The 72,089-nt window shown below is 36.3% G+C and overlaps 15 non-coding genes across 15 annotated transcripts; 9 read left to right on the top strand and 6 right to left on the bottom strand.

The window, feature by feature from the left end:
- Positions 1-8,218: 8,218 nt before the first annotated feature.
- TRNAA-CGC (transfer RNA alanine (anticodon CGC)) lies at positions 8,219-8,291 on the top strand. The gene has a single exon. It is a non-coding gene; the product is annotated as a tRNA-Ala (tRNA).
- Positions 8,292-8,428: 137 nt separating this feature from the next.
- On the top strand, positions 8,429-8,501 carry TRNAA-CGC (transfer RNA alanine (anticodon CGC)). Its single transcript has one exon. It is a non-coding gene; the product is annotated as a tRNA-Ala (tRNA).
- Positions 8,502-11,904: 3,403 nt separating this feature from the next.
- Positions 11,905-11,990, bottom strand: TRNAY-GUA (transfer RNA tyrosine (anticodon GUA)). Its single transcript is given in 2 exon segments — positions 11,905-11,940; positions 11,954-11,990. It is a non-coding gene; the product is annotated as a tRNA-Tyr (tRNA).
- Positions 11,991-12,142: 152 nt separating this feature from the next.
- TRNAG-UCC (transfer RNA glycine (anticodon UCC)) lies at positions 12,143-12,214 on the bottom strand. Its single transcript has one exon. It is a non-coding gene; the product is annotated as a tRNA-Gly (tRNA).
- A 2,137-nt stretch (positions 12,215-14,351) lies between these two features.
- Positions 14,352-14,437, bottom strand: TRNAY-GUA (transfer RNA tyrosine (anticodon GUA)). The gene is given in 2 exon segments: positions 14,352-14,387; positions 14,401-14,437. It is a non-coding gene; the product is annotated as a tRNA-Tyr (tRNA).
- Positions 14,438-14,596: 159 nt separating this feature from the next.
- Positions 14,597-14,668, bottom strand: TRNAG-UCC (transfer RNA glycine (anticodon UCC)). Its single transcript has one exon. It is a non-coding gene; the product is annotated as a tRNA-Gly (tRNA).
- Positions 14,669-25,329: 10,661 nt separating this feature from the next.
- TRNAY-GUA (transfer RNA tyrosine (anticodon GUA)) lies at positions 25,330-25,415 on the top strand. The gene is given in 2 exon segments: positions 25,330-25,366; positions 25,380-25,415. It is a non-coding gene; the product is annotated as a tRNA-Tyr (tRNA).
- A 4,170-nt stretch (positions 25,416-29,585) lies between these two features.
- Positions 29,586-29,657, top strand: TRNAG-UCC (transfer RNA glycine (anticodon UCC)). The gene has a single exon. It is a non-coding gene; the product is annotated as a tRNA-Gly (tRNA).
- A 160-nt stretch (positions 29,658-29,817) lies between these two features.
- On the top strand, positions 29,818-29,903 carry TRNAY-GUA (transfer RNA tyrosine (anticodon GUA)). Its single transcript is given in 2 exon segments — positions 29,818-29,854; positions 29,868-29,903. It is a non-coding gene; the product is annotated as a tRNA-Tyr (tRNA).
- A 27,468-nt stretch (positions 29,904-57,371) lies between these two features.
- TRNAG-UCC (transfer RNA glycine (anticodon UCC)) lies at positions 57,372-57,443 on the top strand. The gene has a single exon. It is a non-coding gene; the product is annotated as a tRNA-Gly (tRNA).
- Positions 57,444-57,989: 546 nt separating this feature from the next.
- Positions 57,990-58,061, top strand: TRNAE-UUC (transfer RNA glutamic acid (anticodon UUC)). Its single transcript has one exon. It is a non-coding gene; the product is annotated as a tRNA-Glu (tRNA).
- Positions 58,062-59,853: 1,792 nt separating this feature from the next.
- Positions 59,854-59,925, top strand: TRNAG-UCC (transfer RNA glycine (anticodon UCC)). The gene has a single exon. It is a non-coding gene; the product is annotated as a tRNA-Gly (tRNA).
- Positions 59,926-60,077: 152 nt separating this feature from the next.
- TRNAY-GUA (transfer RNA tyrosine (anticodon GUA)) lies at positions 60,078-60,163 on the top strand. The gene is given in 2 exon segments: positions 60,078-60,114; positions 60,128-60,163. It is a non-coding gene; the product is annotated as a tRNA-Tyr (tRNA).
- A 1,430-nt stretch (positions 60,164-61,593) lies between these two features.
- TRNAA-CGC (transfer RNA alanine (anticodon CGC)) lies at positions 61,594-61,666 on the bottom strand. Its single transcript has one exon. It is a non-coding gene; the product is annotated as a tRNA-Ala (tRNA).
- Positions 61,667-62,480: 814 nt separating this feature from the next.
- Positions 62,481-62,553, bottom strand: TRNAA-CGC (transfer RNA alanine (anticodon CGC)). Its single transcript has one exon. It is a non-coding gene; the product is annotated as a tRNA-Ala (tRNA).
- Between the last annotated feature and the right edge of the window lie 9,536 nt (positions 62,554-72,089).

Genomic DNA, 72,089 nt, shown 5'->3' with positions numbered 1-72,089 from the left:
GATTATTATTTATAAAATCATATGTATTTGATTCTCTCTCTTAAGATTGGATGGAAATATTGAAGTTTTGAAACGTATATAATATATTGAGAGAGAGATGATTGAACTATAATGAATCATATGTTTAATAGGTAACAGATTAATTGTTATTAATTGTTTTGCCATGAATTCTTTTTTTTTCTTTCTCTTTTCTAAATCTATCATGAATTACTAATATATTAATGAATTCTATTTATTTAATTTAAATTACTTATAGATTTATGTACTTATTGAATTATTTATTTATGGAGTAATATAGTAATTTAATTAATTATTTATGCACTTATGAATTAATTAATTGGCTTGAGTAATAATACAATTTATCATGAATTTTTCTCTTTAAATTTTTCATGAATTACTAATATATTAATGAATTCTATCTATTTAATCTAAATTATTTTTGGATTTATGTATTTATTGGAATTATCTATTTATGGAATAATCTAGTAATTCAATTGATCATTTATGCATATATGTACTAATTAATTAATTTGCTTGAGTAATAATACAATTAAGGGAGTGCCTCTAATAGAAGTAAGAACAATTTGTTGAAGTAGGAATGCCAATTAAGAAAGGAATAGAGCACAAATTATCTGCTATAAAAGAAAAAGAGATGGTGAAAGATAAGAGGAAAAAAGTTGATCTAACCTCAAAAAATGTGAGGAAAATTGATAATATATTTTCTCCACAATCTCAGAAAACAATAGAAACAACTATAACGCAAGATACAACTTTAGATTCAATGGAAATGGATAATACGAATTTAAGTATGGAGAGTTGTGGGCAGTTGGATCAAGCAGAAACCTCTCAAATACATTTACAAAAAGCCTTAAATGCTCAAATGGATTTAATAAAAAATGAATTGGCTACTTTTTTAACTGAAATAAGATCAGATATAAATCATTTTAAAGAGAGAGTAATTGCCTCTGAAGAAAAAATAGCAGTACTTGAAATTAAAACTGAAGAGTTACTTCAAGATAATCAAAAAAAACAACAACAAATAGAAGTATTAGAACGTAAAATAAATGATAATGAGAATTGGGCCCGTAGAAAAAACATTAGAATTAGAGGAATTGAAGAAATTATTACTCAAGATAAAACTATAACTTTTCTGGTGACCGTGATTAATAGTATGGACATACATAATAAAGTTACAATCTCTGATATAGATTGGGTATATAGAATAACAAAACCAAATAATGTAGTAGGACATTTTCCAAGAGACATAATTGTTAGATTTAATACTTTAGGAACAAAAAATGAGGTGATGAAGGCATCACGTATATTTAAATCGGATATTCAAGCTTATTCCAAACTGCTATTTTTTCAAGATATACCGTTTTCCATCCGACAAGGAAGAAGATCCTTTAGCATTATAATTGAAAAATTAAAAAAGAAATATATAAAATTTTGGTGGGGATACCCACTAAAGTTTCATATCTTGTATAATGGAATATCTAAAGTATTTGGAAATTCTAAAGATGCGCAAGGCTGGATGGAAAAGGAGTTGGATAAATAAAGCAGTATAAGACTAATCTAATATGATTTAAGACTTGAAGAAATATATATAATTCCTTTTGTTTTTTTGTTTTTTTTTCCTCTTTTGAGGTGGTATAACACTTTTATAATTGTAATAACTAGAAGATAAATTCTGCAATAAGCAGGACTATTATTATAATTACACATATCATATTAATACTACATAATTTCACTATTTATATAGACATGATAATATTTAGTTATATTTCACTTATTAAAATGTAGTAATTTTTTTTTCTTTTTTATATTAGATCACGATTATATAGTAAACACTTGTTTTATTTAAATACACTCTGCATTATTGCAGAAGATGTAAATTTTTACATCTTTTCACATATAGACTAATAACATTATTCGGAAGAAATTTCACAATCACACACAAATAAGTGTTTTTTGAGATTTTTTTTAAACACATTTTAAATACACTCTGCAATATTGCAGAAGGTGTTAATATAATTATATACACATTAATATTATTAATTAGAAGGAATTTCACAACTATACACACATAAGACACAATTATTCAATTATATTATTTTATAGATAATAATAATTCTTTATTTTTTATTTATTTTTTTTCCCTTTTCTGTTGGCATCGCCTTAACCAACTATCTAATTTTGATGAGGCAAAAGGGTATATTTACCTTACACAATAGAGATAAATATAGATATGTTATGTATTGTATAATTTATGTTATATGTTGTATATGGTACTGTAATATGTTAAATCCAAAGTGGGTCTATGATAACTTTTCTTCTCTCCTCATAAAGAATATCAAAAAGTATTATAATCAATTGATGAAAAAATGGTTTCAAGGTTTTTTTCATTAAATGTGCAGGGTATGAATCTTCCCCAAAAAAGAATTACTCTAATTAATCATCTTGTAGAGAATAAAATTGAGGTTGCAATAATCCAGGAAACTCATTGGACAAATGCATTTGTGCAGAAACTCTCCTTTAGGAAATATCCGGTAATAGAATATGCCTCATTAGGAAATCAGAAAAAGAGAGGAGTAGCAATTCTTATTGCAAGAGAGATAAAATATGAGAAGATCTATGTCCAGCGAGATAAGGAAGGTCGGTTCTTCATTTTAATTTGTAGATTGAATGATAGAATATATTCGATAATAAATATATATGCTCCAAATAGCAAACAGATTCCTTTTCTCAATAGCCTTATGAAAAGAATTCAGATATATATTCAAGGTACATTAATAGTGGCAGGCGATTTCAACTGTGTAGTAGATCTAGATATGGATAAATTGACTACTGAATATAAAAAAAAGACCGGATGGGATTAGAAAAGGTTAAATCTTTCAATGATTTCTTAGGGAGAAACAGATTATATGATCTATGGCGATCATTACATCCAGAAGATCAAGATTATACCTACTATTCAAGGTGCCATAAATCATTCTCCAGAATAGATCTGGTTCTAGTTAATGCACCATTAATAAGAGAATGTAAGCGAATATGGATAAAAGAAATCCCTTGGTCGGACCACGACTCAATTATGATAATACTAAAAGGAACCAATTGAAGTATAAGACCTCCATGGAGATTAAATAAAAATCCATTAATGAATACATTATATAGGAAGGAACTGGAAAAAATTACTAAACAATTTTTTGTGGAAAATAATCCTATTGAGACGTCTTTTGCAAATACCTGGTGTACTTATAAATGTGTTATTCGGGGACACTTGATTAGTAGAACAGCACATCGGAATAAAACAAAATCTAAAACACTTTCTGATTTATATATCCATCTTGAAGATCTATATAGGAGAAATAAGATACGGTTAGATTCGGAATTAAAATCTGAAATGGAATTAACAAAAAAAACAATTAATGAGCTACTGATGGAAAAGGCTAATAAGATATTAACTAAATATAAGCAAAAATGGTATTATTTGGGGAACCGTCCGGATCAGCTTCTCTCTCGCCAATTATCAATACGAACAGCTAACTCTAGAATACATAAAATTATTTATAAAGATAAAAATTGCATTTCACCAGCACATATTGGAGAAGCTTTTCGTATATTCTACACAGAATTATATAATATTCATGACAATAGCCACAAGCGAGATATAATTAAGAAGTATTTAAGATCTTCTAAAATAACACAAATATCGACAGCCAAGCTAAAATCTTAGATCGCCCTATAGAAGAAAATGAAGTGATAAAAATAATAAAGCAATTAAAAAAGGGTAAATCGCCGGGCCCTGATGGATATATTGCTGAATTTTTTCAATGTTTGGAAACCAGTCTGACTCCTTATTTGTGCAATATGTTTAATGAAATAAAAAGTCAGAAAAAATTCCCACGAGAAATGCTACAAGCACAAATATGCCCTATTTTGAAACCCGATAAATCTGCCCTGGATATTAAAAACTATAGACCTATATCTCTGATAAATTTAGATACTAAAATATATTCTGCGATAATAGCAAATAGGATTAGACCTAATTTAGAGGTACTAATACATAAAGATCAAACAGGTTTTATAAAATCAAGATCTTCTAGTGACAATGTCAGAAAGATAATAGATATCTGTAATTATGCAAATATTACCCAGGCCCCCTTGCTGGCCCTGTCATTAGATGCTGAAAAAGCATTTGACAGGGTCAGCTGGGAGTTCCTGGAAGAGACTTTAAAGGAGATGGGCTTTGGACCGGGTTTAATTGATGCTATTATGGCATTATATACTACTCCCACAGCCAAAATAGTGGGGCAGGGATTTGAATCTCAATGGCTTAATATATCTAACGGCACAAGACAGGGATGTCCCTTAGCCCCTATATTATATATTATTTTTTTAGAACCTTTTGCCTCTAGAATAAGATATAATTCTAACATTGCTGGAATCAAAATTGGTCAATTAGAAATGAAAATTTCTCTTTACGCAGATGATATTCTCATTATGTTAGATAAACCTAATGTTTCAATTCCACTTTTACTACAAGAGATTGAATTATATGGTACTATATCTAATTATAAGTTAAATATGGGGAAATCACAGGCAATATGTATTGCAATGTCAGAAGAAGAGAAAAATCTAATAAAATCTAGGTTCAAATTCTTGTGGCCAGATACAGGTATAGATTACCTAGGAATAAAAATCTCGGCAGAAGGCACTAAAATACTGGAAAGAAACTTTCAAATTCTTTTAAAGCAGACACAAGAGAAACTAAATAAGTGGAAGTCTCTTCCAATATCCTGGATGGGGAGAATTAATATAAAATCATTTATATTACCAGCGTGGCTATATAGATTCAGAATGATCCCGGATATGCTGACTAAAGATTGGATTAACATATTACAATCAAAATTAATGAAATTTATATGGCGGGATAAACATCCTAGAATTCAAAAAAACACTTTATTTTTACCTAGGAGTCGGGAAGGACTGGGCCTTCCTAAACTACTTAACTATTGGTATGCATCTATGCTATCCCATATATATAAAATGCAACTGTTGCAATCTAAGGAGTCGGACTGGTATCTAATTGAAAAAACTATTTTGGGCTTGAAAGATCTAGAAATAGCCCTTTGGCTACAGAAAAGAGATTTAAAGGAATATACGAAACATTTCAAAGGCACACTACTTAATTCAATATTATTATTTTGGCAGAGTTTTAAGAAGAAAATTAGTTTAAATGATCTTATAATTAAAAAGGCCCCGCTACAGATTCTAAATAAAAATATTCAGGATATAAACCTCAACGAGTGGGAAAAATGTAGGATAAAAAGAATAGAGGAACTTATGATAGGAAATAAAGATTTTTCTACCTTGTGTATCGAGTTCAGTCTTACTAATAAAGAAATATTTAATTACGTGAGAATTAAGAACTATTTATCTCACTCTCTTGTTGAGGAAAATAAAGATGAACATGTGATAAAGTTCATGAAAATATTTGATAACCAGACTAAACAGAAATCTTTAAAACTTTGTTCAGACTTAATTGTGGATATAGATGATCTTAAAGCTCCACCTGCCTGGAAAAAATGGGAGAGAGATTTAAATATAGATAATGCCTCCCTTACAGCAGATCACTGGATAAAAGCTTGGAATCAAGTTATGAAAAATGTCCATTGCTTGAACCTACAGGAGATTTATTTTAAAATTGTCAATCGATGGTATATGGTCCCAGAAAGGCTCCATAAGATAAACCCAGCAAATCAAAATCTATGCTGGAGGTGTCAAGGAGCCGAGGGACATGGATTCATACCTGGTGGTCGTGCACTAAAATAACGGACGGTTGGGACAAGATATTTAATATCATATCTGGTATAGTGGAGAAACAGATAGATAAGTCACCGCTTAGAGCATTATTACTTCAAGATTGGGAGATGATTCCGGTAAAACAAAAAAACTTGATAGATCATGTGATCCTAGCGATGCTGGTAGTTATAGCTAGAAATTGGAGGCAAAAAAAGATAATCTCCTGGACATATGTCAAAAATCAAATTCTTAATCAAAAGAATATGGAATATGGTTATTATAGAGCTAATGGGCTTATGCATAAATACTGGGAAATATGGGGAAGACTTACCCTATAAAAATCTAAAAAATAGAGGAGAGAAGATCAACCCACTTTGGAGATACATACATGAAAGGACTTTACAGATACCATAAGTTATTTCTGTCCTTTTTTTTGTCATAATGTTATTTATAATTGTAATATGCATGCATGGAAAATTGTAGCTACAATGAATGAAGAAACTATATAGACCTCTACTTATAATGGAGCTCTATGAGGACCAGCAATAAGCAATTTCATATGCTGCTAATGTATTGTAATTTATTGTCTTTTTATATGTTTTGTACCTTTTGTATCTAAAATAAAAAATAACTGGTTATATGGATGACGTAACGGTTGTATGTCGGAGTATGTCTAGCTTGAGGAGAGTGAAACTTGTGACTGATGTTTTTTGTATGGCGAGCGGTTTGAATGTCAACTGGAATAAATGCAAGTGCAAACTCTTTGGCAAGTGGGAGGAACTGACCTCGAGTGGATGGTCAATTGAACACGGAAACATTGAAGTTCTGGGCATTCAATTTGATTCCGAACTGAAGGGTGTCAGCAATTGGGAAAAAAGTTGTAAACAAATTGCAACAAAAAATTGTTTTGTGGTCCTCGAGAAACTTATCCTTTGGAGGAGGAGTTCTTGTTATCAAGGCTGTTCTGCTCCCCATTTTATTATACGTGTGTTGTGTCTTTCCACCTAATGACAGATATATGAAGAGAGTAGTGAGAATTATCTTTATCTTTTTTTGGAAATCCAAGCTGGAGAAATTGAGACGTGACAGAGTCATGAAAGATGGAGTGAATGGTGGGATGCACATGCCAAATGTAGAGAGATTTCTACTAGTCAAGTACGTAGAGGGGTGTGTTAAGAGCAGCTTAAAAGAAAATATGGCTGGGTGCATGACAAGATATATGACTGGAAACATAATGCGCAGATATGGACTGTGTGTATTAGACAACAGTAAACCGGTCTGCTTCACTGTCGCCTGGTTCTATGACAGAATAGAAAAGTGTGTCCGAAATTACAATTTAAAAGGTATTACAGTCGCTCAATGGTGCGATAAACGACAGGTGACTAACCTGCTCAAGCAACGTGAAAAAGTGGAAGTTATTGATGGCTTATCTGAGAACGAGAGCAAGAATGTATGGAAGAGAGTGCAAGACAAAACAATTGTCCGTAGACAAAAAGATGTGGTGTGGATGAGCATTCTGCAGTGTTTGCCAACCAGAGCTTTCCAATACGCTAGGGGGCTCGGTAGAACAGCAATATGCCCAAGGACTGGCTGTGGTGGCGAAGAGAGTGTGATACATGTTTTCTGGAGCTGCCAATATGTGAAAAGTGTTTGGAATAAAATGGCAAAACTCTTTAAAGGGCTGACTGGGTTGAATTCCATCAGCTTTCCTATAATGATGTATGGGTTATGCAAGCTAGAGAAAGAAAAACAGAGGGTTTTGTGGTTACTCCTATGCTGCTTTAAAGAGGTAATATGGGATGTCCGAAATCTGCTAATTTTTCACAAACAGGAGATAAATGTAGAAGACTGTGTTAGGATGATTAAAGGGAAAGCATACTTCTACTTTATGATAGATATAAGACGGTTAGGTGAATTAGATGCAGAAGGAATCTGGAAGACAAAAAAGTGGAAGAAATGGTGCTCTTGATTTCCCTATTAACTGTTTAATCTTCTCATGTATATATTATGTAACAATGTTTCACTGTTAAAACAGACCTTGTGATGTTAACAATGTTGCAGCTTTACTGTGAATGTATTTTGTGCTGTTCATTTCAATAAATGTTCATTTTAATAAAAAAAAAAAAAAATATGTAGGTGGCTAAGAAAACGCACTAACCCAAAGAGTGTTGAAAAAGAAAACAAAAGGCTCACTTAGCGTTGAGTAGGTTTTTGTTGCTTTAATCCTCCCTCTCATTATTTCAAGTCTTTTTCAAAGACCAGCTTCCATTAGTGACTCTTTTTCTCAACTGACAGGGTGCTAGGAACAAAATAAAAAGAGCCTTTATTGGAAATGAAGATGGTCTTACAAGTTTCTTTTCTTTAGGACTTTAAAAAGAAAAAAAAAGTTAACTTCTAAGGCTTAACAGTGTGTGGGGGATTAGCTCAAGTGGTAGAGCGCTCGCTTCGCATGTGAGAGGCAGCGGGATCGATACCCGCATTCTCCAGATTCTTTTTAGAGGCTGTAATTGGAAGGAGGTCAGATTTATTGTACTGCACATATTTTTGCAGTCTTATCTGTTACAAATTGTGTTTGTTGGATGAACCACTCATCATGTTTGTTGGATCAAGCACTCGTCGTGTAGGGGGATTAGCTCAAGTGGTAGAGCGCTCGCTTCGCATGTGAGAGGCAGCGGGATCGATACCCGCATTCTCCAGATTCTTTTTAGAGGCTGTAATTGGAAGGAGGTCAGATTTATTGTACTGCACATATTTTTGCAGTCTTATCTGTTACAAATTGTGTTTGTTGGATGAAGCACTCATCATGTTTGTTGGATCAAGCACTCATTGTGTAGGGGGATTAGCTCAAGTGGTAGAGCGCTCGCTTCGCATGTGAGAGGCAGCGGGATCGATACCCGCGTTCTCCACAAGTTTTTTTTTTTTTTTTTTTTTATTATTATCTAAGACACTGTAAAAACACGTTACACAATATATAAGAGATGTGAATCTTGGGTATGAGTATCTCTAGCTACTTAATAAGTAATTAGAATGAGATAATCAAAATAATGAAGACTCAATGCACTTTATGAGACATATTATATATTTCACTTGATTTATAGGTTACACTTAGTTTTTTTTTGAAAATTGCTCTGTTGTAAAAAAAAGATCTTTTTTTTTTTATTATTTATTTTTTTATTTTTATATTTTTATTTTTATTTTTTTTTTCTCCCTATTTTCTTAGGAATAATATGGGCACCTATATACTTAGCTGATAATTTTTATAACCTATACCTAGACTCCAACTGTCATCTGATCGATGGCATTAATTATCCGCACTATCAGAGGGGAGAATTGGTGCGGTTGTAGGCGAATACATCGGTGGATGTTATCCCTACAAATTTGTTTAATGTTTTTAATTATTGTCTTGTTTTTTTGTGGATTCCATGTTTATGTTTTACGAAAGACATACAATGTGAGACCCATTGGGAGAATAAGTAAGATTGTTAAACTAACCAAAGATGATTAGGTTCGGTACGATAAATACCCAAGGCCTTAATTCGACCCAAAAAAAACATATAGTATTGCAAAGGTTATGGCAAGAAAAAATAAACATATGTTTCCTTCAGGAAACACATTGGCGTCTGGGGGACAATAATACCTTAAGAAATCAGAGATTTTCGTATTCCATACAGGCATCAATAAAAACAAAGAAAAAAAGAGGTGTAGCCATATTATTTTCTAAAGATCTGGATTTAAAATTTAAATACGTAGAAACTGATCCCGATGGCAGATATATTATAGCAATTGTTGAAATTAATAATATATTATTCACATTAGTAAATGTATATGCACCCAATACTTCCCCAGCTCGATACTTATCTAATCTTTTGGGAAAAGTTCAGAAGGTAAAACAGGGTTTTCTAATATGGATGGGAGACTTTAATTGTATATTAGATCACCATCTAGATAAAATGTCTTCAAAGAGAATTATTAAGGATCGAAATCTCCTCCTGCAAGCCCAGAGATTCCAAGCTTTGTTAAAAGCGCATGCGTTATTTGATATTTGGAGAATGGCCCATCCTACAGAAAAAGATTTTACATGTTTTTCTAAAACACATAATTCATATTCCCGTATTGATTTAATTCTGGGAGAATGTAACTTAGCACTAAAAGCAAAAAACATTAAAATACATGAAACAACATGGTCTGACCATAATTTAGTTACTATGGATTTGGAAGAGAAGGGGGAAAAATTTAGAACAGAATGGAGATTGAACCATAAACTAATGGAAAAATCAGAAGACATTGAATATATAAAAAAAGCATCCCAGCTTTACTTTAATGAAAACACACTAACCCAAAGAGTATTGAAAAAGAAAACAAAAGGCTCACTTAGCGTTGAGTAGGTTTTTGTTGCTTTAATTCTCCCTCTCATCATTTCAAGTCTTTTTCAAAGACCAGCTTCCATTAGTGACACTTTTTCTCAACTGACAGGGTGCTAGGAACAAAATAAAAAGAGCCTTTATTGGAAATGAAGATGGTCTTACAAGTTTCTTTTCTTTAGGACTTTAAAAAGAAAAAAAAAGTTGACTTCTTGTGTTTAACAGTGTGTGGGGGATTAGCTGAAGTGGTAGAGCGCTTACTTTGCATGTGAGAGGTAGCGGGATCGATACCCGCATTCTCCAGGTTCTTTTTAGAGGCTGTAATTGGGAGGAGGTCAGATTTATTGTACTGTACATATTTTTGCAATCTTATCTGTTACAAATTGTGTTTTTTGGACGAGACGCTCGTCGTGTAGGGGCATTAGCTCAAGTGGTAGAGCGCTATTAAACTGTGTATTTAGAAACTTTAGGAGAGAACCTATCTAGAGGACAAGAAATGTTTTTGAGTCTTTTCTCATTGATTGCATTCGCAACCATAAAGAGCTTTTCTTTTCTAATATGTAGGTGGCTAAGAAAACGCACTAACCCAAAGAGTATTGAAAAAGAAAACAAAAGGCTCACTTAGCGTTGAGTAGGTTTTTGTTGCTTTAATTCTCCCTCTCATCATTTCAAGTCTTTTTCAAAGACCAGCTTCCATTCCAGCTTCCTTTATGCCCATCTCATGGTGATGGGGCTGCCCTGAGAACAAGAGCAGTATGATCAGGTTTTAAAATAAATTTGTCCGGTGTAATTCACTTTTCCCGCAGTGACAGTTTCTTTTACATAAATAGAATTTTCTGAAGGGACAAATTATACATATTACATATAAAACATATACACTTTATGAAACGATGTGGACACCCCTCCTAATTATTGAGTTTAGGTATTTCAGCCACATCCATTGCTAACAGGTGTATAAAATCAAGCACATAGTCAACCATCTCCCTAGACAGACATTGGCATTATGTCTCCCTTTTCCTCTTCATCTATCTTTGTTCTCTTTATCTCCCAACCCTTTCTCTTTACCTCTCCCTGCTTGTCCACTTTTTCTTTACCGCTACCTTTTGTCACTTCCTCTCCCCTTTTCTTTAATCTATCCTCCTTTTCTTTAATCTCTCCATTTTCATTATCTTTCCTCCTGTTGCTTTTTATATAATCTCTCTAATCTATTCCTCCCGTTTCTGATGTTCCTTGACCAGCCCAAAGAGGTAAGGAATCTGCCCCAGTATTTTGAGGTGGCTATTCAGGTAAGGGGAGCGCTTTAGATGTTGGGGAATATGATTAATGCTATTTGATTTGACCAACTAGCAACAAAGGGTTCCAATAAAAACTAGCTTCCCATACCGGGAGTCGAACCCGGGCGAAAACCAGGAATCCTAACCGCTAGACCATATGGGATACGTGTCTCCACCCTGCACACACCACATGGGATGGTGTATGTGACAGAGCATCCACAGATCCTATAGGAGGTGAACCTTTTTATTTTAAAATACAGCTGTAATGCCTGTCAGTCCGCGGCTGCAGTTCATGAGTTCCTGTTCCAATGATCTTTGTGAGATGCGTCAGAGTTATAGTTTCTTTAGATCTTCCCAGATAAAGTGGTCCTTTTGCTGACCACGGAATTCGCACCTAAAGTCCACTCTTCACTCTGTAGGATCAACCTACCATTTTTTTTCCCGTCTCACAAAAATATAAAGCTTCCTTCGAGCCGGAATCGAACCAGCGACCTAAGGATGTCCGATTATTTTCTACAGTCCTCCGCTCTACCAGCTGAGCTATCGAAGGTTATGCTTCAGTGCGCTGTCCATGCTGACTGTACCTGGAGCAGCCCCTCACTCACCAACAATGCGTGTTACAAGCTAAATCAAGTTGAAGGGTTAACATTGCAAACGGCTTGAAACTTACTGAATAGACCCGAATGTGTAAAAATCTATTTTTGCGTTGGCCGGGAATCGAACCCGGGTCAACTGCTTGGAAGGCAGCTATGCTCACCACTATACCACCAACGCTGGACAGAGAGATAGGCTTTTAATCTAGAGATGGGAAGGTCCGGAAAAAAAACATTTTCCTCCCGTTTTTTTCCAAAGCCATTTTTTGTTTGTGGGAAATGATGTCATATCCCGGAGCTCAGACTCAGCAGCACTCAGAGGATGCTCACTTTCTATGGAGGTTGCGTAACGTTTTCTTTAATTTCATAAAAATGAACCCTGCTGATGATGTCCTGGGAAAGGCTGGGTTTTGTGACCCTTGAGTTTTAGGATAATGTGAGTTAGATCCAGTCTGATATACAACGAAGGTAAAAGAAGTGTGGAACCAGTTTTCACAGAGCCCGATAGATCTGCTACATGGGTGGTTTTAGGAGTTCTGCATATGTAGATGTTATTGTGTCATTTTTCAGCCTTTAGCAGAATTTAGTTTTATGTGGAATATGGAATGTTTCATCAGAACATTTAGAAATGTGGCCGACCTTCAGGAAATGTTAAAAATTGTCATCTTCTGCCTTGGTCCGATCCTCTTCTCTGGCCTGGCTTGTTTCTACACTTAAGCTTCTATAGCGTAGCGGTTGTACTGTTTGCCTTTTCGACAAAGGTCCCCGGTTCAAAACTGGGTAGAAACACTTCTTATCGTTATTCCCATTTAAAATACAGAACCGATGATTCATCACCAAAGAGGGCAATCTGCTCCTCAGTTTTGTACCAGAAGGTGGTGCTGTTGCCCTAGGTCTTGGCCTAGTCAAGAAAATGGTGGTCAATCTACTGATGTCTTTCTTTCAGGTAAATGACTGGTGCTTCACATACTTTTTGCTTTGTTGCTTTAGTGTATTCCTTTGTTTTTCTTGTTTGTAATTTGGATTTTGAGATGATTTTTCCATGATATGTTTGAACCTGATGCAGAACTCACTATAACTATAAAATGAAATACCTGGTCAGTATATTGTGGTGCTATAAAATCTATACATACAATGTAATGTTGTTATAAATACACCTGTTTTGTGATTCGTACGGATAGTTACCTATAAGTTGTCGGTGGCCAGACTGGGGATAACTAAGCAGCACTGGCAGTTTCAGGAATTCCACCCTTCCTCCAGCAATCATCAGATATAGAAGATATAATACTTGATCCCTTTATGCCCATCTCATGGTGATGGGGCTGCCCTGAGAACAAGAGCAGTATGATCAGGTTTTACCATAAATTTGTCCGGTGTAATTCACTTTTCCCGCAGTGACAGTTTCCTTTACATAATTTTCTGAAGGGACAAATTATACATATTACATATAAAACATATACACTTTATGAAAGGATGTGGACACCCCTAATTATTGAGTTTAGGTATTTCAGCCACATCCATTGCTAACAGGTGTATAAAATCAAGCACATAGTCGACCATCTCCCTAGACAGACATTGGCATTATGTCTCCCTTTTCCTCTTCATCTATCTTTGTTCTCTTTATCTCCCAACCCTTTCTCTTTACCTCTCCCTGTTTGTCCACTTTTTCTTTACCGCTACCTTTTGTCACTTCCTCTCCCCTTTTCTTTAATCTATCCTCCTTTTCTTTAATCTCTCCATTTTCATTATCTTTCCTCCTGTTGCTTTTTATATAATCTCTCTAATCTATTCCTCCCGTTTCTGATGTTCCTTGACCAGCCCAAAGAGGTAAGGAATCTGCCCCAGTATTTTGAGGTGGCTATTCAGGTAAGGTGAGCGCTTTAGATGTTGGGGAATATGTTTAATGCTATTTGATTTGACCAACTAGCAACAAATGGTTCCAATAAAAACTAGCTTTCCATACCGGGAGTCGAAGCCGGGCGAAAACCAGGAATCCTAACCGCTAGACCATATGGGATACGTGTCTCCACCCTGCACACACCACATGGGATGGTGTATGTGACAGAGCATCCACAGATCCTATAGGAGGTGAACCTTTTTATTTTAAAATACAGCTGTAATGCCTGTCACTCCGCGACTGCAGTTCATGAGTTCCTGTTCCAATGATCTTTGTGAGATGCGTCAGAGTTATAGTTTCTTTAGATCTTCCCAGATAAAGTGGTCCTTTTGCTGACCACGGAATTCGCACCTAAAGTCCACTCTTCACTCTGTAGGATCAACCTACCATTTTTTTTCCCGTCTCACAAAAATATAAAGCTTCCTTCGAGCCGGAATCGAACCAGCGACCTAAGGATGTCTGATTAATTTCTACAGTCCTCCGCTCTACCAGCTGAGCTATCGAAGGTCATGCTTCAGTGCGCCGTCCATGCTGACTGTACCTGGAGCAGCCCCTCCCTCACCAACATGGTATGCATTGTGTTACAAGCTACATCAAGTTGAAGGGTTAACATTGCAAACGGCTTGAAACTTACTGAACAGACCCGGATGTGTAAAAATCAATTTTTGCGTTGGCCGGGAATCGAACCCGGGTCAACTGCTTGGAAGGCAGCTATGCTCACCACTATACCACCAACGCTTTTTGTTTCCTACGTTTTGGTAATCAATTCCTGAGTGTTAGAAGCTGGACGCGGATGCTAAGCGTGGCAGAGTGCCAATAAAGCTCCAATAAAGTTGGAAGCGGTAACCGTGAGTTTCCTGGCTACTGGCTATTACACTCTTGATATCTCTAAATGAAATTACTAAAACCTGAATTAAACCAACAAGAAATACATGAAACATACGAACTGTATATATATATATATATATAAATACATTAATTTTTTGAAATAACATTCTATATTGCTATTGAAGATACCTTTCATCTTCTGAAATCTGATGTGTATGAATCTGCATATAATTTACACTAATTCGCCTTAAATAGATTTCGGTTTAAAGGCGTATAGACCTTTATAGGTCTCTTCTCTAAAGATAAAAGCGGGCAATGATAATGCCTCCAAAAGGTGACAAAACTGGCACGGGTGATAAAGAGGAAAAATCTAAAATGTCTGTGAAAACAAAGAAACTTCCTCCAATTAGTGCCTACTATTCTCCTAAAAGTCAAACGGATACTTCTGTCTTATCATCTAAATCGTCTCCAGATCGACTAAATGAGATTAGTATAACCAACCCGCCAGATTATATTACAAAAACCAATTTGATGATGGCACTAGATTCTTTATATATTAAAATTAAAGCTGATTTGGACCATAATCTTAAAGAATATAAGGAAGAAATGACCCATATGAAGGTCACTTTAGCTGCTCAATCAAAAGAAATTACTATGTTACATTTGGAAATTAAACAGCTTCAATCTCAAAATGAAGTATTAAAAGCAGATTTAACAAGACAAGATCTTAAACTTGCAGACCTAGAAGACAGGTCACGCAGACAAAATCTTAAAATTCGTGGGATATCTGAAGATGTGATAGAACTGGAACCGTACTTGATGGAACTACTTTCAACATATATAGATTGTCCAAACTACGGTCCGATATTAATTGAAAGAGCCCATAGACTTCCGCTGCCTCCTAACTGGACACAAACAAATACACCTAGAGATGTTATCATTTGTTTTGCCAACTATAGAATTAAAGAAGATCTAGTTAAAGAAATGAGAAGGAACCCTACTAAAATTGCAAAATTTGCATCCTTAACTACGTATCTCGATCTTTCACGTGCAACCAGAATACACAGAAAAAAATATTCTGATATTACTACCTGTTTACGGCAAAATAATATTATTTACTCCTGGGGTTTTCCCACAAAATTACGAATTAATTATCAAGGGAAAATCTATATTTGCAATGATCCTATACAAGCAAAGGACAATTTACTGAAATGGAATCTTACCATATAAGACTCTCTAATCTATAGAAGAAAATTTATGTTGTTTTTTGGTTCTTTTTTATTTAAAATTTTTTATTTATTTTTTTCCTTTTTTTTTATTTTATTTTTTTAATTTATGATATAAAGTATAAGATATTACCATATTATTACCTAAAATACTATTCTAATTGGGAAATATTATGATTGGTTTATTCATTGAGTTGGCAATGCACTGGTTGGAAATTATATGTTATGTGTTATAATTTTAGTCCTGTCACTAAGCTGGTAATGTAATGGTTGGATAAGATATAAATGATATAAATGGTTGATAACAATATAAAAGATACAATAGATTACTTAGGATATAGATTATCACAAATTCTTAAATTTATTTTTTCCTTTTTTTTTTTTCTTAAAAATATTAGATAAAATTATGGGACTCACAGAGACTCACAGAGATATATTAGTACTGTTAATCTTTGGATAAGATATTTTCACAAAGCTAGAATTGAGATATTAGGATAGGAAAATTTAAAAGACACTAATATATACTTATGACACATTATATATATGGGTGAATAGTAATAGATTTATTAGAATAAATCACTTGAGAAGAAGGAGACTTCTATTATAGCTATTAACATAAATTTCCTTTCTGATACATATATTGGCAAAAACCTATGATCATATACTAATATAGGTATGTCTATATATATATATACCACTATACCACCAGCGTAAAGGTCAAATACGCGGTGACATACCCGGAAATACACATACAAATCATTATAAAAGAACAGACATAACGAACAGAAATACTTACAGATCGCTGATTTTGCTGACACACGCAGAGACCTGCACCAATTGAATTTCCTGAAGAAGCCTAAGGGCGAAACGCGTAGAAAAAGACTCAATTGGACTTTAACCTATGCCTGTATATGCATTTTATGCATGAAAAAACTGTGAGTGCATTTCTATTTGGTATATGCTTTTTACCTAAGATACTGCACCATTTTAAGTTTGTTTGTTAGATTTTCATTGAAGAATATTAAAGCCTCTTTACAGTCCATATTGAAGGGTTGGATTTGCCTCTTTTTCTTGTGAGTGCAATATATCACCTAATCACCAATATTGGAAGTACAATCTACACTATATTGTGTTGTTTTCTACCTTTTCCTATATATGTTCCTGCGCCCCATACAATTTTGGTTTGTTCGTATTTTCACACTTTGAGGAAGAGTGTTGTTTGGGAGCTGCGGTCCAATTAGGGAAGTATTATTTTAATTTAGTTTTCATTATACCTCACCTGAGTGACACGTGTTATTTGTTTTTTTTCGTTTCACGACATTTTCTCTATATACCATGCATTAGCAAGCTTCTATCCTATCTATAGAATGCCTGTTCAGCAAATCCTTCATTCCATATTTTAAGGTCAAGGAAACCTTGAAGCTTATTATTGAAACCTATTAATATATCTTAATAATCATTTATTTATGAACAATGATTACATATCTTTGACTATTGCCTATACCAATAATTATATATGGTCCATTTCATATTACTAGGGTTAAAAGAGATGTTAAATGTGTTAGAATCTTTTACAATTCCCCCTGATGATAGGATAATATCCTTATCATATATTTTCAAATACACACATTTACTCACCATTCGTATCACATTCGTATCACATTTATACTACAATCACATCACACTTTAACTGGGACCATATGATAATCATTAGCATGAGACACCCTTTTCTCTACATTTGTTATGGAATGAGAGGATTGTGCTCTTTTTATCATTTCCCTTAATATTCCATCTCCCTTATCTACTTCATACATGTTTATATATCTTACTTATTCTACACATAAGAAAACTTTGATAAACAATACATAATAAAACAAGTATAGCTATAATAACAATTGGATTTAACAATATATTCCCAGCTGCTGATTTTACCGAAGATTGTGACCACATATTTACTGATTTTTTTTAAATTTGACCACCAATTAACTCCAGACATATCATTCCATTGATGTTGAATTTGTTCTAATTCACCTTGTTTATGTTGGAAAACAATTTCTGCATCTTTCAATTGTTGCTTTAATATGGCCAATAATCCCTTATCTTTCTTTATTTCCTCTGTCCATGTTTTCCAAGGAAAATGGTCTATCTGTGTCAGATTAAATTGCTGAGGTAGTGTTCTTAAACTCTCTGTACCTATAGTGGAGACATTAAACTTTTTCCCATCTATCTCCAACTTTTTCAAATCACCTTCTATGCAATATAATCCTCTGTGAAGAGTATCATTATGCATACAATTTGAAAAGAATGCTCTGATCAATGACTCTTCCTTCATTACTTGAAAACAAACTTTCCCTATCTTTACTTGAGTCATTAATTCATGCATAGATGTAACACTTTCAATCCTGGCTTCACATGATGAATGATTGTGAAAACAAGAATGATAGACAACCTTTTCTTGCCCTGGAAGACATATTACTTTAGAAACAAAATGAAGACAAGCTGAAACATCTAATTGTTCCAGATTTTCCCCATCAAATACAAAATCTGTATACCTTAAATTATAACGAATCTAATTTGTCCAACAATGTCTCTTGATGTATCAATGTCTGATGTCAGGAGTCGATCCACCTGAACTTCTCTTATCTTATGCAATAACAATATCTTCTGTGGTAAATCCTTTGTCTGATCATCAATTTCAATTGGCTTTTGGTACTGTTCAAACAACACAGCAATCAAAAAACTCAGCACCAACAACCATGGAAGTAATATGTAACACGCTATTTTGATGTCACGCTTCTTGTATTGCTGTTTCTCTGGAGGTTCTCTGTCCAATAGTAAACAGTTTTGTTCCTCCATTTTCTTGCAGAACTGTGTTCCTGCAAGAACAGAATTTAGTTAGAAACATACAATTTACACTGGTCAACATGTACCCACAGCTTCTGCTGCCTACGGGTATTTTTCACTGTTTTTTTCTGTTCTTTGAACAAGGATCATAACTTGACCCATTGTGTCGATTATTTCAAACGGTCCTTCCCAATTACTTTCCCAAGGTCCTGCCTTCCTAAAAGTCTTAATCATTACTGATGCTCCTTTCACAAATTTAGATGAGTGAGGCGGTACCATACGCTGCATTCTAGACGCTGCGTGAGGAAGGATTGTTTTTAAATTATCCTGAAGTACCTGTAACCACTTAGTTCTTGCAATGGCATCTTTCTGTGGAGTAGACAAAAACGGTTCATGAGGAAAGATCAATGGCATTTTCCTTCCTGTCATTAATTCAAAAGGTCTATACTGGGTAGTTGAGGAGCTTGTTCCCCTAATACTCATCAATACCAGAGGTACTGCATCAACCCAAGTATTTCCTTTATCAAGTAACATTTTTGCAATTCTAGACTTAATCGTTCTGTTCATTCTTTCTACAATACCTGCGGACTGAGGATGGTATGGAACATGGAATTGTTGACGTACCCCCAGTATTGCGCAAACAGCCTGCATGACTTTGCCAGTAAAATGGCTCCCCCTGTCAGAAGAAATCATCCTTGGGATTCCCCAAGTACAAAAAACATGATTCACCAATGCTTTTGCCGTAGACAAAGCATCATCTTTCCTGACAGGCAACAGTTCTACCCACTTAGAAAATACATCTACCACGACTAATGCATACCTGAGACCTTGTTTACCTGAAGGTAGGGGACCTATGTAGTCAATCTGCAATGTAGACCACGGACCGTCTGCAGGTGCAATTCTTAGAAGTGGTGGCTTTTGTCCTTTAGGCCTGGGGTTTACTTGAGCACAAATGAGACATGACTGAACAACATTTTGTACAGAGTCTTCCATTTTGTCCCAATAAAACTTCTCTTTGAGAATTTCCAGCTATTTTTGCTGACCCACATGACCTAAACTTTCATGATTATAGCGGGTGAATTCCGTCTGCAAGTGTTTAGGCACAACTGGAAGTAAATTACCTTGCATCTCATAACAAACCACTCCATTTTCACAAACAAAGGGAGGTGTTATTTTATTCTTACATTCCACAATGAACGGATCTTTCATCTGTTCATCACTAAATGAAGGTAGATTTGCTTCCTTACTCTTTACTGGTAGTATTTCCAACGGTTCTAGTTCCATCACTATCTCTCCTGCCAAAGCTGCTTCCTTTGCTAGAGAATCTGCTTTCTCATTTCCCAAAGCTAAATCACTAGTTCCTCTGCTATGACCTGGTACTTTGACAATAGCATATCGGTTAGGATTTTTAGAAGCAAGCTCAAAAATAGTCTGCAGTGTATCAACATGACTTAAGATTTTGTTAGATGAATCCACAAAACCTCGTTTTTTCCACACTGGTAAGTAGTCTGTTAGTGAACGTACGACATATGAACTATCGCTATAGATTACCAAAGGATCATTGTTTTCTTTCTCGTTAATTTCCAATACTGTTTTAACAGCTTCAATTTCTGCTCTCTGGGCAGAAAAATTTCCTGGTAGTCTATGCTGAATAGCTCGACCTTTCTTTGGAAACCAAATGGCATATCCGGTATAATACTGTCCTTTCAAGCAAAATCTAGAACCATCTACAAATACTGGTTCATCAGTTTCCTCTACTTCTTTTCTAAAAAGAGATGGATAATCCCCCTGAAATGTCTCAACACACTCATGTGATTCACCCTCATATTGCATTAGTTGAGGGAGCACATATTTAGCTTTATGATCCACTTCAATCTGTTTTGGAGACAAAGACAACAACCAATGTGCAAATCTTTGATGTGACACTCCTGGGATACTTTTTTCAAGAAGCAATTTCAAAGTGGAGTGAGGAGTCTGCAGAATTAGTTTGTTAAACCCAACAATATGTTCAGTCGCCTTAACTGCAAAGTGTACACCCACCAAATGTCTTGCACACGTTTAAAACCCTTTTTCTACAGGTGAAAGGAGTTTGGAAAAATAGCCAACTATTCTCCATTCTTTTCCCTGTAGCTGCAGTAAAACTGCTGAGAAAAATTTACAAGTCCCAGGAATTGTCTTAAAGCTTTGAAAGTTGTAGGTACAGGCAAAGCTGCTACTGTTGCTACTCTTTCCTGCAAAGGACGTCTCTGGCCTGGACTTATCAAAACTCCCAAGTACTGAACCTCTTGTTTCAGTAATTGGACCTTCCTTGGATTTAATTTCAATCCTGACTCGTACAACAGATTAAACAATTCTGCTAGCAAGGTGAGGTGTTCCTCTCTACTCTCTGTTGCCAACAAGATATCATCCACATACTGTAGAATACAATCTTGCCTTGAGAATTTTGATAACACTTTTGCCAATGCCTGATGAAACAGACTAGGTGACATGTGCGCCCCTTGTGGTAATCTGCAAAATACATATTGCTCATTCAGAAAAGTAAAAGCAAATTTGTATTGACAACTCCTCTCTATCTGAATACTGAAAAAACCATTACTGATATCCAGTACCGAAAAAAACTTTGCCTTAGCATTCAATCGAGACATGATGTCGGGGGTATCTGCTACAATTGGCGCCACATTTGGGGTACATTTATTAAACATACGCAGATCTAGAAGCATTCTATAAGAATTATCTGGTTTCTTAACTGCCCATAACGGATAGTTTGTCACCGAATTCGATTTGCGTATGACGCCTTGTTGAAGTAGTTCTTCAATAATTTTGGACAAAGGCTCAATTGAATCTGGAGGCAATCGGTACTGTTTCTGAGCTATGGGATCTGTTCCTTCCACTTTGACAACAACATCTTTCATCGTCCCTACCTCATTCTTAGATTGAGCCCATAACGAGGGATGTTTCTGTACAATTTCTACAAGAGTCAAGTCATTACAATCCATTTGTGGCCATACATGATTTGGGGATACCTCCTCAATTAAATTGATAACGCCCACTATACTATAGTCACTTGGATCTATTACTACAGGCCCTTTAAGGTTATTACTTCTCCAAATCACTGGATTCCCTAAGTCAATGACCCAACCTCTTTCTCTCATTACGTCAGCCCCTAAGATATTTTCTGAGCTAGGACAATGCCAGATATCAATTTCAGTACACAAATAGCCAGGAATCTCAAACAAAACACCAGTAACTAAAGTTGCTGAAGTATTACCTTTACCACTAAAACCTACAATCGTGCAAACAGGTGAGTTAGATGTTATAGGTAAAGCTTGATTAGTCACACTTAATTGAGCTCCTGTATCAATTAGGAATGTAATCTCTTTTCCCTGTAATTTTCCCTTGACATATGGTCTGCCACAGTTGTCAGTTGACACTGGAGCTACATAAGTCAACTTACAGAGTGATTGATTCTTATCTAGTCACTGAGAGGGTGTCAGACCCCCCCTGACATTCTTTCCTGTTACATTAGTAGCAGTACTATTTGTTGTGAGCTCTTGCACCTGTCTTATTAGTGGAGTGTATGGGGACGTTGACTTAAATTGTTCACCAGTAGGTGGGACTGTTGGCACCAGCCTATTCTCTTTCCCAAAATTTTGTGTTCTAGGGACAAATTTTCTATTTTTAAGAAATTGTTTACACTGCCACTTCAAATGTCCTCTTTTACCACAATGATAACAACTAACATTTGGTCTGAATATCTTTTGGTTAGTATTATCAAATCGTTCAAAATTAGTAGGATTAGTTTGTGGCTTGTGACAGTCATTCTGAGTTAATTCTCGCCGTTTGTCAATTAGTTCCTGTACTGTAGATACTTTTACCTTTACAGTTGACATTTTCATTGCTCTTCTAATACGATCAATGAATATGGCTGCTTCTTGCAAACTAGGTTTTTCAGAGGCAAGCTGAACTGATACAGGATCTAGATATTTAAATTTCCTTACAAATGCTATAATCATTGCCTGTGTTTCATCTCCATCATCAACTCCCATTACCATTCTATAGGCTTTCTCAAATTTCAACAAAAATGCAAAGGGATCATCTTGAAGATTTACTTTTAGAGATTCAATTAAGTCAAGAGATGGAGATGAGTCACCAGTTGTAAACAGAATTAATTGCTTCAATCTATCCATATCATTTGCATGCACTAATTGACCTAATGCATCCTCTGTAGGTGTGTCCTGTAACCTTTTGGACATATGTGAAGGTATCCATAGCCTAAAAATGGTGTTTCTTTGATTGTTATTTAATTGGAATTTGTCTGTATTTGTTTCAAATACATCAATATTATGGAATGCATCCATCTTATCATCATATTTAGGAATATCTTTGGCAATTTTTATTAATTGATCATTAATTTTTAAAGTCAATTTTGTTGCACTGTCTCTGAGCTTTTGTCTCTCAACTCCTCCTACGTCAAGTTCCTCATCAGAATCTATTGTTGAGGTACCAGATATTTCAGGGACAAAAGATACGCCCTTCTTACCTTCTTGTCTTGTGATAACTGACACCTTCTTATTTTCTAAACATAGTTTAGACAGTAACTGAGCTTGTCTGTCCCTAGCCCTCTCCAAGTTCTCTAATTGCTGAGCTAAAACAAAACAGTCGGGACAGCTGTTAAAGTCGTCAGTACTGTCATCAGGGTTAGATTCTGGTACAACTTTGTTAATCATGCAAATACTTTGTCTAGGTTGTAAATCCTCCACAATCAAGTCATTAAACGTTTTAAACATGCTTAGGACATTTTGTAGTTTCTTCTTAAGTTTATCAATACATAACAATTTCTTATCTATCTTCATATTTTCTAGCTCACATTGTTTGTACATACTAGCCCATAGCTGTGCATTAGTAGGACAATTATCAAATTGAAAAGTTATTTTACTTTTGTTAGCATAAGTTTTTATAAAATCCATGACTTACCCTGTTTAGTGAACTCTCCGTGAGTGGCTGTTGTTTCACGCTGTATGGCTGTCTTGCGTCTGCCGTCAATAGCGTCTCTTAGCACTTGTGGTTCCAATAAAAATCTGAAAGTCTGTATCCTCAAAGGTCCTTTTCTTAATTTTCTCCCGACAGTTTGCAAAAAGTGTACAGATATATCTGCCCTTCCCCCTGAGCAAGCTGGAGGGCAAAGGTCAGGAAAAAATACGCAGGGCTGGCACGCCAGATATGTAATAAAATGTATAGGGCCAATACAAACTTCAAATAATTGGAACACATATAAATGTATGTGCGTCAAAAATAGGCAGAGTCACTTAGATGCAAACAAAGGTAAAACATTTAATACGAACAAAAAATAGAAGAAGAATATAAAAAGTAGATAACAAAAATAATATAAAACAAGTCTTACAAAACCTTGGAGAGGAATTTAGTTCATGACATCTGTCCTATGCATTCCTGAGGATGGAGGGAGGGAGTGTTGGGACGAGAAGAGTCCGTGGATGGCAAGTACATCTCCCCTCTACCTCTCCTCCCATGCTTCTCCAAGGCCTTAACTTATATACACGGTTTGAATAATGATGTCAGTCTTGTCAGTCTATTGGTCTTCACCTAATTGGGTAAACATGCTCACTAAGATCTTTACACGTCGAAACCCTATTTTAGGTGGTGGCTGTACGCATACTGTAATGCCCTTTTAGAGTTACAACTATACCATGCATTAGCAAGCTTCTATCCTATCTATAGAATGCCTGTTCAGCAAATCCTTCATTCCATATTTTAAGGTCAAGGAAACCTTGAAGCTTATTATTGAAACCTATTAATATATCTTAATAATCATTTATTTATGAACAATGATTACATATCTTTGACTATTGCCTATACCAATAATTATATATGGTCCATTTCATATTACTAGGGTTAAAAGAGATGTTAAATGTGTTAGAATCTTTTACAAATGCAGTACCTGTATTCAACCTGCAAGTGGAGCCAGAGTTCTCTAGAGGGTCTGGAGACCATCTAGCGAACTTTTTCTTCTTTATTGTTTTTTTTCCCGGGCCGCCGCTGCCGGTGATCTTCACCATCCTCAAGATGGCGGCGGCCCGGGAAAAAAAACAATAAAGAAGAAAAAGTTCGCTAGATGGTCTCCAGACCCTCTAGAGAACTCTGGCTCCACTTGCAGGTTGAATACAGGTACTGCATTTGTGACCGCTCTCCTGTTTAAAGACATGCCAGTCCTGGCACGTCAATTGTCGTAAACGACTTGTTTTTCTGTGACGTGCCCGGACCGGCAATTGTCATCATAGCTGCCTTCCAAGCAGTTGACCCGGGTTAGATTCCCAGCCAACGCAACATTTTTTTTTTTGCACATCCTAGTCTATTCAGTAAGTTTCAAGCCATTTGCAATGTTAACCCTTCAACTTGATGTAGCTTGTAACACAATGCATACCATGTTGGTGAGGGAGGGGCAGCTCCACGTACATTCAGCATGGACAGCACACTGAAGCGTTACCTTCGATAACTCAGCTGGTAGAGCGGAGTACTGTAGCAAATAATCCAACATCCTTAGGTCGCTGGTTCGATTCCGGCTCGAAGGAAGCTTTATATTTTTGTGAGACGGGAAAAAAAATGGTAGGTTGATCCTACAGAGTGAAGAGTGGACTTTAGGTGCGAATTCCGTGGTCAGCAAAAGGACCACTTTATCTGGGAAGATCCAAAGAAACTATAACTCTGACGCATCTCACAAAGATCATTGGAACAGGAACTCATCAACTGCAGCCACGGACTGACATGCATTACAACTGTATTTTAAAATAAAAAGGTTCACCTCCTATTGGATCTGTGGATGCTCCGTCACATACACCATCCCATGTGGTGTGTGCAGGGTGTAGCCACGTATCCCATATGGTCTAGTGGTTAGGATTGCTGGTTTTCACCCAGACGGCCTAGATTCGACTCCTGGTATGGGAGGCTAGTTTTTATTGGAACCCTATGTTGCTATCCATTTGCTAGTTGGTCAAATCAAATAGCATTAATCATATTCCCCAACATCTAAAGCGCTCACCTTACCTGAATAGCCACCTCAAAATACTGGGGCAGATTCCTTACCTCTTTGGGCTGGTCAAGGAACATCAGAAAGGGGAGAAATAGATTAGAGAGATTATATAAAATGCAACAGGAGGAAAGATAATGAAAATAGAGAGATTAAAGAAAAGGAGGATAGATTAAAGAAAAGGGGAGAGGAAGTGACAAAAGGTAGCGGTAAAGAAAAAGTGGACAAACAAGGAGAGGTAAAGAGAAAGGGTTGGGAGATAAAGAGAACAAAGATAGATGAAGAGGAAAAGGGAGACATAATGCCAATGTCTGTCTAGGGAGATGGTTGACTATGTGCTTGATTTTATACAGGGCAAGGACTGGCCCACCGGGATACCGGGAAATTTCCCGGTGGGCCAGCCGGTCCGTGGGCCGCTCCACCCGGTCGGCCAACATTCAAAGCGGCCGTAAGTGTTGTAAATACACAACACATGCGGCTGCAACATAAGACAGCCGCTGAGCGGCTGCGAGCAAGTTTCAAAGCGGCCACAAAAGGGGTGGGACGAAGGCCATTGGGCGGTGCGTTGCGTGCACAGCAACCGCTTTAATTTCATCAGTGGCCGGTGGAGGCGGGCTGACGGTACAGCAGCTCTTCGTCCCACCTCGCAACTCATTCAACACAGCCGCTGTGCGGCTTCGAGGAAAGTTCAAAGCGGCCATTGCGCTGCCGGCAGTGTGCCTCCACCGGCCACTAATGAAATTAAAGCGGCTGGTGTGCACACAACGCGACGCCCAATGGCCTTGCCGCTGCTCTTCATCCCACCCCCACAAAAGGGGTGGGACGAAGGCCATTGGGCGGCGCATTGCGTGACGGCCGCGCAGTGGCCGCTTTGAATTTTGCTCGCAGCCGCTCAGTGGCTGTCTTACGCTGCAGCCACATGGCGGCTGTGTGGAACATGTTGTGGGGTGGGACGAAGAGCTGCGGCACGGCCATTGGGCGGCGCAGCTCAGCCTCACAGAAGTGTTCCTTGTGACAGGGAAAGGATTGTCACGTCGTCGAGGAGAACAGGACAAAAAAAAACTAAAACACAAAAATGTAAGTACTGGTATTTGTATTACCAAAATATAGTAAAGGGGTTAAAGGGGAAAGCAGACCCATATTCAAGGGAGAGGGGTTTGCCTTCATTAAATTTTAAAATTAAATAATACAAAAGGAGGGGGTGGCTGGGGGTAATACACATGGCAGTGGGGGGGCATCAATAAAAGACAACTGTTCTTCACAAAAGTGTTAGGGGCATCAAGGGAGTGGGTTAGCTGGGGTATCACATAAATCAATGCTGGGGGGGCAATACCCAAGGGTGTGGGGGAATAAATGCACAAAGGGGGCAATACCCAAGGTTGTGTTTTTAGGGGAAGACAGTAATCAATACTAAAGGGGGACCTGGCTGGGGCATCAATACACAAGGGGATTATTGACAGGGGGAGTTAATGACAAAGCAGTGTAGAACATAGTGTTTTATGCTTCAATATGGCAGAGGCTGTCCTGGTGTGTGTGTGTCTGGGTGTCGGTTTCCACTGTACTTACTGTACTAATAAATTGATTTATTTAATGTTTACTTATCCAGAGATAAAACGCACTCCTGAGTTTGTAGTCACTTCAGAGGACAAAACTTTCTAGGCCCAGAAATCAGTGAGAGGAAAAGTAAAGGCATTGTGTTATTTACTCTTATTTTAATCTGCATGTTTTATCACAAAGGATTAATCGCAGAAACTTGAATGGTGGTTGGGATCTTCAGAGTGAAACCCAATTTAGTTTGTTATTCCCTTTGGTTTCACAGTCCTTCCCTCTTAAGAGAGGACCTTTTACTTAAGTATACTATCAGACCACTTTGCACCATGAACTGTGTGCATTTAAAAAAAAAAAAATTAATAATGTATCTGGGATGAGGTATTCATTGGATGATGCAGTGCTAGAACAGTTGTGGCGGTATTAATAGCCAAAAGTTTCTTACAAGAATATCATGAAAATATATTATTCAGTGGAACAAAACAAATATCATGTTTTGTTTCACTGAATAAAATGGAACTTTTTCATCAGTAGCAAATGTTTTGATTTCATTATGTCTAATGTATTTAATTTATTAGGGCCTTTTAACACTTTTGCTTTCTGGCATTTTAATACTAATAATGTGATAAAAATAATGTTTTAAAGCTATTTGTATGGCAAATAGTGTGACTCGGGTATGTATAAGGGGTGCGTGTGGGTATGAGAGCTCGACCGCAAGATAAACGTTATGGGGCTGGTATCCAAATGTTTCCAGGGCTGCTTTCCAGTCCCAGTCCGGCCCTGATTTTATACACCTGTTAGCAATGGATGTGGCTGAAATACCTAAACTCAATAATTAGGAGGGGTGTCCACATCCTTTCATAAAGTGTATATGTTTTATATGTAATATGTATAATTTGTCCCGTCAGAAAATTCTATTTATGTAAAAGAAACTGTCACTGCGGGAAAAGTGAATTACACCGGACAAACTTATGGTAAAACCTGATCATACTGCTCAGGGCAGCCCCATCACCATGAGATGGGCATGAGATGGGCATAAAGGGATCAAGTATTATATCTTCTATATCTGATGATTGCTGGAGGAAGGGTGGAATTCCTGAAACTGCCAGTGCTGCTTAGTTATCCCCAGTCTGGCCACCGACAACTTACAGGTAACTATCCGTACGAATCACAAAACAGGTGTATTTATAACAACATTGTATGTATAGATTTTATAGCACCACAATATACTGACCAGGTATTTCATTTTATAGTTATAGTGAGTTCTGCATCAGGTTCAAACATATCATGGAAAAATCATCTCAAAATCCAAATTACAAACAAGAAAAACAAAGGAATACACTAAAGCAACAAAGCAAAAAGCATGTGAAGCACCAGTCATTTACCTGAAAGAAAGACATCAGTAGATTGACCACCATTTTCTTGACTAGGCCAAGACCTAGGGCAACAGCACCACCTTCTGGTACAAAACTGAGGAGCAGATTGCCCTCTTTGGTGATGAATCATCGGTTCTGTATTTTAAATGGGAATAATGAAAAGAAGTGTTTCTACCCAGTTTTGAACCGGGGACCTTTGTCGAAAAGGTAAACGGTACAACCGCTACGCTAAAGAAGCTTAAGTGTAGAAAAAAGCCAGGCCAGAGAAGAGGATCGGACCAAGGCAGAAGATGACAATTTTTAACATTTCCTGAAGGTCGGCCAGATTTCTAAATGTTCTGATGAAACATTCCATATTCCACATAAAACTAAATTCTGCTAAAGGCTGAAAAATGACACAATAACATCTACATATGCAGAACTCCTAAAACCACCCATGTAGCAGATCTATCGGGCTCTGTGAAAACTGGTTCCACACTTCTTTTACCTTCGTTGTATATCAGACTGGATCTAACTCACATTATCCTAAAACTCAAGGGTCACAAAACCCAGCCTTTCCCAGGACATCATCAGCAGGGTTCATTTTTATGAAATTAAAGAAAACGTTACGCAACCTCCATAGAAAGTGAGCATCCTCTGAGTGCTGCTGAGTCTGAGCTCCGGGATATGACATCATTTCCCACAAACAAAAAATGGCTTTGGAAAAAAACGGAAGGAAAATGTTTTTTTTTTCTTATGTTTTTTTTTCCGGACCTTCCCATCTCTAGATTAAAAGCCTATTTGTCTGTCCAGCGTTGGTGGTATAGTGGTGAGCATTGCTGCCTTCCAAGCAGTTGACCCGGGTTCGATGCCCGGCCAACGCAAAAATTGATTTTTACACATACGTGTCTATTCAGTAAGTTTCAAGCCGTTTGCAATGTTAACCCTTCAACTTGATGTAGCTTGTAACACAATGCATACCATGTTGGTGAGGGAGGGGGCTGCTCCAGGTACAGTCAGCATGGACAGCACGCTGAAGCATGACCTTCGATAGCTCAGCTGGTAGAGCGGAAGACTGTAGAAAATAATCGGACATCCTTAGATCGCTGGTTCGATTCCAGCTCGGAGGTAGCTTTATATTTTTGTGAGACGGGGAAAAAAATGGTAGGTTGATCCTACAGAGTGAAGAGTGAACTTTAGGTGCGAATTCCGTGGTCAGCAAAAGGACCACTTTATCTGGGAAGATCTAAAGAAACTATAACTCTGACGCATCTCACAAAGATCATTGGAACAGGAACTCATGAACTGCAGCCGCGGACTGACAGGCATTACAGCTGTATTTTAAAATAAAAAGGTTCACCTCCTATAGGATCTGTGGATGCTCTGTCACATACACCATCCCATGTGGGCTAGCGGTTGGGATTCCTGGTTTTCACCCAAGCAGCTGGGGTTCGATGGATCTGATGCGTCGCCCCGCCCGATAAGGAGAAGATGCCTATGCCGTACTTAAGAGATCTACACGGATCTACACGGATACGAATACGCCACTCCCATTGATGACGTCGACACGCGCCTCTAGCCAGAGACGCAGTGATGCCAGCACACTATCTCCTTCATTCGGACGGCGAGACGCGATGACGCCGGCCCCTAGTCCCATGCAGTTACATCGAAGACGTAACGATGCGACTGTGAACGGAATGACGCGACCAAAGACGTGACTGAGGACGTGATGACATACCCGGAAATCCTACATCTATTTAAATGGACGCTATATGGACCTTTTTTATAATTTATATTGCCGTTTGATTTCCTTTCCTCCTGATGAAGCCGACGATCCATCGGCGAAACGCGTAGAGAGAGAGAGAAAATAAATTGGAGAAATTTTAACCATATACCGGATGTTTTATTTCCAAAAGCGCTTGCACAATATCTTTTGAGTTGTGCTACATCTTAACTGTAAGTGCAATTTGATCTTTTAAGACCAAGTGACAGAAGATATTGCACCATCCTGGTTTATGTTTGGTTTTACAGATATCGTTTTTCAAGTTTGACATCTGATGAGCCTGAATATACAGTCCTTTTGTGAGTGGTACTTACACTACTATTACATTATTATCTTTTGGATATATTACACTATTGGCGTTGTTTTTGTTTTTCCCCCTATGTATATGCGCTCCAATTTTTCTGGTCTGCATTTGCACGCACTTTGAGGAAGAGTGCTCTTTGGTAGCTGCTTCCATTGGGGGTAATATCTATTTATTTATTAGTTTATTTTTATTTTACTACTACACGTGGATTTGGGTTTCCCTTTTGCGTTCACTTGTTTTTTCTTCCTTTACCTATTTTTCACGTGGGGAAATGGCCCATTTTAGAAGTCAATACACAAGCACGAGGGAACAAAGATCCCTTAGAATTAATACATTGTTTACTCCCAACCATGAAGACGGTAATTCTGCAACCAGTCTTTTCAACCAATTGGAAAGACTGGCGGAGAAAGAAGTCAAAAAATGGTGGGAAGTTACCACTTTAGAACATTATTTGAAAAATAAGTTAATTCCAAGAGGGCTGAGAATTCAAAAGTATCCAGCTTTTGGGCAGGACAATAAAGAATTCATGGACAAATGGAATAATGTCCTAGAAGCATGCTCGTTTGATCTCATGAAGACATTAATAGAGTTACAACAACATACTCTAGAAGAGACAGAAAGGAACATCAGACAGATAGAGGAAGATATACACACACAATTTACTATGCCAGAGATAGAAAAGAAAAATGAAGTTTTAAAATTAAAAATATTAAAAATAGAAGAATCGATTATAGATAATAAAAAGAAAAAATTACAAAGAGATAAAGACGATTATCAGAAGGGTACACACAAAATAGTCCCCAGATCACATAATTCTTTCAGTCAGAGAGAGAATACACATTGGAAACAAATTAAAAGATCACAGGGAAATAGAAACTTTGTTTCTCACCACAACACTTACACACAAAAAGATAGGAATCCAAGATTCCATCACTTTAAAGACAACAAGTTTCACCATGATAGAACATACATGGAGGAAAATCATCCTCCCTTACCAAATAAAGCTAGGATAGAGAATCAGTCTGATAATTACAGACATTCCAGATTTGATACCCCCAAGGACTCCAAGTATTCTTTTTTAGACAGGGAGCGATCCCGAAGGAAGGGATCCATAGAACAACCCCCTATAGGTCTCCCAATAGAAACAAAAAACAGGTTCTCCACATTCCTACACTCACCAATCAAGAAAAGGAAAACCCTAAGAGATCGAGAGGGTGCAGGGGACAGGGACTCAGATTAAAATATCCAACACTAATTTAAACACCAATGATATAGTAAATCTTTCACAAACCACTTTAAATCCGACAGAAATTGCGCTATTGTCGAAAGGCCTTAAGTTTGCGCCCAATAGAGGCCCTAATAGTTTTAATCTTTTTATGGACACTCAAAAATTCATAAGAAAACTAGCGGTTAAACGTTTTTTCTTGAAAAAAGAACAAAATAATATTGATGTCCATGATTGCCATGAGCCCACATTTGTAGATGGTGTTAAACATACATCATTTAGACCAAAATCAAGATTTTATCCAGAACATGAAAAAAGTGGACACATCCAAGTTTTCTCTGATATGCTCCTACAGGAATTTGAAAAAATCGAATTAAATAATAAAAAAAGAAGTTTCAATTTATCCAAACAAGAACAGGAGTCTTTAAAAAAACTAAAAGAGGATAAACAAATTGTAGTAAAGGCAGCGGACAAGGGAGGAGCCATAGTAATTATGGACAGGTCATATTATATTAAAGAAGCCAATCGGATTTTAGGTGATATTACTACGTACCAAAAGTTACCCAATAATCCTACACAATTATTTCAAACAAAACTCTTGAATTTATTACAAGAAGGTAAAGAAAATAAGGTACTAAATATCCATGAATTTAATTTTTTAAAAACAGAATTCCCGAAAGTGGCCATCTTCTACTTTCTACCAAAAATTCACAAGAATATTACATCTCCCCCGGGTAGACCGATTATCAGCGGGATTAACTCCCTTACAAGCAACACCTCACAGTATGTAGATTATTTTCTACAGAAATATGTCCGTCTTGCCCCCTCTTATGTTCAGGATACTAAACACATCTTACAAATTATACAGAACATCAAATGGCAAACAGATTTTATATGGGCTACCATCGATGTGTCATCTTTGTACACAGTTATCCCACACAATCTGGGGATTGAGGCTGTAAATAAAGTCCTTTCAGGTGATGAAGAAATGGACCCCTTACAGAATCAATTTATTTTAAAATGCATAGACTTTATATTGCACCATAACTTTTTTTGGTTTGAAAATAATTTTTACTTGCAGCTCTGTGGCACCGCCATGGGGACCAGATTCGCGCCAAGCTATGCCAATTTATATGTGGCGGATTGGGAAGCTAATTACATCTGGTCCAATAATCCGTTTGGCGCGAGTCTGGTCCTCTGGCGGCGCTACATTGATGATATATTAATCATATGGAAAGGTTCAGTGGATGAACTTTATCGATTTTTTGATTATATTAATGATAATAAATATAGTTTGAAATTTACGTCATGCATTGATTCTAACAAGATAAATTTTTTGGATCTCACACTATACATCCAGGAAGATAAGATAAAATCAAAAACATTTTTTAAGCCGACTGATGGTAACAGCTACATTGATTATGGTAGCTGTCACCATCCAGCATGGTTACAAAATGTCCCCAAAGGACAATTTGCGCGTATACGCAGAAATTGTACAGAGGATAAAGATTTCCTCACCCAAAGTCAAGTCCTATTTAACAAATTTAGGGAGAGAAATTACCCAGAGGAGTTACTACAAAGCAACCTTAGATCAATAAAGGACAAGAAAAGAGAATCCCTTTTGGGAGAAAAAAACTCTAAACCCAAAAGAACTTTTGATTTTGCTTTTTTAACAAAATATAGCAATAAGGCTTTTGAGATTAAAAGGGCAGTGAATAAATGCTGGCCAATTTTACAACAAGACAATGTCTTAAAAAACTATCTTCCAATAAGACCAAACATCATCTACAAGAAGGTTGAAAGTTTAAAATCTATCTTGGCCCCTAGCATTCTGCCGGAAATAGAAACGACTAAAAAAGACAACACCTTATTCAAAAGAAATCCAGGGTTCTATAGGTGTGGGAAGTGCAAACTCTGCAGAACATGTTATAAACAAGAGAAAAAAATCACCAAGTTTAAATGTTCGAACACCAAAAAGGAATACAACATCAGACATTTTATCCATTGTAGGTCAACCAATGTTATTTATCTTCTGGAATGTAGTTGTGGCATCCAGTATATAGGAAGAACTATAAGGGAGTTAAAAGTGAGAGGCCTTGAACACCTTGGCGGGATACGGAATAAGAGCCAAAAACACAGTGTCCCGAAACATTGCAATACGTGCAATAAATTCTCTTTAGGAGAATTTAAAGTGATAGGAATTGATCTGATCTCTCCACATTGGAGAGGTGGAGACACAAAGCAAGTATTGGCAAAAAAAGAAACGGAGTGGATATTTAAATTCCAAACACACAAACAGGGGGGCTTAAACACCGATTTTGACATTTTAGCTTTTATGAACGATTAAAATATGTAAAAAAAAAAAAAAAAAAAAAAAAAAAAAAAATTTCACTCACATGCACTTCATAGATTATGTACAAATAATTGCCACTGCACTTTGTGATGCACTTTATTTGTGAGCACGCTATAAAGCACTTTAATGCATATGAGATATTCTTTGAAGCACTTCAAAGTACGTACAATAATATAATGCATACAGCACTTTATTGTAAGCATACTATGTGTGTAATATCTGTTTTTACATCAGTTCATTTGTATAACATTAATATTCTTATCCTCATAGGAGAAATATTATATTAGCTCTGGCTGAGTATTTTTAGATACAGTATTTGCATATTTCGATTTCCTCTTCGTTTAGAATGTCCAACATCACATTTATACAAATAACCAAACACATACGAGTTTTAGTTGGATCTGTTTTTATTTAATGTGTATGTTTTCCGGGACATTATATAAGTAGATATTTAACAGTAGAACCTCTAAGCTTCATGGATCTGATGCGTCGCCCCGCCCGATAAGGAGAAGATGCCTATGCCGTACTTAAGAGATCTACACGGATACGAATACGCCACTCCCATTGATGACGTCGACACGCGCCTCTAGCCAGAGACGCAGTGATGCCAGCACACTATCTCCTTCATTCGGACGGCGAGACGCGATGACGCCGGCCCCTAGTCCCATGCAGTTACATCGAAGACGTAACGATGCGACTGTGAACGGAATGACGCGACCAAAGACGTGACTGAGGACGTGATGACATACCCGGAAATCCTACATCTATTTAAATGGACGCTATATGGACCTTTTTTATAATTTATATTGCCGTTTGATTTCCTTTCCTCCTGATGAAGCCGACGATCCATCGGCGAAACGCGTAGAGAGAGAGAGAAAATAAATTGGAGAAATTTTAACCATATACCGGATGTTTTATTTCCAAAAGCGCTTGCACAATATCTTTTGAGTTGTGCTACATCTTAACTGTAAGTGCAATTTGATCTTTTAAGACCAAGTGACAGAAGATATTGCACCATCCTGGTTTATGTTTGGTTTTACAGATATCGTTTTTCAAGTTTGACATCTGATGAGCCTGAATATACAGTCCTTTTGTGAGTGGTACTTACACTACTATTACATTATTATCTTTTGGATATATTACACTATTGGCGTTGTTTTTGTTTTTCCCCCTATGTATATGCGCTCCAATTTTTCTGGTCTGCATTTGCACGCACTTTGAGGAAGAGTGCTGTTTGGTAGCTGCTTCCATTGGGGGTAATATCTATTTATTTATTAGTTTATTTTTATTTTACTACTACACGTGGATTTGGGTTTCCCTTTTGCGTTCACTTATGAACATGAAAACGAACATGAAGAGCGTGTTTTCGTGTTTGTTCCGAAGACACGAAAAAGAGAAGACACTGCCGGTAAAACGTAGGCGAAGACGAAGATTCACACACGAAGAATATTCGCTTTTGTCTACTATTCTCCCCGGTCCCTTCCCCATCTAACTTACCTTATCTTCACAGCATCGCGGGAGTTGATTGAAGTGGAAATCTGCAGGTTTGTCTTCAGGGGTTACAGGGCAGTGTGAGTGAGCCTATTGGTCACCTGGACGGCCTTTTTAACTCCTAATTTCCGCTCCCGTTAACCCCTGCGATGCTGCGTTAGATAACGGGAGCAGAAATCCGTAGGGTAAAGGGCTGTGCAAGCGACCAATAAGCTCACTCGCACGGCCCCTTACCACTAGTTGCTGGGCAGAAAAAAAAATAAAGCAACCTGGGACCCTGCTGCAACAGTTAAAAGTCCGTGCCAGCGACCAACAAAGTCGCCGGTACGGACATTTAGCTTAGCATAAATAACTTACTATAACTTCGGACACAATGCTGCCCTCTGTTGGTTTTACATTAAATAGCATATGCTTGAAATCCAAAGTTATTATGCTACTCAAGGGCAGCATTCTGTCTGAAGCTATATTAGCCATATGTGGCAGTGTGTTCATTTTCATCTATTAATTATTTAAATAAAATATATCCCCATGATCCGCTGGTCTCCCCGCTGCAAGAGTTAAATGTTCGCACTCGCAGACATTAATTCTGTCGAACTTGCAAACTCTTTTTTTCTATTTATTTGGGGGTTTTTTTGTATTAAACCATTACACGAAAGGATCATGGGAATATATTTTATTTGAATAAATGCAAATGAGCACACTGCCACATATGGCTAATATGTGTTCGGACAGAATGCTCCCCTCTGTTGGTTTAACATTAAGTAGCATAATAAATAACTGGATATTACTAGATCAAGTGGTAGCGCGCTCGCTTCGCATGTGAGAGGTAGCGGAATCGATACCCGCATTCTCCAGATTATTTTTAGAGGCTGTAATTGGAAGGAGGTCAGATTTATTGTACTACACATATTTTTGCAATCTTATCTGTTACAAATTGTGTTTGTTGGATAAGATACTAGTTGTGTAGGGGGATTAGCTTAAGTGGTAGAGCGCTCGCTTTGCGTGTGAGACATAGTGGGATTGATACCCACGTTCTCCACAAGTCAGTGTTTTAATTTCTATTAAACTGTGTATTTAGAAACTTTAGTAGAGAACCTATTTTGCACTACGTTCTCTCCACAAGTTAAACAATTGGTGGACTAGTGGACAAGAAATGTTTTTGAGTCTTTTCTCATTGATTGCATTTGCAACTATAAAGAGCTTTTCTTTTCCAATATGTAGGTGGCTAAGAAAACACACTAACCCAATGAGTATTGAAAAAGAAAACAAAAGGCTCACTTAGCGTTGAGTAGGTTTTTGTTGCTTTAACCCCTTTAGGACCGGGATTTTGATACTAACGTGTCGCTAAAGGACCGGAGCCGTTTTTGTGTTTTTGCCATGTCTTTCTTCAGCTGTAATTTCTCTCTTATCAATTGGTGCACCCACACAAATCATATATTGTTTTTTTCAGCACAAGTAGGGCTTTCATTTGAAACCATAGTAAGCTGGGTAGTACATTGTTTTGTTTGAAAAAAACTGGAAAAAGTGGGGAAAAACTGAAAAAAAACGCATTTTTTTACAGTTTTGTATACATACAAATTGTACACACATTAAACCAATGGGAAAAAATTATCCCAAATATATTCATTAACTTGTCCTTATTTGGAAAACACCCAACATGGCCAGGATTTTTATCTATTTTGACCAGTATAGGGCAAATATTGCAAGGCATGCATCACATTTTTGAAATGTAATTTTTTTCAAATTTGGCATGGTAGTCTAATAACTGCAATAGTTGTCACAGATACTGATTACCCCCCCAAAATTATATGTTTATGAACAGTAGATAAGTCAAGGTGTACAACTAGGGTCATTTTGACACTTTTCAAACAGGGATTTTATCGCCAATTGCTGCCAAATTTTGAGGTATTTTTATATTTTTTGGGGGTTTTTTGCATATGTTGCAATGTTGCTTTAGATTTGATATTATATTTTGTATAGAATATGTGCAACTGCAGAACAAAAATTGTGTTCACCAACATCCCCCGGTTCCAACAAGGCCTCACATGCATGGTTCATGCATTTTTTGAGGAAGCCATGAGGCCATAACTGGAACATGCGCAAGTTTTCAGTATATAGAGTAGACGAGTCAAGGTGTTCAACTAGGGTAGTTTTGACAGTTTTCAGCCAGCCATTTCTTCACTGATGTCTGCCAAACTTCACAGGGAAATTATTTTATTGCTTTTTTAACGCATACATTTCAATGTTGCAATTTATTTCTTGCACAGCATATGTGTAACACTGGAAAAAAAACACCACATTTTGTTCACCAACACCCCCCGGTTCCAACAAGGCCTCACATGCATGGTTCATGTATTTTTTGAGGAAGCTATGAGGGCAAAACTGGAACATGTGCATTTACATTTTTTTAAATATTTTTTTTCATCAGATTACTTGTAAGTGACAGGTTTAGGCCTCTGACATCAATCAGGGAGACCGATCAATAATCAGCGACTTAAAATGTCACCGACCAGTGATCAGGTAATAATTATGATTTTTTCATTTATTAATAATTTGTGTTTTTTCATAATTACCCTAGATGACCCCTCTCTCTTTGTAGAGCAGGGTCATCCGTGGGCTGCCATAATGATCCGATCACTCCTATTGGCCAGGAGCGATCTGATCAGCCCAGCATTTGACCTGGAAGCACCCTGGACTTTCAGGTCAGTGCTGTTATTTTTTTTTATTATTATTATTATTTTATTAATTTTTTTACATTTATTTTTTTTTTTAATTTATTTTTTTTAATTATTATTATTATTTTTTACATTATTGTTTTTAACTCTTTCAATGCTGATGTTCCATTGAAGCACAGCATTGATTGATATTTAGTCCCCACAAGCTTGTGGGGACTAATATTAACCCCTGCAATGCTGCGATGGGGGTCATACACAATCGCAGCATTGAAGGGGTTAATTGAGGAAGAGGGGGGTAGGGGTTAATTGAGGAAGAGGGGGGTAGGGGTTAACTGAGGAAGAGGGGGGGTGGGGGGGTCTGGTCTCCACACTCATGTGGAGACCAAAGAACCCTGTCTCCCTGTCCCTGAAGCTGCCTCTGGCAGCTGGGACACAATCTCCAATAGACTGGAGATTGTAGGCGAGGAGTCTCTCTGATCAGTCCTACAGGACTGATCAGAGGACTTCTGGGGGCTCGTTTTTGCTGTTGCTGGTCTGCCTGGACCAGGCAGACCACCAACAGCAGAACCCCCCTAAAAAACGGGAATTAACCCCTTCAATGGACCAGGCAGACCACCAACAGCAGAACCCCCCTAAAAAACGGGAATTAACCCCTTCAATGACGCTCTCATGGAACGAACAGGCAGCAGGGGGGTGTTGGATCAGGTCCCCACACTTGTGTGGGGACCCATTCAATACCCCCCCCTTCCCTGAAGCTGCCTGTGGCAGCTGAAACCGCGATTGCAGATTTTTCTGCAATCGCTGTTTCTGCCTACAAAATCACTCCGTGGGAGTGATCGTGGGCTTGGGGGCGGGCTTAGACAGGCTGTGCTGTCTGCCCAGGACTCCTGGGCAGACATCAGCAGCAGCGCCCCCACGATCACCGCGATTGTGGTGATGTGGGGGCGTTTTTTGGAGACGTCCCGGTCTACCGGTGACTGTTAACCAGGAAGTACCAGGTACGTCCCGATACTGAAGGGGTTAATCCTCCCTTGCATTGTTTTTAAGTCTTTTTCAAAGACCAGCTTCCATTAGTGACACTTTTTCTCAACTGACAGGGTGCTAGGAACAAAAAAGAAAGAGCCTTTAATGAAGATGGTCTTACAAGTTTCTTTTCTTTAGTACTTTAAAAAGAAAAAAAAAGTTGACTTCTAATGCTTAACAGTGTGTGGGGGATTAGCTCAAGTGGTAGCGCGCTCGCTTTGCATGTGAGCGGCGGCGGGATCGATACCTGCCTTTTCCAGGTACTTCTTAGAGGCTGTAATTGGGAGGAGTTCTCTTATGTTTGCAAGGTCAGATTTATTGTACTACACATATTTTTGCAATCTTATCTGTTACAAATTGTGTTTGTTGGATAAGACACTCGTTTCTATTAAACTGTGTATTTAGAAACTTTAGGAGAGAACCTATTTTGCACCTGCATTCTCCAGATTATTTTTAGAGGCTGTAATTGGAAGGAGGTCAGATTTATTGTACTGCACATATTTTTGTAATCTTATCTGTTACAAATTGTGTTTGTTGGACGAAGCACTCATCGTGTAGGGGGATTAGCTCAAGTGGTAGAGCGCTCGCTTCGCATGTGAGAGGTAGCGGCATCGATGCCCGCATTCTCCGGATTATTTTTAGAGGCTGTAATTGGAAGGAGGTCAGATTTATTGTACTGCACATATTTTTGAAATCTTATCTGTTACAAATTGTGTTTTTTGGATAAGACACTCGTCGTGTAGGGGGATTAGCTCAAGTGGTAGAGCGCTCGCTTCGCATGTGAGAGATAGCGTGGTCGATACCCGAATTCTCCAGATTATTTTTAGAGGCTGTATTGGAAGGAGGTCAGATTTATTGTACTGCACATATTTTTGCAATCTTATCTGTTACAAATTGTGTTTTTTGGATAAGACACTCGTCGTGTAGGGGGGGTTAGCTCAAGTGGCAAAGCGCTCGCTTTGCATGTGAGAGGTAGCAGGATCGATACCCGCATTCTCCAGGTACTCTTTAGAGGCTGTAATTGGGAGGAGTTCTCTTATTTTTGCAAGGTCAGATTTATTGTACTGCGCATATTTTTGCAATCTTATCTGTTACAAATTGTGTTTGTTGGATGAGACGCTCATCGTGTAGGGGGATTAGCTCAAGTGGTAGAGCGCTCGCTTAGCATGTGAGAGGTTAATTTCTATTAAACTGTGTATTTAGAAACTTTAGGAGAGAACCTATTTTGCACTACATTCTCTCCACAAGTTAAACAATTGGTGGACTAGTGGACAAGAAATGTTTTTGAGTCTGTTCTCATTGATTGCATTTGCAACTATAAAGAGCTTTTCTTTTCTAAAATGTAGGTGGCTAAGAAAACACACTAACCCAAAGAGTATTGAAAAAGAAAACAAGGCAGAAATGACAACAACGGGGAAATGACGTAAAACGCTGACTGGGTGGAGCGTCTGGTAAAGGCGATGCTGCAGATGGAATTCTGAGCTTCGAGTTTGACCTTTTGCGGCCCCAACGGTTCAATGATCGACTGTTTAGCTCCTGACATATCTGTGTGATTTGTGTGACTGCAGCGCCAGGTCAACGTTCCCTAGAATTCTAATCGGAGCAGACGGAGGAGATCTATCGGCTCTGAGAGGAAAGAGACGGATTATCTATACGAATGTAACGCTGACCTAATGCCCCGGAGAATCTGAATCAGAGCAGACGGAGGAGATCAATCGGCTCTGAGGGGATAGAGACGGAAGGCGGAGATAATCAGCTTTTGGCGCAGACTAAAGATAAAGAAAGTGGGAGTTCGCATCTGAAGGATTGGAGTGAGCTATAAAAGTATATATGATCCCATCTACGGAAGAGATAAGTAACTTTAAAGCATGTGGAAAATCGGAATGAATTTGAAAGACTAATATCATTGATTAAGACGCTTATGATCATGTTTTATATCTTCAAATCGATTAATATTTATTATTTATAGATTATTTAGCACTTTAGCACTTTATATATCTACTTCGAATCAAGAAATCATTAAGGAGAGACTTTTAAATCATGGATCATTGGACAAAAGGACACAAGACATTTGATTATTATTTATAAAATCATATGTATTTGATTCTCTCTCTTAAGATTGGATGGAAATATTGAAGTTTTGAAACGTATATAATATATTGAGAGAGAGATGATTGAACTATAATGAATCATATGTTTAATAGGTAACAGATTAATTGTTATTAATTGATTTGCCATGAATTCTTTTTTTTTCTTTCTCTTTTCTAAATCTATCATGAATTACTAATATATTAATGAATTCTATTTATTTAATTTAAATTACTTATAGATTTATGTACTTATTGAATTATTTATTTATGGAGTAATATAGTAATTTAATTAATTATTTATGCACTTATGAATTAATTAATTGGCTTGAGTAATAATACAATTTATCATGAATTTTTCTCTTTAAATTTTTCATGAATTACTAATATATTAATGAATTCTATCTATTTAATCTAAATTATTTTTGGATTTATGTATTTATTGGAATTATCTATTTATGGAATAATCTAGTAATTCAATTGATCATTTATGCATTTATGTACTAATTAATTAATTTGCTTGAGTAATAATACAATTAAGGGAGTGCCTCTAATAGAAGTAAGAACAATTTGTTGAAGTAGGAATACCAATTAAGAAAGGAATAGAGCACAAATTATCTGCTATAAAAGAAAAAGAGATGGTGAAAGATAAGAGGAAAAAAGTTGATCTAACCTCAAAAAATGTGAGGAAAATTGATAATATATTTTCTCCACAATCTCAGAAAACAATAGAAACAACTATAACGCAAGATACAACTTTAGATTCAATGGAAATGGATAATACGAATTTAAGTATGGAGAGTTGTGGGCAGTTGGATCAAGCAGAAACCTCTCAAATACATTTACAAAAAGCCTTAAATGCTCAAATGGATTTAATAAAAAATGAATTGGCTACTTTTTTAACTGAAATAAGATCAGATATAAATCATTTTAAAGAGAGAGTAATTGCCTCTGAAGAAAAAATAGCAGTACTTGAAATTAAAACTGAAGAGTTACTTCAAGATAATCAAAAAAAACAACAACAAATAGAAGTATTAGAACGTAAAATAAATGATAATGAGAATTGGGCCCGTAGAAAAAACATTAGAATTAGAGGAATTGAAGAAATTATTACTCAAGATAAAACTATAACTTTTCTGGTGACCGTGATTGATAGTATGGACATACATAATAAAGTTACAATCTCTGATATAGATTGGGTATATAGAATAACAAAACCAAATAATGTAGTAGGACATTTTCCAAGAGACATAATTGTTAGATTTAATACTTTAGGAACAAAAAATGAGGTGATGAAGGCATCACGTATATTTAAATCGGATATTCAAGCTTATTCCAAACTGCTATTTTTTCAAGATAGACCGTTTTCCATCCGACAAGGAAGAAGATCCTTTAGCATTATAATTGAAAAATTAAAAAAGAAATATATAAAATTTTGGTGGGGATACCCACTAAAGTTTCATATCTTGTATAATGGAATATCTAAAGTATTTGGAAATTCTAAAGATGCGCAAGGCTGGATGGAAAAGGAGTTGGATAAATAAAGCAGTATAAGACTAATCTAATATGATTTAAGACTTGAAGAAATATATATAATTCCTTTTGTTTTTTTTTTTTCCCTCTTTTGAGGTGGTATAACACTTTTATAATTGTAATAACTAGAAGATAAATTCTGCAATAAGCAGGACTATTATTATAATTACACATATCATATTAATACTACATAATTTCACTATTTATATAGACATGATAATATTTAGTTATATTTCACTTATTAAAATGTAGTAATTTTTTTTTCTTTTTTATATTAGATCACGATTATATAGTAAACACTTGTTTTATTTAAATACACTCTGCATTATTGCAGAAGATGTAAATTTTTACATCTTTTCACATATAGACTAATAACATTATTCGCAAGAAATTTCACAATCATACACAAATAAGTGTTTTTTGAGATTTTTTTTAAACACATTTTAAATACACTCTGCAATATTGCAGAAGGTGTTAATACAATTATATACACATTAATATTATTAATTAGAAGGAATTTCACAACTATACACACATAAGACACAATTATTCAATTATATTATTTTATAGATAATAATAATTCTTATTTTTTTTTTTTCTTTTTCCCTTTTCTGTTGGCATCGCCTTAACCAACTATCTAATTGTGATGAGGCAAAAGGGTATATTTACCTTACACAATAGAGATAAATATAGATATGTTATGTATTGTATAATTTATGTTATATGTTGTATATGGTACTGTAATATGTTAAATCCAAAGTGGGTCTATGATAACTTTTCTTCTCTCCTCATAAAGAATATCAAAAAGTATTATAATCAATTGATGAAAAAATGGTTTCAAGGTTTTTTTCATTAAATGTGCAGGGTATGAATCTTCCCCAAAAAAGAATTACTCTAATTAATCATCTTGTAGAGAATAAAATTGAGGTTGCAATAATCCAGGAAACTCATTGGACAAATGCATTTGTGCAGAAACTCTCCTTTAGGAAATATCCGGTAATAGAATATGCCTCATTAGGAAATCAGAAAAAGAGAGGAGTAGCAATTCTTATTGCAAGAGAGATAAAATATGAGAAGATCTATGTCCAGCGAGATAAGGAAGGTCGGTTCTTCATTTTAATTTGTAGATTGAATGATAGAATATATTCGATAATAAATATATATGCTCCAAATAGCAAACAGATTCCTTTTCTCAATAGCCTTATGAAAAGAATTCAGATATATATTCAAGGTACATTAATAGTGGCAGGCGATTTCAACTGTGTAGTAGATCTAGATATGGATAAATTGACTACTGATTATAAAAAAAAAGACCGGATGGGATTAGAAAAGGTTAAATCTTTCAATGATTTCTTAGGGAGAAACAGATTATATGATCTATGGCGATCATTACATCCAGAAGATCAAGATTATACCTACTATTCAAGGTGCCATAAATCATTCTCCAGAATAGATCTGGTTCTAGTTAATGCACCATTAATAAGAGAATGTAAGCGAATATGGATAAAAGAAATCCCTTGGTCGGACCACGACTCAATTATGATAATACTAAAAGGAACCAATAGAAGTATAAGACCTCCATGGAGATTAAATAAAAATCCATTAATGAATACATTATATAGGAAGGAACTGGAAAAAATTACTAAACAATTTTTTGTGGAAAATAATCCTATTGAGACGTCTTTTGCAAATACCTGGTGTACTTATAAATGTGTTATTCGGGGACACTTGATTAGTAGAACAGCACATCGGAATAAAACAAAATCTAAAACACTTTCTGATTTATATATCCATCTTGAAGATCTATATAGGAGAAATAAGATACGGTTAGATTCGGAATTAAAATCTGAAATGGAATTAACAAAAAAAATAATTAATGAGCTACTGATGGAAAAGGCTAATAAGATATTAACTAAATATAAGCAAAAATGGTATTATTTGGGGAACCGTCCGGATCAGCTTCTCTCTCGCCAATTATCAATACGAACAGCTAACTCTAGAATACATAAAATTATTTATAAAGATAAAAATTGCATTTCACCAGCACATATTGGAGAAGCTTTTCGTATATTCTACACAGAATTATATAATATTCATGACAATAGCCACAAGCGAGATATAATTAAGAAGTATTTAAGATCTTCTAAAATAACACAAATATCGACAGCCCAAGCTAAAATCTTAGATCGCCCTATAGAAGAAAATGAAGTGATAAAAATAATAAAGCAATTAAAAAAGGGTAAATCGCCGGGCCCTGATGGATATATTGCTGAATTTTTTCAATGTTTGGAAACCAGTCTGACTCCTTATTTGTGCAATATGTTTAATGAAATAAAAAGTCAGAAAAAATTCCCACGAGAAATGCTACAAGCACAAATATGCCCTATTTTGAAACCCGATAAATCTGCCCTGGATATTAAAAACTATAGACCTATATCTCTGATCAGGGGCGTAACTAGACGCCTCAGGGCCCGGGTGCGAGAATCTTTTAAGGGCCCCCCCACCCCCCCCCCCACCCCCCCAAAAAAAACATGATTTTTACCCAACAATTTTTTTTTCAACAAATTACATATCGAATAATATCTGTAAATTTTTTTCAACTTACTTTATCTTCAACAATGCAGCATTCAGGACAGGTAAAAGGTGACACGTAACAGCCATTGATGGTGCAAATATAAAGGACAACCATTAATCAACCTGTTTTATACATTTAGTGAAGTTGTTTCTATAAGAAAACCAAGAGAAATTCATGGCAATTATGGCAATGTTAGACAGGAACCAAAAGTGTTAAAAGGCCAAAATAAATAGCAGGGAATAGACAGAATATTAACTCCTCATCATCCATGTATGCTAGATAAAGATGACCTCAGAGCTCAGCAGATGTATGAGATAGAATCTTTTGTGATGGGATTGGGAGTACATCAATACACTAAAAAAGTCATGTTACATCCGAAGCCACAATTTAGTGCCACTAATAATTTTTAATAAAATATGCAGATTGAAATAGAGTAAATAACATAAAACCTTTACCTTTCTTCTCACTGATTTCAGGGCCTAGAATGTTTTGTCCACTGAAGTGACTACAAATTCAGAAATGGCGTTTTATCTCTGTGTAAAAGATTCTAACACATTTAACATCTATTTTAACCCTAGTAATATGAAATGGACCATATATAATTATTGGTATAGGCAATAGTCAAAGATATGTAATCATTGTTCATAAATAAATGATTATTAAGATATATTAATATGTTTCAATGATAGGCTTCAAGGTTTCCTTGACCTTAAGATATGGAATGAAGGATTTGCTGAACAGGCGTTCTATAGATAGGATAGTAACTTGCTAATGCATGGTATAGTTGTAACTCTAAAAGGGCATTACAATATACGTACAGTGACTACCTAAAATAGGATTTCGACGTGTAAAGATCTTAGTGAGCATGTTTACCCAATTAGGTGAAGACCAATAGACTGACATCACTATCCAAGGCACATATAAGCTAGGCTTTTGTAAGACATGAGGAGGCATGGGAAGAGAGGTCGAGAGAAGATGTACTTGCCATCCACGGACTCTTCACGTCCCAACACTCCCTCCCTCCCTCCATCCTCAGGAATGCATAGGACAGATGTCATGAACTAAATTCCTCTCCAAGGTTTTGTAAGACTTGTTTCGTATTTTTGTTACCTACTTTTTATATTCTTCGTCTATTTTTGTTCGTATTAAATGTTTCACCTTTGTTTGCATCTAAGTGACTCTGCCTATTTTTGACGCACATACATTTATATGTGTTCCAATTATTTGAAGTTTGTATTTGGCCCGAATATATTTTATTACATATCTGGCGTGCCAGCCCTGCGTATTTTTTCCTGACCTTTGCCCTCCAGCTTGCTCAGGGGGAAGGGCAGATATATCTGTACACTTTTTGCAAACTGTCGGGAGAAAATTAAGAAAAGGACCTTTGAGGATACAGACTTTCAGATTTTTATTGGAACCACAAGTGCTAAGAGACGCTATTGACGGCAGACGCAAGACAGCCATACAGCGTGAAACAACAGCCACTCACGGAGAGTTCACTAAACAGGGTAAGTCATGGATTTTATAAAAACTTATGCTAACAAAAGTAAAATAACTTTTCAATTTGATAATTGTCCTACTAATGCACAGCTATGGGCTAGTATGTACAAACAATGTGAGCTAGAAAATATGAAGATAGATAAGAAATTGTTATGTATTGATAAACTTAAGAAGAAACTACAAAATGTCCTAAGCATGTTTAAAACGTTTAATGACTTGATTGTGGAGGATTTACAACCTAGACAAAGTATTTGCATGATTAACAAAGTTGTACCAGAATCTAACCCTGATGACAGTACTGACGACTTTAACAGCTGTCCCGACTGTTTTGTTTTAGCTCAGCAATTAGAGGACTTGGAGAGGTATAGGGATAGACTGTCTAGATTATGTTTTAAAAATAAAAAGGTGTCAGTTATCACAAGACAAGAAGGTAAGAAGGACGTATCCTTTGTTCCTGAAATAGCTGGTACCTCAACGATAGATTCTGATGAGGAACTTGACGTAGGAGGAGTTGAGAGACAAAAGCTCAGAGACAGTGCAACAAAATTGACTTTAAAAATTAATGATCAACTAATGAAAATTGCCAAAGATCTTCCTAAATATGACGATAAGATGGATGCATTCCATAATATTGATGTATTTGAGACAAATACAGACAAATTCCAATTAAATAATAAACAAAGAAACGCCATTTTTAGGTTTTGGATACCTTCCCATATGTCCAAAAGGTTACAGGACACACCTACAGAGGATGCATTAGGTCAATTAGTGCATGCAAATGACATGGATAGATTGAAGCAATTAATTCTGTTCACAACTGGTGACTCATCTCCATCTCTTGACTTAATTGAATCTCTAAAAGTAAATCTGCAAGATGATCCCTTTGCATTTTTGTTGAAATTTGAGAAAGCCTATAGAATGGTAATGGGAATTGAAGATGGAGATGAACCACAGGCAATGATTATAGCATTTGTAAGGAAATTTAAATATCTAGATCCTGTATCAGTTCAGCTTGCCTCTGAAAAACCTAGTTTGCAAGAAGCAGCCATATTCATTGATCGTATTAGAAGAGCAATGAAAATGTCAACTGTAAAGGTAAAAGTATCTACAGTACAGGAACCAATTGACAAACGGCTGGAATGCCACAAACTAATCCTACTAATTTTGAACGATTTGATAATACTAACCAAAAGATATTCAGACCAAATGTTAGTTGTTATCATTGTGGTAAAAGAGGACATTTGAAGTGGCAGTGTAAACAATTTCTTAAAAATAGAAAATTTGTCCCTAGAACACAAAATTTTGGGAAAGAGAATGGGCTGGTGCCAACAGCCCCACCTACTGGTGAACAGTTTAAGTCAACGTCCCCATACACTCCACTAATAAGACAGGTGCAAGAGCTGACAACAAATAGTACTGCTACTAATGTAACAGGAAAGAATGTCAGGGGGGGTCTGACGCCCTCTCAGTGACTAGATAAGAATCAATCACTCTGTAAGTTGACCTATGTAGCTCCAGTGTCAACTGACAACTGTGGCAGACCATATGTCAAGGGAAAATTACAGGGAAAAGAGATTACATTCCTAATTGATACAGGAGCTCAATTAAGTGTGACTAATCAAGCTTTGCCTATAACATCTAATTCACCTGTTTGCACGATTGTAGGTTTTAGTGGTAAAGGTAATACTTCAGCAACTTTAGTTACTGGTGTTTTGTTTGAGATTCCTGGCTATTTGTGTACTGAAATTGATATCTGGCATTGTCCTAGCTCAGAAAATATCTTAGGGGCTGACGTAATGAGAGAAAGAGGTTGGGTCATTGACTTAGGGAATCAAGTGATTTGGAGAAGTAATAACCTTAAAGGGCCTGTAGTAATAGATCCAAGTGACTATAGTATAGTGGGCGTTATCAATTTAATTGAGGAGGTATCCCCAAATCATGTTTGGCCACAAATGGATTGTAATGACTTGACTCTTGTAGAAATTGTGCAGAAACATCCCTCGTTATGGGCTCAGTCTAAGAATGAGGTAGGGACAATGAAAGATGTTGTTGTTAAAGTGGAAGGAATAGATCCCATAGCTCAGAAACAGTACCGATTGCCTCCAGATTCAATTGAGCCTTTGTCCAAAATTATTGAAGAACTACTTCAACAAGGCGTCATACGCAAATCAAATTCAGTGACAAATTATCCGTTATGGGCAGTTAAGAAACCAGATAATTCTTATAGAATGCTTCTAGATCTGCGTATGTTTAATAAATGTACCCCAAATGTGGCACCAATTGTAGCAGATACCCCTGACATCATGTCTCGATTGAATGCTAAGGCGAAGTTTTTCTCGGTACTGGATATTAGTAATGGTTTTTTCAGTATTCAGATAGAGAGGAGTTGCCAATACAAATTTGCTTTTACTTTTCTGAATGAGCAATATGTATTTTGCAGATTACCACAAGGGGCGCACATGTCACCTAGTCTGTTTCATCAGGCATTGGCAAAAGTGTTATCAAAATTCTCAAGGCAAGATTGTATTCTACAGTATGTCGATGATATCTTGTTGGCAACAGAGAGTAGGGAGGAACACCTCACCTTGTTAGCAGAATTGTTTGATCTGTTGTACGAGTCAGGATTGAAATTAAATCCAAGGAAGGTCCAATTACTGAAACAAGAGGTTCAGTACTTGGGAGTTTTGATAAGTCCAGGCCAGAGACGTCCTTTGCAGGAAAGAGTAGCAACAGTAGCAGCTTTGCCTGTACCTACAACTTTCAAAGCTTTAAGACAATTCCTGGGACTTGTAAATTTTTCTCAGCAGTTTTACTGCAGCTACAGGGAAAAGAATGGAGAATAGTTGGCTATTTTTCCAAACTCCTTTCACCTGTAGAAAAAGGGTTTGAAACGTGTGAAAGACATTTGGTGGGTGTACACTTTGCAGTTAAGGCGACTGAACATATTGTTGGGTTTAACAAACTAATTCTGCAGACTCCTCACTCCACTTTGAAATTGCTTCTTGAAAAAAGTATCCCAGGAGTGTCACATCAAAGATTTGCACATTGGTTGTTGTCTTTGTCTCCAAAACAGATTGAAGTGGATCATAAAGCTAAATATGTGCTCCCTCAACTAATGCAATATGAGGGTGAATCACATGAGTGTGTTGAGACATTTCAGGGGGATTATCCATCTCTTTTTAGAAAAGAAGTAGAGGAAACTGATGAACCAGTATTTGTAGATGGTTCTAGATTTTGCTTGAAAGGACAGTATTATACCGGATATGCCATTTGGTTTCCAAAGAAAGGTCGAGCTATTCAGCATAGACTACCAGGACATTTTTCTGCCCAGAGAGCAGAAATTGAAGCTGTTAAAACAGTATTGGAAATTAACGAGAAAGAAAACAATGATCCTTTGGTAATCTATAGCGATAGTTCATATGTCGTACGTTCACTAACAGACTACTTACCAGTGTGGAAAAAACGAGGTTTTGTGGATTCATCTAACAAAATCTTAAGTCATGTTGATACACTGCAGACTATTTTTGAGCTTGCTTCTAAAAATCCTAACCGATATGCTATTGTCAAAGTACCAGGTCATAGCAGAGGAACTAGTGATTTAGCTTTGGGAAATAAGAAAGCAGATTCTCTAGCAAAGGAAGCAGCTTTGGCAGGAGAGATAGTGATGGAACTAGAACCGTTGGAAATACTACCAGTAAAGAGTAAGGAAGCAAATCTACCTTCATTTAGTGATGAACAGATGAAAGATCCGTTCATTGTGGAATGTAAGAATAAAATAACACCTCCCTTTGTTTGTGAAAATGGAGTGGTTTGTTATGAGATGCAAGGTAATTTACTTCCAGTTGTGCCTAAACACTTGCAGACGGAATTCACCCGTTATAATCATGAAAGTTTAGGTCATGTGGGTCAGCAAAAATTGCTGGAAATTCTCAAAAAGAAGTTTTATTGGGACAAAATGGAAGACTCTGTACAAAATGTTGTTCAGTCATGTCTCATTTGTGCTCAAGTAAACCCCAGGCCTAAAGGACAAAAGCCACCACTTCTAAGAATTGCACCTGCAGACGGTCCGTGGTCTACATTGCAGATTGACTACATAGGTCCCCTACCTTCAGGTAAACAAGGTCTCAGGTATGCATTAGCCGTGGTAGATGTATTTTCTAAGTGGGTAGAACTGTTGCCTGTCAGGAAAGATGATGCTTTGTCTACGGCAAAAGCATTGGTGAATCATGTTTTTTGTACTTGGGGAATCCCAAGGATGATTTCTTCTGACAGGGGGAGCCATTTTACTGGCAAAGTCATGCAGGCTGTTTGCGCAATACTGGGGGTACGTCAACAATTCCATGTTCCATACCATCCTCAGTCCGCAGGTATTGTAGAAAGAATGAACAGAACGATTAAGTCTAGAATTGCAAAAATGTTACTTGATAAAGGAAATACTTGGGTTGATGCAGTACCTCTGGTATTGATGAGTATTAGGGGAACAAGCTCCTCAACTACCCAGTATACACCTTTTGAATTAATGACAGGAAGGAAAATGCCATTGATCTTTCCTCATGAACCGTTTTTGTCTACTCCACAGAAAGATGCCATTGCAAGAACTAAGTGGTTACAGGTACTTCAGGATAATTTAAAAACAATCCTTCCTCACGCAGCGCCTAGAATGCAGCGTATGGTACCGCCTCACTCATCTAAATTTGTGAAAGGAGCATCAGTAATGATTAAGACTTTTAGGAAGGCAGGACCTTGGGAAAGTAATTGGGAAGGACCGTTTGAAATAATCGACACAATGGGTCAAGTTATGATCCTTGTTCAAAGAACAGAAAAAAACAGTGAAAAATACCCGTAGGCAGCAGAAGCTGTGGGTACATGTTGACCAGTGTAAATTGTATGTTTCTAACTAAATTCTGTTCTTGCAGGAACACAGTTCTGCAAGAAAATGGAGAAACAAAACTGTTTACTATTGGACAGAGAACCTCCAGAGAAACAGCAATACAAGAAGCGTGACATCAAAATAGCGTGTTACATATTACTTCCATGGTTGTTGGTGCTGAGTTTTTTGATTGCTGTGTTGTTTGAACAGTACCAAAAGCCAATTGAAATTGATGATCAGACAAAGGATTTACCACAGAAGATATTGTTATTGCATAAGATAAGAGAAGTTCGGGTGGATCGACTCCTGACATCAGACATTGATACATCAAGAGACATTGTTGGACAAATTAGATTCGTTATAATTTAAGGTATACAGATTTTGTATTTGATGGGGAAAATCTGGAACAATTAGATGTTTCAGCTTGTCTTCATTTTGTTTCTAAAGTAATATGTCTTCCAGGGCAAGAAAAGGTTGTCTATCATTCTTGTTTTCACAATCATTCATCATGTGAAGCCAGGATTGAAAGTGTTACATCTATGCATGAATTAATGACTCAAGTAAAGATAGGGAAAGTTTGTTTTCAAGTAATGAAGGAAGAGTCATTGATCGGAGCATTCTTTTCAAATTGTATGCATAATGATACTCTTCACAGAGGATTATATTGCATAGAAGGTGATTTGAAAAAGTTGGAGATAGATGGGAAAAAGTTTAATGTCTCCACTATAGGTACAGAGAGTTTAAGAACACTACCTCAGCAATTTAATCTGACACAGATAGACCATTTTCCTTGGAAAACATGGACAGAGGAAATAAAGAAAGATAAGGGATTATTGGCCATATTAAAGCAACAATTGAAAGATGCAGAAATTGTTTTCCAACATAAACAAGGTGAATTAGAACAAATTCAACATCAATGGAATGATATGTCTGGAGTTAATTGGTGGTCAAATTTAAAAAAAATCAGTAAATATGTGGTCACAATCTTCGGTAAAATCAGCAGCTGGGAATATATTGTTAAATCCAATTGTTATTATAGCTATACTTGTTTTATTATGTATTGTTTATCAAAGTTTTCTTATGTGTAGAATAAGTAAGATATATAAACATGTATGAAGTAGATAAGGGAGATGGAATATTAAGGGAAATGATAAAAAGAGCACAATCCTCTCATTCCATAACAAATGTAGAGAAAAGGGTGTCTCATGCTAATGATTATCATATGGTCCCAGTTAAAGTGTGATGTGATTGTAGTATAAATGTGATACGAATGTGATACGAATGGTGAGTAAATGTGTGTATTTGAAAATATATGATAAGGATATTATCCTATCATCAGGGGGAATTGTAAAAGATTCTAACACATTTAACATCTCTTTTAACCCTAGTAATATGAAATGGACCATATATAATTATTGGTATAGGCAATAGTCAAAGATATGTAATCATTGTTCATAAATAAATGATTATTAAGATATATTAATAGGTTTCAATAATAAGCTTCAAGGTTTCCTTGACCTTAAAATATGGAATGAAGGATTTGCTGAACAGGCATTCTATAGATAGGATAGAAGCTTGCTAATGCATGGTATATAGAGAAAATGTCGTGAAACGAAAAAAAACAAATAACACGTGTCACTCAGGTGAGGTATAATGAAAACTAAATTAAAATAATACTTCCCTAATTGGACCGCAGCTCCCAAACAACACTCTTCCTCAAAGTGTGAAAATACGAACAAACCAAAATTGTATGGGGCGCAGGAACATATATAGGAAAAGGTAGAAAACAACACAATATAGTGTAGATTGTACTTCCAATATTGGTGATTAGGTGATATATTGCACTCACAAGAAAAAGAGGCAAATCCAACCCTTCAATATGGACTGTAAAGAGGCTTTAATATTCTTCAATGAAAATCTAACAAACAAACTTAAAATGGTGCAGTATCTTAGGTAAAAAGCATATACCAAATAGAAATGCACTCACAGTTTTTTCATGCATAAAATGCATATACAGGCATAGGTTAAAGTCCAATTGAGTCTTTTTCTACGCGTTTCGCCCTTAGGCTTCTTCAGGAAATTCAATTGGTGCAGGTCTCTGCGTGTGTCAGCAAAATCAGCGATCTGTAAGTATTTCTGTTCGTTATGTCTGTTCTTTTATAATGATTTGTATGTGTATTTCCGGGTATGTCACCGCGTATTTGACCTTTACGCTGGTGGTATAGTGGTATATATATATATAGACATACCTATATTAGTATATGATCATAGGTTTTTGCCAATATATGTATCAGAAAGGAAATTTATGTTAATAGCTATAATAGAAGTCTCCTTCTTCTCAAGTGATTTATTCTAATAAATCTATTACTATTCACCCATATATATAATGTGTCATAAGTATATATTAGTGTCTTTTAAATTTTCCTATCCTAATATCTCAATTCTAGCTTTGTGAAAATATCTTATCCAAAGATTAACAGTACTAATATATCTCTGTGAGTCTCTGTGAGTCCCATAATTTTATCTAATATTTTTAAGAAAAAAAAAAAAGGAAAAAATAAATTTAAGAATTTGTGATAATCTATATCCTAAGTAATCTATTGTATCTTTTATATTGTTATCAACCATTTATATCATTTATATCTTATCCAACCATTACATTACCAGCTTAGTGACAGGACTAAAATTATAACACATAACACATCATTTCCAACCAGTGCATTGCCAACTCAATGAATAAACCAATCATAATATTTCCCAATTAAAATAGTATTTTAGGTAATAATATGGTAATATCTTATACTTTATATCATAAATAAAAAAAAAAAAAAAAAAAAGGAAAAAACTAAATAAAAAATTTTAAATAAAAAAGAACCAAAAAACAACATAAATTTTCTTCTATAGATTAGAGAGTCTTATATGGTAAGATTCCATTTCAGTAAATTGTCCTTTGCTTGTATAGGATCATTGCAAATATAGATTTTCCCTTGATAATTAATTCGTAATTTTGTGGGAAAACCCCAGGAGTAAATAATATTATTTTGCCGTAAACAGGTAGTAATATCAGAATATTTTTTTCTGTGTATTCTGGTTGCACGTGAAAGATCGAGATACGTAGTTAAGGATGCAAATTTTGCAATTTTAGTAGGGTTCCTTCTCATTTCTTTAACTAGATCTTCTTTAATTCTATAGTTGGCAAAACAAATGATAACATCTCTAGGTGTATTTGTTTGTGTCCAGTTAGGAGGCAGCGGAAGTCTATGGGCTCTTTCAATTAATATCGGACCGTAGTTTGGACAATCTATATATGTTGAAAGTAGTTCCATCAAGTACGGTTCCAGTTCTATCACATCTTCAGATATCCCACGAATTTTAAGATTTTGTCTGCGTGACCTGTCTTCTAGGTCTGCAAGTTTAAGATCTTGTCTTGTTAAATCTGCTTTTAATACTTCATTTTGAGATTGAAGCTGTTTAATTTCCAAATGTAACATAGTAATTTCTTTTGATTGAGCAGCTAAAGTGACCTTCATATGGGTCATTTCTTCCTTATATTCTTTAAGATTATGGTCCAAATCAGCTTTAATTTTAATATATAAAGAATCTAGTGCCATCATCAAATTGGTTTTTGTAATATAATCTGGCGGGTTGGTTATACTAATCTCATTTAGTCGATCTGGAGACGATTTAGATGATAAGACAGAAGTATCCGTTTGACTTTTAGGAGAATAGTAGGCACTAATTGGAGGAAGTTTCTTTGTTTTCACAGACATTTTAGATTTTTCCTCTTTATCACCCGTGCCAGTTTTGTCACCTTTTGGAGGCATTATCATTGCCCGCTTTTATCTTTAGAGAAGAGACCTATAAAGGTCTATACGCCTTTAAACCGAAATCTATTTAAGGCGAATTAGTGTAAATTATATGCAGATTCATACACATCAGATTTCAGAAGATGAAAGGTATCTTCAATAGCAATATAGAATGTTATTTCAAAAAATTAATGTATTTATATATATATATATATATATATATATATATACAGTTCGTATGTTTCATGTATTTCTTGTTGGTTTAATTCAGGTTTTAGTAATTTCATTTAGAGATATCAAGAGTGTAATAGCCAGTAGCCAGGAAACTCACGGTTACCGCTTCCAACTTTATTGGAGCTTTATTGGCACTCTGCCACGCTTAGCATCCGCGTCCAGCTTCTAACACTCAGGAATTGATTACCAAATCGTAGGAAACAAAAAAAAAACAGATGAAGCACCGCCGTCAGGAAACCGTCAGGAACCCAAAGATCAAAGGTTCGTCATCCGGAGTCCAGGCAATCCCCACCGCTCCACATCCAAAACTCAGCACTCTGTCTCCATTCCATCCCCCATCAAGGGGGAGAAGAAAAGGCACCTTCGTCCGAAGCCGTCCCGAGCTCAGGGTCCAGCACTGGTCACTGCGTGCGGTCGGTGCTCAGTGCTCGGCGCTCGGTGCTCGGTGCTCGGCGCCCAACACTCGGCGGTCGGGGGTCGGTGGTCGGCGGTCAGCGGTCGGCGTCCAGGATTACAGCACTCCCACGCTAGCCATGCTGTCCCTTCACCATCTGCCGGCCCATCAGCACGCCTCAAACGTACGTAGTTGCGTGACTACGTCATCACTCACCCAAGCCTAAAAGTTATGTTTTAGAAGATGGCAATTTTTAACATTTCCTGAAGGTCGGCCAGATTTCTAAATGTTCTGATGAAACATTCCATATTCCACATAAAACTAAATTCTGCTAAAGGCTGCAAAATGACACAAAAACATCTACATATGCAGAACTCCTAAAACCACCCATGTAGCAGATCTATCGGGCTCTGTGAAAACTGGTTCCACACTTCTTTTACCTTCGTTGTATATCAGACTGGATCTAACTCACATTATCCTAAAACTCAAGGGTCACAAAACCCAGCCTTTCCCAGGACATCATCAGCAGGGTTCATTTTTATGAAATTAAAGAAAACGTTACGCAACCTCCATAGAAAGTGAGCATCCTCTGAGTGCTGCTGAGTCTGAGCTCCGGGATATGACATCATTTCCCACAAACAAAAAATGGCTTTGGAAAAAAACGGGAGGAAAATGTTTTTTTTTTCTCATGTTTTTTTTTTCCGGACCTTCCCATCTCTAGATTAAAAGCTTATCTCTCCATCCAGCGTTGGTGGTATAGTGGTGAGCATAGCTGCCTTCCAAGCAGTTGACCTGGGTTCGATTCCCGACCAACGCAAAAATTGATTTTTACACATCCGGGTCTATTCAGTAAGTTTCAAGCCGTTTGCAATGTTAACCCTTCAACTTGATGTAGCTTGTAACGCAATGCATACCATGTTGGTGAGGGAGGGGCTGCTCCAGGTACAGTCAGCATGGACGGCGCACTGAAGCATGACCTTCGATAGCTCTGCTGGTAGAGCGGAGGACTGTAAAAAATAATCGGACGTCCTTAGGTCGCTGGTTCGATTCCGGCTCAAAGGAAGCTTTATATTTTTGTGAGACGGGAAAAAAAATGGTAGGTTGATCCTACAGAGTGAAGAGTGGACTTTAGGTGCGAATTCCGTGGTCAGCAAAAGGACCACTTTATCTGGGAAGATCTAAAGAAACTATAACTCTGACGCATCTCACAAAGATCATTGGAACAGGAACTCATGAACTGCAGCCGCGGACTGACAGGCATTACAGCTGTATTTTAAAATAAAAAGGTTCACCTCCTATAGGAGCTGTGGATGCTCTGTCACATACACCATCCCATGTGGTGTGTGCAGGGTATAGACTCGTATCCCATATGGTCTAGCGGTTAGGATTCCTGGTTTTCACCCAGGCGGCCCGGGTTCGACTCCCGGTATGGGAAGCTAGTTTTTATTGGAACCCTTTGTTGCTAGTTGGTCAAATCAAATAGCATTAATCATATTCCCCAACATCTAAAGCGCTCACCTTACCTGAATAGCCACCTCAAAATACTGGGGCAGATTCCTTACTTCTTTGGGCTGGTCAAGGAACATCAGAAACGGGAGGAATAGATTAGAGAGATTATATAAAAAGCAACAGGAGGAAAGATAATGAAAATGGAGAGATTAAAGAAAAGGAGGATAGATTAACGAAAAGGGGAGAGGAAGTGACAAAAGGTAGCGGTAAAGAAAAAGTGGACAAACAGGGAGAGGTAAAGAGAAAGTGTTGGGAGATAAAGAGAACAAAGATAGATGAAGAGGAAAAGGGAGAGATAATGCCAATGTCTGTCTAGGGAGATGGTTGACTATGTGCTTGATTTTATACACCTGTTAGCAATGGATGTGGCTGAAATACCTAAACTCAATAATTAGGGGTGTCCACATCCTTTCATAAAGTGTATATGTTTTATATGTAATATGTATAATTTGTCCCTTCAGAAAATTATGTAAAGGAAACTGTCACTGCGGGAAAAGTGAATTACACCGGACAAATTTATGGTAAAACCTGATCATACTGCTCTTGTTCTCAGGGCAGCCCCATCACCATGAGATGGGCATAAAGGGATCAAGTATTATATCTTCTATATCTGATGATTGCTGGAGGAAGGGTGGAATTCCTGAAACTGCCAGTGCTGCTTAGTTATCCCCAGTCTGGCCACCGACAACTTACAGGTAACTATCCGTACGAATCACAAAACAGGTGTATTTATAACAACATTACATTGTATGTATAGATTTTATAGCACCACAATATACTGACCAGGTATTTCATTTTATAGTTATAGTGAGTTCTGCATCAGGTTCAAACATATCATGGAAAAATCATCTCAAAATCCAAATTACAAACAAGAAAAACAAAGGAATACACTAAAGCAACAAAGCAAAAAGTATGTGAAGCACCAGTCATTTACCTGAAAGAAAGACATCAGTAGATTGACCACCATTTTCTTGACTAGGCCAAGACCTAGGGCAACAGCACCACCTTCTGGTACAAAACTGAGGAGCAGATTGCCCTCTTTGGTGATGAATCATCGGTTCTGTATTTTAAATGGGAATAATGATAAGAACTGTTTCTACCCAGTTTTGAACCGGGGACCTTTGTAGAAAAGGCAAATGTTACAACCGCTACGCTAAAGAAGCTTAAGTGCAGAAATAAGCCAGGCCAGAGAAGAGGATCGGACCAAGGCAGAAGATGACAATTTTTAACATTTCCTGAAGGTCGGCCAGATTTCTAAATGTTCTGACGAAACATTCCATATTCCACATAAAACTAAATTCTGCTAAAGTTTGCAAAATGACACAATAACATCTACATATGCAGAACTCCTAAAACCACCCATGTAGCAGATCTATCGGGCTCTGTGAAAACTGGTTCCACACTTCTTTTACCTTCGTTGTATATCAGACTGGATCTAACTCACATTATCCTAAAACTCAAGGGTCACAAAACCCAGCCTTTCCCAGGACATCATCAGCAGGGTTCATTTTTATGAAATTAAAGAAAACGTTACGCAACCTCCATAGAAAGTGAGCATCCTCTGAGTGCTGCTGAGTCTGAGCTCCGGGATATGACATCATTTCCCACAAACAAAAAATGGCTTTGGAAAAAAACGGGAGGAAAATGTTTTTTTTTTTCTCATGTTTTTTTTTTCCGGACCTTCCCATCTCTAGATTAAAAACGTATCTCTCCATCCAGCGTTGGTGGTATAGTGGTGAGCATAGCTGCCTTCCAAGCAGTTAACCCGGGTTCGATTCCCAGCCAACGCCAAAATTGATTTTTACACATCCGGGTCTGTTCAGTAAGTTTCAAGCCGTTTGCAATGTTAACCCTTCAACTTGATGTAGCTTGTAACACGCATTGTTGGTGAGTGAGGGGCTGCTCCAGGTACAGTCAGCATGGACAGCCCACTAGAGTATGACCTTCGATAGCTCAGCTGGTAGAGCAGAGGACTGTAGAAAATAATCGGACATCCTTAGGTCGCTGGTTCGATTCCGGCTCGAAGGAAGCTTTATATTTTTGTGAGACGGGAAAAAAAATGGTAGGTTGATCCTACAGAGTGAAGAGTGGACTTTAGGTGCGAATTCCGTGGTCAGCAAAAGGACCACTTTATCTGGGAAGATCCAAAGAAACTATAACTCTGACGCATCTCACAAAGATCATTGGAACAGGAACTCATGAACTGCAGTCGCGGAGTGACAGGCATTACAGCTGTATTTTAAAATAAAAAGGTTCACCTCCTATAGGATCTGTGGATGCTCTGTCACATACACCATCCCATGTGGTGTGTGCAGGGTGGAGACACGTATCCCATATGGTCTAGCGGTTAGGATTCCTGGTTTTCGCCCGGGTTCGACTCCCGGTATGGGAAGCTAGTTTTTATTGGAACCCTTTGTTGCTAGTTGGTCAAATCAAATAGCATTAATCATATTCCCCAACATCTAAAGCGCTCACCTTACCTGAATAGCCACCTCAAAATACTGGGGCAGATTCCTTACCTCTTTGGGCTGGTCAAGGAACATCAGAAACGGGAGGAATAGATTAGAGAGATTATATAAAAAGCAACAGGAGGAAAGATAATGAAAATGGAGAGATTAAAGAAAAGGAGGATAGATTAAAGAAAAGGGGAGAGGAAGTGACAAAAGGTAGCGGTAAAGAAAAAGTGGACAAACAGGGAGAGGTAAAGAGAAAGGGTTGGGAGATAAAGAGAACAAAGATAGATGAAGAGGAAAAGGGAGAGATAATGCCAATGTCTGTCTAGGGAGATGGTCGACTATGTGCTTGATTTTATACACCTGTTAGCAATGGATGTGGCTGAAATACCTAAACTCAATAATTAGGGGTGTCCACATCCTTTCATAAAGTGTATATGTTTTATATGTAATATGTATAATTTGTCCCTTCAGAAAATTCTATTTATGTAAAAGAAACTGTCACTGCGGGAAAAGTGAATTACACCGGACAAATGTATTTTAAAACCTGATCATACTGCTCTTGTTCTCAGGGCAGCCCCATCACCATGAGATGGGCATAAAGGAAGCTGGAATGGAAGCTGGTCTTTGAAAAAGACTTGAAATGATGAGAGGGAGAATTAAAGCAACAAAAACCTACTCAACGCTAAGTGAGCCTTTTGTTTTCTTTTTCAATACTCTTTGGGTTAGTGCGTTTTCTTAGCCACCTACATATTAGAAAAGAAAAGCTCTTTATGGTTGCTAATGCAATCAATGAGAAAAGACAAAAACATTTCTTGTCCTCTAGATAGGTTCTCTCCTAAAGTTTCTAAATACACAGTTTAATCGCGCTCTACCACTTGAGCTAATGCCCCTACACGACGAGTGTCTCGTCCAAAAAACACAATTTGTAACAGATAAGATTGCAAAAATATGTGCAGTACAATAAATCTGACCTCCTTCCAATTACAGCCTCTAAAAATAATCTGGAGAATGCGGGTATCGATCCCGCTACCTCTCACATGCGAAGCGAGCGCTCTACCACTTGAGCTAATCCCCCTACATGATGAGTGCTTCATCCAACAAACACAATTTGTAACAGATAAGACTGCAAAAATATGTACAGTACAATAAATCTGACCTTCTCCCAATTACAGCCTCTAAAAAGAACCACTAGTATGCGGGTATCGACCCCGCTACCTCTCACATGCAAAGCGAGCGCTCTACCACTTGAGCTAATCCCCCACACACTGTTAAACACAAGAAGTCAACTTTTTTTTTCTTTTTAAAGTCCTAAAGAAAAGAAACTTGTAAGACCATCTTCATTTCCAATAAAGGCTCTTTTTATTTTGTTCCTAGCACCCTGTCAGTTGAGAAAAAGAGTCACTAATGGAAGCTGGTCTTTGAAAAAGACTTGAAATGATGAGAGGGAGAATTAAAGCAACAAAAACCTACTCAACGCTAAGTGAGCCTTTTGTTTTCTTTTTCAATACTCTTTGGGTTAGTGTGTTTTCTTAGCCACCTACATATTAGAAAAGAAAAGCTCTTTATGGTTGCGAATGCAATCTATGAGAAAAGACTCAAAAACATTTCTTGTCCTCTAGATAGGTTCTCTCCTAAAGTTTCTAAATACACAGTTTAATAGAAATTAAAATACCGACTTGTGGAGAATGCGGGTGTCGATCCCGCTGCCTCTCACCTGCGAAGCGAGCGCTCTACCACTTGAGCTAATCCCCCTACACGATGAGTGCTTGATAAAACAAACATGATGAGTGCTTCATCCAACAAACACAATTTGTAACAGATAAGATTGCAAAAATATGTGCAGTACAATAAATCTGACCTCCTTCCAATTACAGCCTCTAAAAAGAATCTGGAGAATGCGGGTATCGATCCCGCTGCCTCTCACATGCGAAGCGAGCGCTCTACCACTTGAGCTAATCCCCCACACACTGTTAAGCATTAGAAGTTAACTTCTTCTTCTTTTTAAAGTCCTAAAGAAAAGAAACTTGTAAGACCATCTTCATTTCCAATAAAGGCTCTTTTTATTTTGTTCCTAGCACCCTGTCAGTTGAGAAAAAGAGTCACTAATGGAAGCTGGTCTTTGAAAAAGACTTGAAATAATGAGAGGGAGGATTAAAGCAACAAAAACCTACTCAACGCTAAGTGAGCCTTTTGTTTTCTTTTTCAACACTCTTTGGGTTAGTGCGTTTTCTTAGCCACCTACATATTTTTTATTTTTTTATTAAAATGAACATTTATTGAAATGAACAGCACAAAATACATTCACAGTAAAGCTGCAACATTGTTAACATCACAAGGTCTGTTTTAACAGTGAAACATTGTTACATAATATATACATGAGAAGATTAAACAGTTAATAGGGAAATCAAGAGCACCATTTCTTCCACTTTTTTGTCTTCCAGATTCCTTCTGCATCTAATTCACCTAACCGTCTTATATCTATCATAAAGTAGAAGTATGCTTTCCCTTTAATCATCCTAACACAGTCTTCTACATTTATCTCCTGTTTGTGAAAAATTAGCAGATTTCGGACATCCCATATTACCTCTTTAAAGCAGCATAGGAGTAACCACAAAACCCTCTGTTTTTCTTTCTCTAGCTTGCATAACCCATACATCATTATAGGAAAGCTGATGGAATTCAACCCAGTCAGCCCTTTAAAGAGTTTTGCCATTTTATTCCAAACACTTTTCACATATTGGCAGCTCCAGAAAACATGTATCACACTCTCTTCGCCACCACAGCCAGTCCTTGGGCATATTGCTGTTCTACCGAGCCCCCTAGCGTATTGGAAAGCTCTGGTTGGCAAACACTGCAGAATGCTCATCCACACCACATCTTTTTGTCTACGGACAATTGTTTTGTCTTGCACTCTCTTCCATACATTCTTGCTCTCGTTCTCAGATAAGCCATCAATAACTTCCACTTTTTCACGTTGCTTGAGCAGGTTAGTCACCTGTCGTTTATCGCACCATTGAGCGACTGTAATACCTTTTAAATTGTAATTTCGGACACACTTTTCTATTCTGTCATAGAACCAGGCGACAGTGAAGCAGACCGGTTTACTGTTGTCTAATACACACAGTCCATATCTGCGCATTATGTTTCCAGTCATATATCTTGTCATGCACCCAGCCATATTTTCTTTTAAGCTGCTCTTAACACACCCCTCTACGTACTTGACTAGTAGAAATCTCTCTACATTTGGCATGTGCATCCCACCATTCACTCCATCTTTCATGACTCTGTCACGTCTCAATTTCTCCAGCTTGGATTTCCAAAAAAAGATAAAGATAATTCTCACTACTCTCTTCATATATCTGTCATTAGGTGGAAAGACACAACACACGTATAATAAAATGGGGAGCAGAACAGCCTTGATAACAAGAACTCCTCCTCCAAAGGATAAGTTTCTCGAGGACCACAAAACAATTTTTTGTTGCAATTTGTTTACAACTTTTTTCCCAATTGCTGACACCCTTCAGTTCGGAATCAAATTGAATGCCCAGAACTTCAATGTTTCCGTGTTCCGGTTCAATTGACCATCCACTCGAGGTCAGTTCCTCCCACTTGCCAAAAAGTTTGCACTTGCATTTATTCCAGTTGACATTCAAACCGCTCGCCATACAAAAAACATCAGTCACAAGTTTCACTCTCCTCAAGCTAGACATACTCCGACATACAACCGTTACGTCATCCATATAACCAATTATTTTTTATTTTAGATACAAAAGGTACAAAACATATAAAAAGACAATAAATTACAATACATTAGCAGCATATGAAATTGCTTATTGCTGGTCCTCATAGAGCTCCATTATAAGTAGAGGTCTATATAGTTTCTTCATTCATTGTAGCTACAATTTTCCATGCATGCATATTACAATTATAAATAACATTATGACAAAAAAAAAGGACATAAATAGCTAGGATCACATGATCTATCAAGTTTTTTTGTTTTACCGGAATCATCTCCCAATCTTGAAGTAATAATGCTCTAAGCGGTGACTTATCTATCTGTTTCTCCACTATACCAGATATGATATTAAATATCTTGTCCCAACCGTCCGTTATTTTAGTGCACGACCACCAGGTATGAATCCATGTCCCTCGGCTCCTTGACACCTCCAGCATAGATTTTGATTTGCTGGGTTTATCTTATGGAGCCTTTCTGGGACCATATACCATCGATTGACAATTTTAAAATAAATCTCCTGTAGGTTCAAGCAATGGACATTTTTCATAACTTGATTCCAAGCTTTTATCCAGTGATCTGCTGTAAGGGAGGCATTATCTATATTTAAATCTCTCTCCCATTTTTTCCAGGCAGGTGGAGCTTTAAGATCATCTATATCCACAATTAAGTCTGAACAAAGTTTTAAAGATTTCTGTTTAGTCTGGTTATCAAATATTTTCATGAACTTTATCACATGTTCATCTTTATTTTCCTCAACAAGAGAGTGAGATAAATAGTTCTTAATTCTCATGTAATTAAATATTTCTTTATTAGTAAGACTGAACTCGATACACAAGGTAGAAAAATCTTTATTTCCTATCATAAGTTCCTCTATTCTTTTTATCCTACATTTTTCCCACTCGTTGAGGTTTATATCCTGAATATTTTTATTTAGAATCTGTAGCGGGGCCTTTTTAATTATAAGATCATTTAAACTAATTTTCTTCTTAAAACTCTGCCAAAATAATAATATTGAATTAAGTAGTGTGCCTTTGAAATGTTTCGTATATTCCTTTAAATCTCTTTTCTGTAGCCAAAGGGCTATTTCTAGATCTTTCAAGCCCAAAATAGTTTTTTCAATTAGATACCAGTCCGACTCCTTAGATTGCAACAGTTGCATTTTATATATATGGGATAGCATAGATGCATACCAATAGTTAAGTAGTTTAGGAAGGCCCAGTCCTTCCCGACTCCTAGGTAAAAATAAAGTGTTTTTTTGAATTCTAGGATGTTTATCCCGCCATATAAATTTCATTAATTTTGATTGTAATATGTTAATCCAATCTTTAGTCAGCATATCCGGGATCATTCTGAATCTATATAGCCACGCTGGTAATATAAATGATTTTATATTAATTCTCCCCATCCAGGATATTGGAAGAGACTTCCACTTATTTAGTTTCTCTTGTGTCTGCTTTAAAAGAATTTGAAAGTTTCTTTCCAGTATTTTAGTGCCTTCTGCCGAGATTTTTATTCCTAGGTAATCTATACCTGTATCTGGCCACAAGAATTTGAACCTAGATTTTATTAGATTTTTCTCTTCTTCTGACATTGCAATACATATTGCCTGTGATTTCCCCATATTTAACTTATAATTAGATATAGTACCATATAATTCAATCTCTTGTAGTAAAAGTGGAATTGAAACATTAGGTTTATCTAACATAATGAGAATATCATCTGCGTAAAGAGAAATTTTCATTTCTAATTGACCAATTTTGATTCCAGCAATGTTAGAATTATATCTTATTCTAGAGGCAAAAGGTTCTAAAAAAATAATATATAATATAGGGGCTAAGGGACATCCCTGTCTTGTGCCGTTAGATATATTAAGCCATTGAGATTCAAATCCCTGCCCCACTATTTTGGCTGTGGGAGTAGTATATAATGCCATAATAGCATCAATTAAACCCGGTCCAAAGCCCATCTCCTTTAAAGTCTCTTCCAGGAACTCCCAGCTGACCCTGTCAAATGCTTTTTCAGCATCTAATGACAGGGCCAGCAAGGGGGCCTGGGTAATATTTGCATAATTACAGATATCTATTATCTTTCTGACATTGTCACTAGAAGATCTTGATTTTATAAAACCTGTTTGATCTTTATGTATTAGTACCTCTAAATTAGGTCTAATCCTATTTGCTATTATCGCAGAATATATTTTAGTATCTAAATTTATCAGAGATATAGGTCTATAGTTTTTAATATCCAGGGCAGATTTATCGGGTTTCAAAATAGGGCATATTTGTGCTTGTAGCATTTCTCGTGGGAATTTTTTCTGACTTTTTATTTCATTAAACATATTGCACAAATAAGGAGTCAGACTGGTTTCCAAACATTGAAAAAATTCAGCAATATATCCATCAGGGCCCGGCGATTTACCCTTTTTTAATTGCTTTATTATTTTTATCACTTCATTTTCTTCTATAGGGCGATCTAAGATTTTAGCTTGGCTGTCGATATTTGTGTTATTTTAGAAGATCTTAAATACTTCTTAATTATATCTCGCTTGTGGCTATTGTCATGAATATTATATAATTCTGTGTAGAATATACGAAAAGCTTCTCCAATATGTGCTGGTGAAATGCAATTTTTATCTTTATAAATAATTTTATGTATTCTAGAGTTAGCTGTTCGTATTGATAATTGGCGAGAGAGAAGCTGATCCGGACGGTTCCCCAAATAATACCATTTTTGCTTATATTTAGTTAATATCTTATTAGCCTTTTCCATCAGTAGCTCATTAATTGTTTTTTTTGTTAATTCCATTTCAGATTTTAATTCCGAATCTAACCGTATCTTATTTCTCCTATATAGATCTTCAAGATGGATATATAAATCAGAAAGTGTTTTAGATTTTGTTTTATTCCGATGTGCTGTTCTACTAATCAAGTGTCCCCGAATAACACATTTATAAGTACACCAGGTATTTGCAAAAGACGTCTCAATAGGATTATTTTCCACAAAAAATTGTTTAGTAATTTTTTCCAGTTCCTTCCTATATAATGTATTCATTAATGGATTTTTATTTAATCTCCATGGAGGTCTTATACTTCAATTGGTTCCTTTTAGTATTATCATAATTGAGTCGTGGTCCGACCAAGGGATTTCTTTTATCCATATTCGCTTACATTCTCTTATTAATGGTGCATTAACTAGAACCAGATCTATTCTGGAGAATGATTTATGGCACCTTGAATAGTAGGTATAATCTTGATCTTCTGGATGTAATGATCGCCATAGATCATATAATCTGTTTCTCCCTAAGAAATCATTGAAAGATTTAACCTTTTCTAATCCCATCCGGTCTTTTTTTTTATAATCAGTAGTCAATTTATCCATATCTAGATCTACTACACAGTTGAAATCGCCTGCCACTATTAATGTACCTTGAATATATATCTGAATTCTTTTCATAAGGCTATTGAGAAAAGGAATCTGTTTGCTATTTGGAGCATATATATTTATTATCGAATATATTCTATCATTCAATCTACAAATTAAAATGAAGAACCGACCTTCCTTATCTCGCTGGACATAGATCTTCTCATATTTTATCTCTCTTGCAATAAGAATTGCTACTCCTCTCTTTTTCTGATTTCCTAATGAGGCATATTCTATTACCGGATATTTCCTAAAGGAGAGTTTCTGCACAAATGCATTTGTCCAATGAGTTTCCTGGATTATTGCAACCTCAATTTTATTCTCTACAAGATGATTAATTAGAGTAATTCTTTTTTGGGGAAGATTCATACCCTGCACATTTAATGAAAAAAACCTTGAAACCATTTTTTCATCAATTGATTATAATACTTTTTGATATTCTTTATGAGGAGAGAAGAAAAGTTATCATAGACCCACTTTGGATTTAACATATTACAGTACCATATACAACATATAACATAAATTATGCAATACATAACATATCTATATTTATCTCTATTGTGTAAGGTAAATATACCCTTTTGCCTCATCAAAATTAGATAGTTAAGGCGATGCCAACAGAAAAGGGAAAAAAAATAAATAAAAAATAAAGAATTATTATTATCTATAAAATAATATAATTGAATAATTGTGTCTTATGTGTGTATAGTTGTGAAATTCCTTCTAATTAATAATATTAATGTGTATATAATTATATTAACACCTTCTGCAATATTGCAGAGTGTATTTAAAATGTGTTTAAAAAAAATCTCAAAAAACACTTATTTGTGTATGATTGTGAAATTTCTTCCGAATAATGTTATTAGTCTATATGTGAAAAGATGTAAAAATTTACATCTTCTGCAATAATGCAGAGTGTATTTAAATAAAACAAGTGTTTACTATATAATCGTGATCTAATATAAAAAAGAAAAAAAAATTACTACATTTTAATAAGTGAAATATAACTAAATATTATCATGTCTATATAAATAGTGAAATTATGTAGTATTAATATGATATGTGTAATTATAATAATAGTCCTGCTTATTGCAGAATTTATCTTCTAGTTATTACAATTATAAAAGTGTTATACCACCTCAAAAGAGGAAAAAAAAAAAAAAAAAAAAAAGGAATTATATATATTTCTTCAAGTCTTAAATCATATTAGATTAGTCTTATACTGCTTTATTTATCCAACTCCTTTTCCATCCAGCCTTGCGCATCTTTGGAATTTCCAAATACTTTAGATATTCCATTATACAAGATATGAAACTTTAGTGGGTATCCCCACCAAAATTTTATATATTTCTTTTTTAATTTTTCAATTATAATGCTAAAGGATCTTCTTCCTTGTCGGATGGAAAACGGTATATCTTGAAAAAATAGCAGTTTGGAATAAGCTTGAATATCCGATTTAAATATACGTGATGCCTTCATCACCTCATTTTTTGTTCCTAAAGTATTAAATCTAACAATTATGTCTCTTGGAAAATGTCCTACTACATTATTTGGTTTTGTTATTCTATATACCCAATCTATATCAGAGATTGTAACTTTATTATGTATGTCCATACTATTAATCAAGGTCACCAGAAAAGTTATAGTTTTATCTTGAGTAATAATTTCTTCAATTCCTCTAATTCTAATGTTTTTTCTACGGGCCCAATTCTCATTATCATTTATTTTACGTTCTAATACTTCTATTTGTTGTTGTTTTTTTTGATTATCTTGAAGTAACTCTTCAGTTTTAATTTCAAGTACTGCTATTTTTTCTTCAGAGGCAATTACTCTCTCTTTAAAATGATTTATATCTGATCTTATTTCAGTTAAAAAAAGTAGCCAATTCATTTTTTATTAAATCCATTTGAGCATTTAAGGCTTTTTGTAAATGTATTTGAGAGGTTTCTGCTTGATCCAACTGCCCACAACTCTCCATACTTAAATTCGTATTATCCATTTCCATTGAATCTAAAGTTGTATCTTGCGTTATAGTTGTTTCTATTGTTTTCTGAGATTGTGGAGAAAATATATTATCAATTTTCCTCACATTTTTTGAGGTTAGATCAACTTTTTTCCTCTTATCTTTCACCATCTCTTTTTCTTTTATAGCAGATAATTTGTGCTCTATTCCTTTCTTAATTGGCATTCCTACTTCAACAAATTGTTCTTACTTCTATTAGAGGCACTCCCTTAATTGTATTATTACTCAAGCAAATTAATTAATTAGTACATATATGCATAAATGATCAATTGAATTACTAGATTATTCCATAAATAGATAATTCCAATAAATACATAAATCCAAAAATAATTTAGATTAAATAGATAGAATTCATTAATATATTAGTAATTCATGATAGATTTAGAAAAGAGAGAGAAAAAAAAGAATTCATGGCAAATCAATTAATAACAATTAATCTGTTACCTATTAAACATATGATTCATTATAGTTCAATCATCTCTCTCTCAATATATTATATACGTTTCAAAACTTCAATATTTCCATCCAATCTTAAGAGAGAGAATCAAATACATATGATTTTATAAATAATAATCAAATGTCGTGTGTCCTTTTGTCCAATGATCCATGATTTAAAAGTCTCTCCTTAATGATTTCTTGATTCGAAGTAGATATATAAAGTGCTAAAGTGCTAAATAATCTATAAATAATAAATATTAATCGATTTGAAGATATAAAACATGATCATAAGCGTCTTAATCAATGATATTAGTCTTTCAAATTCATTCCGATTTTCCACATGCTTTAAAGTTACTTATCTCTTCCGTAGATGGGATCATATATACTTTTATAGCTCACTCCAATCCTTCAGATGCGAACTCCCACTTTCTTTATCTTTAGTCTGCACCAAAAGCTGATTATCTCCGCCTTCCGTCTCTATCCCCTCAGAGCCGATAGATCTCCTCCGTCTGCTCTGATTCAGATTCTCCGGGGCGTTAGGTCAGCGTTACATTCGTATAGATAATCCGTCTCTTTCCTCTCAGAGCCGATAGATCTCCTCCGTCTGCTCCGATTAGAATTCTCCGGAACGTTGACCTGGCGCTGCAGTCACACAAATCACACAGATATGTCAGGCGCTAAACAGTCGATCATTGAACCGTTGGGGCTGCAAAAGGTCAAACTCGAAGCTCAGAATTCCATCTGCAGCATCGCCTTTACCAGACGCTCCACCCAGTCAGCGTTTTACGTCATTTCCCCGTTGTTGTCATTGCTGTCTTGTTTTCTTTTTCAATACTCTTTGGGTTAGTGTGTTTTCTTAGCCACCTACATTTTAGAAAAGAAAAGCTCTTTATAGTTGCAAATGCAATCAATGAGAAAAGACTCAAAAACATTTCTTGTCCACTAGTCCACAAATTGTTTAACTTGTGGAGAGAATGTAGTGCAAAATAGATTCTCTCCTAAAGTTTCTAAATACACAGTTTAATAGAAATTAACCTCTCACATGCTAAGCGAGCGCTCTACCACTTGAGCTAATCCCCCTACACGATGAGCGTCTCATCCAACAAACACAATTTGTAACAGATAAGATTGCAAAAATATGCGCAGTACAATAAATCTGACCTTGCAAAAATAAGAGAACTCCTCCCAATTACAGCCTCTAAAAAGTATCTGGGGAATGCGGGTATCGATCCCGCTACCTCTCACATGCAAGGCGAGCACTCTACCACTTTAGCTAATCCCCCTACACATTGGGTGTCTCATCCACAGATAAGATTGCAAAAATATGTGCAGTACACTAAATCTGACCTCCTTCCAATACAGCCTCTAAAAATAATCTGGAGAATGCAGGTATCAATCCCGCTACCTCTCACATGCTAAGCGAGCGCTCTACCACTTGAGCTAATCCCCCACACACCATTAAGCGTTAGAAGTCAAATTTTTTTTTCTTTTTAAAGTCCTAAAGAAAAGAAACTTGTAAGACCATCTTCATTTCCAATAAAGGCTCTTTTTATTTTGTTCCTAGCACCCTGTCAGTTGAAGCAACAAAAACCTACTCAATGCTTAGTGAGCCTTTTGTTTTCTTTTTCAATACTCTTTGGGTTAGCGTGTTTCCTTAGCCACCTACATTTTACAAACGAAAAGCTCTTTATAGTTGCAAATGCAATCAATGAGAAAAGACTCAAAAATATTTCATGTCCACTAGTCCACCAATTGTTTAACTTGTGGAGAGAACGTAGTGCAAAATAGGTTCTCTCCCAAAGTTTCTAAATACACAGTTTAATAGAAATTAAAATACTGAATTGTGGAGAATGCGGGTCTCAATCCTGCTACCTCTCACAT

Source organism: Sceloporus occidentalis, unplaced genomic scaffold (genome assembly GCF_023333645.1).
Source record: "Sceloporus occidentalis isolate IW3139 unplaced genomic scaffold, rSceOcc1.0.p SCAF_111, whole genome shotgun sequence".
Classification (NCBI taxonomy): Eukaryota; Metazoa; Chordata; class Lepidosauria; order Squamata; family Phrynosomatidae; genus Sceloporus; species Sceloporus occidentalis.
Note: the sequence above shows the minus strand (reverse complement) of the source record. Positions and strands in the feature narration are given on the sequence as shown.